General features: G+C 41.5%; 1 protein-coding gene across 1 annotated transcript; it reads left to right on the top strand.

Moving 5' to 3' along the window:
* Positions 1 to 659: 659 nt before the first annotated feature.
* On the top strand, positions 660 to 25,934 carry LOC125372189. Its single transcript, XM_048381372.1, has 2 exons — positions 660 to 917; positions 23,823 to 25,934. The coding sequence occupies exon 2, from the start codon at positions 23,851 to 23,853 to the stop codon at positions 25,312 to 25,314; it is 1,464 nt and encodes a 487-aa protein (XP_048237329.1). The 5' UTR covers positions 660 to 917; positions 23,823 to 23,850; the 3' UTR covers positions 25,315 to 25,934.
* The last annotated feature ends 35,014 nt before the right edge of the window (positions 25,935 to 60,948 follow it).

Here is a 60,948-nt window from a genome sequence, read left to right as displayed (position 1 = left end):
TCTGCTGTGAAGCGATTGTGATACTTTGAGTGTTTTGCACGATCCAACCGAATGTCAGGTGTGGGAACTTGTCCGTAGCGCTGCCACCACGCCAGTAAGGTTTGACGGACACTCTTAGGCCACTGACGATTGGGACACAAGATGGAGAGGCTTTTAGGTTGCGAGAGGTTTTATTTCCGAACAACACGAGGCGAGTACAAAATAATGAGCGCGAGAAGAGCGAAGACAAGGGAGGTAACTCGGGAGTCTTCCGTACCGCTAATAACCAGCCAACACTATTGGCGCAGGTACGAGCGCGTGTTTATTATCAGTTAGCTCCTTCGACAAGCATGTGATACTTGGGGCATTCAGTTGAAGGTGAGATCATAGATAAAATTACTCCCTTGGGCCAAGAATTATTCATCAGTCTTGCAAAGTGAGAAGTGAGAAAACGGAAGAATTGCAGAATTGAGAACAAAATATTCAAATTATATGTTGCAATATATTTTGATTAGAATTGGTGATGAAAATGCAGATTTTAAATTTTAGGGGCAAGAGAGAATGTGCAGTCATCTTTTGCGTCACAATGGGGAGCAGACGTCGTTACCATGGTTTGCTGTGATGAACTAAACTTTGCGTTATTTTAATAAGGGCGACCACTTTTTACATCTAATATATGTGAATACAGTACATGTAAAGTGCAGTGTTTAAGTATATGCTGCTACATACTTAGATCACCAATGATAGGTCTGTATTCCACATCAGGTAAGTTGAGATAACCTAGTGTTCTTTGCACCCGGGACATGGTGACACTGACTGCGTAACGATAACCCAATATGTGTAGACTTGTACTTGTACCTCACGCCAGCCAGTCAGTAGCAGAAAACGTCGTGTCGTACCAAGAGGTACACGCACACATCACGCTAACGGACAAGGACATCTCAGGGGATATTGTACATTCTGAGAATGGCCGTGTTTAAATGTCTTTCCTGGTTGCTGTCATGTACCTACCTGATCTGTGTTTGTAACTGTCAGGACAGTATTGTGTCTGTCATACAGAGACTAGATCAGTTTGACGAGGAACTGCTTGATAACAAGGATGATATGATCCGTATGGAGAAAAGGATACGAAATCTCATAGACGTCGCTAAGACATCATTGAGAGCTGAATTGAAGGAAAAACATACGGGATCAGGTGAGAGAAGCCATGGCCGAGATTCTACAAGGATAGTCTCTTCAGGACATGGTGAAAAGTCAGGTCGTCTCTGAAGTGCGGCATCTGAAACAGGGCTACCATCAGATGAAGAGACAGTTGCTTCATGTCTCAAGATCCCTCAAAGTCTTTCGGGACGAGACGGGTGAATTTCATAAATCTGTGCTGAAGAAAGGAGATGTGTGGAATCGAGAAAACTCAAGTGATACCTGTGTCAGAGATAAACACAGACTGGAAATAGAACTACGGATGAAGGATATTTGTGCTGCTGATCTCCAGAAAAAAAATATTGAACGATTCATCGTATTGAACGAGACATGCCAATCCCAAATATCACAACTGAAAACAGCTCTTGCTGTGCCTGCTTCAACCCCCGCCCCTGTAAATGTCACCTCAATCCCCAAATCACCAGTGTCAACCACGTCAGTGACGACACCCAGGCTAGAGGAGGAGAAAAGTAGGATCCTGATTGCTCCAGCTTGGTCAGACACCCAGCACCAGTTCCGTCAACTCAACATTCACAGAAACTCACTTAGTGTCTATCAGTATCACACCATGAAGCAGGTGACATGTGTTGCATACATAGCTAAGACAAAGAAACTTCTGATAGGACTAGCCTACCCTACTAAAATAGTGTCATCTACACTGGATACAAGTCACGTGACGGTGCTAAGAGAAGGTGTACGGACGTATGGCATGGCAGTGGATGAAGATCGGGACATTGTATTCATAGCCACGCATCAACCAGGATACTCAATCAGCCGCATGTCTACACAGGGGAAAGACTTTACAACCATCATTAACTTATCCAAGTACGGAGGCAGTCCAAGGCAAATAACACTTGACACAAGGAGAAAGAGGATCTATGGGTGTAATTACGGGAAACTGTTCACAGTGACCTATGATGGTCTGAAGGTCTGGCAACATTAGCCACAGGAGGTGACATGCGTGCTGTAACCCTAGATCAGACAGCTGGTGTGTTGTATTATAACATTGAGAGGAAACTGATAAAGATGACAGTGTCCACTAATGTGAGTACAGAGGTGACCACACTGAGCGCCGTCCCCTGGGACATGAGACTGTATAGAGGCACCATCTACTTCACTTGCTATAGTTCTCTTATTGTAGGTGCAGCCGATGTGACAAACAACACTGTTGTATACACTCTCCAGTCAATACCCATGAAGGGGGCTGGTGCTTTACTTATGTGTTTGATTCCCTGAATTCTGTGATGGATATTCTACTATGAATTTGGAAAATACTCAACTGAGTCGTTTAGAACCACAAAAACCAACTCTGATTAAACAGCTCACTTGGCGGCCACTGTTGTATACACTCTCCAGTCACTACCAATGAAGGGTGCTACTATTTTACTTACCCTATTTCCTCTATTAGACGACCGGGCTTCTATTTACTTCGGACAAGCCTTTGACCCGGCGTCAATTAGAGGCCCGGCTTCGATTAATACGTCTAAGGGAGTCCTCATTATGTAATTTAGGTCCCAAAAAGGGATCATTAATTGTATCAATTGATCGACCCGGCGTCTATTAGAGGCCCGGTTTCTATTTTTTGCACTGAACAATTGACCCGGCGTCTATAAGAGGCCCGGCGTCTAATAGAGGAAATACGGTATGTGTTTGATTCCCTGAATTCTATGATGGATATTCTACAATGAATATGGAAAATGCTCAACTCAGTAGTTTCGACTTACAATAACCAACAGCTGATTTAAACAGCTGATTTGGCGTCCACATCACCATGGAAACTGATATTTATAGAAGTACTTTTTTCTCAAGCATTGTTAGACATTTTATTGTACATTATATTGTATAAATCTACGTTACCAAGTGCAGAGGATCCGCCATTCAAAGCACGAGTGGCAATAGATATGGGAAGGAAAACACAATGGAAACCGGACTGAGTGATTGTATTTCCAGTTTTGGGGACAACAGTGAGCTTAAATTAGGCACCTTTCTATATCCGACTGTGACGTCACATCATTTGCGTCACAATGAGCGATAATATGTATGCGCTGCGTGGATTAAAACACAGTACGTTTATGTTTATCGAGCTCCTTCCCAGCGCGTGACACCTTACATCGCTGTGAGGAGCATGTACGTTTATCTCTTATTCTATTATGAATTTGGAAATTATTCGATTTTGATTGGTCAATCTGAGGTTGTCATATCACAATCAAGCCTCTCTGATTGAAACAGCCGATTTGATTAGCTAATGTTAATAGAATAGTACTGTTTTAAGTCATTGGCGGTAGGCATATTTCGGAACGATGAGTGTTCGGTTCCAATTTCAGTTTACTGCGGTTAAATCTACAAGTAACCTAGCTCTACATCGAAAGCACAGTGAGTCCATCTCCTATATATTCCACCACACGAATATTTGAACCTCCATATATGTCCATCATATAGCAGTAGATTATTGGACGCATTTCGTTTATTTGAAGTCGGCAAAAGAGTTGATATAACTGTACAGCATCGTGTCCCTGATATAGTGATTTGGGGATTATAGGTTTGACATATAATTAAGTTTAGGTTGTAAAGTCGGTGATATGTACTGTAAGAGTTTGTCAATAAATACATTTTCATAGTTCCATTGCTATTATCTATGTTTCCAACTTACACATAACAATGCAAGCTTCTGTACGAAATACCTCTGCTGACACCAAGGCACCCACCGTCTTTATATTCTGGGAGGGGCCTTGAGTTGATTTTGAACTAATAATTTGTTCCAGAAAAAAATGGAAGATATCAATTTGACCTCAGGTTTTCCCCAAAAGCCAATTGCCTGGAGCTTGCTGTGTTTCTTGAAGACACTCTAATGTGAAAAACCTTCATTGTTCGGCTCTTCATTTCACAGAAATACATTGTATGTTTTGAAGCAGAGGCTGAAGACATAGCCCAGGAACATTATACAAATACTTACTCTTGACGAAGGGGTCGGGTCCTCGGGTCCTCGGGTCCAATGACCTCGTCAAGAGTAATCATTCGTTGTCAGTATACCAAAAATCACTTTAAAGTGCAAGTATCATTTGCGTATAATATATCAGTATTCCAGTATATCACGGCGTGTCAGCTTAAAGTGGGAGGAAAGCCCGAAGTAAGGCAGGTCTCAGACGTTTACCACTTCGGTGAATGCGCATGCGTCAGAAAAGCAAGTCGCTGAAAAGTCTTCTCCACCAAAATCATCTTATACCTGTATCATTATCAGATATTGTGACGCAAAAATCAGGTAAGGTGATTGTGAAGATACCTACAATGGACTCATGTTAGTGAATCATTAAGATGGTTTTTAGGTTTTGCTTAAAATCAAGTGTCCAAAATGTGTAGAAATGTGAAGGAGAATTTACACAAGTGGACTAGTGCTGATTGACTGAGCGTCCGATTAATCAACAAACAATGGGCAGCCCAAGCAGAGTCAGTGAAGCAATTAGTAGCGCTGTCAGCGAGGAAGATGACCTTCGATACGCTACACAAAGTGTTGATGATATAGACAATGACATTTTCAATGAAATACACAGACGCCTTGGACAACTAGATAGAATTTCTTTCGAAACTGAACTTTTGGACATATTCAATGATGATGAAGAAAAACTAAACGAAGTGAGACAAAGTCTTTATGACGTAGCCAAGGATGCTCGACACGATATCCCAAATGGATATCTACCAAAGCATGTACAAAGAGAACATTCCAGGTAGTCTGTGACTGAGAAATATGTGTCTGATGTATATTGCCTCTATGGTTTTTTATTACACACACAATCCCCTCTCATATACTGAAAAAATAAGTACAATGGATATCTCAAGGTAAACCTGGAGGAGATGCACATGGCTGTTATCAATAGTATAAGGCAGTAAGATGCAAGTTCCCTCGACAGAAAAGAAAGCAATGGGACAGACACAAGTATGCAGACCTGAACTCTGTCTGTGAAGTGGACATTGGTGAATTTTATAGAACTGTCAGGAAACAGAGGAAGACTAATGCAATATGTACATCACTACTGTATAATGACAAGATGGCCAGCACACCCGAGGACATCTGCAATATGTGGACTGGTTATTATGGGGATCTGCTGTCTCCTCTCGGTAGACCTGAGTTTGAAACGGACTTTTATGAGGAAACAAAATCAAAGGTTTGTGATATAGCAAACAGTAACATATCTGAGAACGATCCAATCCTGACGACAAGTATTGCATCTAATGAAGTGAAATCAACCATTAAGAGGCTGAAAAAGAATAAGTCTCCTGGACAAGACAGTATTACTGTAGAACACCTCTATAATGCTGACAATCTTCTGTTTAAACATCTGGCACACCTCTACAGTATGATGATCAGTACTTGTTACACGCCTGTCATGATGAGAACTGGAACTATTATTCCCATCTACAAAGGGAATAATAACGATAAATGCAACCCAGCTTATTATCGATGTATCAATCTAACATCCGTGAATGGGAGGGTATTTGAGAGCTTGTTGCTAGACAGACTGGAATCCTACATCAAAACCATTAATCCTGATTTCCCACATCGTCTCCAGTGCGGCTTCCGGAAAGAGCATGGCGCCAGTGTTGCTACATATGTTAAAAGAGGCTATTTCCTATTAACAAGATAGACACTCAAATATATGTGTTGCCTTTCTGGATAACGAAAAGGCCTTCGACAGAATATGGCATGAGGGGCTGCTACTGAAACTAACTATACAATCTTGGTGTGAAAGGCCGTGCATGGCACATTATCCGTCAATCTTACCAAGAAGCAAGTGCTTGGGTTAAATACAATGGGAGGACAAGTGATTTGTTCAATGTTCAACAAGGAGTAGGAAAAGGTCGCGTGCTCTCAGCATGGATGTTTCTAGTCTATATTAATGCCCTGATATCTTAGCTTGATAATCTACAATGTGGACTAATTGTTGGCAAGGGGCACATCCCGAGGGTAATACTTGTTGATGACACTACTGTTGTGAGTACGAGTGTACATGGACTGAATATGTCTCTTGATACTATCCAAAAGTATGCTCGGCGCTGGAGACTGACGTATAACGCCAATAAGAGCGGTGCCTTGTCATTTAGCAATAACAGAAGACATTGTAATAGACCTGTGTTCAGAATTGGCGTTGTGACAATGAAGTTCCAAAGTAGTACGATTTATGCCGGCTCTCTGTTACTCACGGAAAAAGCAAGTGAACGAACTACTAGAGCTTGTGCTAAGGCGCGACAGACAATCAACTCCTTAAGAAATGTTGGTCTTAGAGCTGGAGGATTGAGCCCAGTATCTTCATCGAATATCTGGCAACGAGTGATCTTCCCCACTGCCTTCTATGCATGTGAGCTCTGGCCTAATATCAACGATCGTGAGATCAGTGAGATCGAAACCCTACAGCGCTACTTTGCACGACGAGTCCAAAACCTTCACAGGAGATCCTCTACAGCTGCTACAACTCAGGTTCTAGGATTATGGTCAATGCTGGGCAAGGTGGAGAAAATGAAGCTTCTCTTTCTGGGACGACTCTGTAGAGCAACAGCCACAACCATTGTGATTTTCTATCTCAGAGTATCCAAGTATGTCACCACTCTCTGACACAGTGCCAGATCCATAACACATGATCTACTGAATGTGGTTCAAAAGTATGGATTTACAGGCATCCTAGATAAACTAATCAACTCTGGGGAATTTCCATCTAAGAGTGTATGGGAAAGCATGCAACAACGAGCTATTAGTGAGTCTGAAAATATGAATTGGAGAAATACTTTGCAACAACGTCCAGACATGCATAGGTTTAGTGCTATCCACACCCGCCTTGCCCCACATCGTCTCTGGTCTCTGTGTGTATGGTATGATATTGCTTCCCCCTTGTATATGCTCTTGTAAAGCTCGGTTTATTACCTGAAACGTCAGGACTGTGTCTTATCTGTAACTGTGAATGTGATGACACTGTTAAGCACCAATTGCTTTACTGTGATGGCCTAATGAAACAGAGAAATGTGCTCAGTGAGTCTCTATTTGACAATGTTAGCCTCGACACCTATCTCAGACTTGCTGACACCTCTAGTGATGACGTCAAGATTCTGACACGTTCCTCGGTGCCATTATAGATGGGGTCCAGGACATGACACTTGACAGCTGGGCAACATTCACGAGTATCGTGGCTAAACATGTCAGCTCATGGAACTTAACATCCATATTGTATTTGTGAAGCTATGCCACACATCATGTATATACAGTTTCACGCATCACTTCATTACTGCTTACCCAGCTCAATCTGTTGTATTTATATGTATTTTGTCATTGCCGTTGTCAAATTATGTAATGTAATTGTATGTACTACTCTCCAAATCATTGGGGGAAATAAAGAGTATTCATTCATTTATCACCCCTCAAGAATGCGACCACACAATATTGACATGGGTTGGCATGTTTTGCGAATTTGCATGAAATACTTGTTCGTATGTTTACGTCGAACTTTGACTGAACAGAAACTTATTGTCTAACACGTCTGGTAGTCTTCGTGGTGTTGATAAAACACGAGAAAGTTTGAAATATGTTCTTGATTAATTAATAACTATTCTTGGTAGCACCTATACATGTCAATCATGGCAGCACGTGTACGAGCATATTGTGCTACAAGAAAATAGAGTTGCAAATTATAGCTACATATAGGCATCCAAATAAAATGTTGAAAAGTGTTTTGAGCACAGTGAAAAGTCCTAGCAGTCACTTCATTTACTAGATGTACTCTCCAGTAGGTCGTGAAACTCGACCGTCATATAACAGGCGGTTTCAATCGTTGTTTAACAAGCGGCATTCCCCATTGCCTAAGATATGTATCGCAAAGTGGAGATGGAACATTTTCCCTTCAAGTGTAGAACCTGTAAGACAGAGTTCAATTCCTCATTATGAACGATTTTGCTATTTTCGTGGCTCCAAAATGTATATAAATATATTTAATATGAATACCAAATTATGTTTATATGTGAATACTATGCCACCATAGGAAGAAAGTACCTCTCGCCATATTACACTGAATCTCCTCTGATGAAATAAGTCACCTAGCTTATGCAAACAGGTGATAATCTTGTTGTTCATAATATGGATGTGTTCTTAGACAAAGCCTACATATATATACTGTTGTATACTTTACTCCGTCATGTGTGGTTTAGGATATATTAATGTGTTATGGGCAGGTGACCTGTTACTGAATAAATTGTCTGCCTCTCTGAAGTGCGTATTTTATACTGATAGTCTTGTCAAAGTGAACGATGGTGAATATTTGTATCATACCTTTCAGACAGAATTGTAATCATATATAACACATATTAATCACGTGAATGATGTTCAGTAAATTAGTTACACTAAACATGGCAGCGTTTATCCCACTCCCGCTTGGACTGACGGTCCCTTGTGTGTCATGTTTGTTTGACATGCCACCTCTACTTGTAAAACAGGATTATCCTGAATTTCGCTTCGGGGTGGTTGAAACTAAACCCTTCAAACATGCACGGTTTTCCGAACACAGCGCAAGGTTGTTGGTATGATTGAATGTGTCTGAACATGTTCACTGATAGTGTGTGTGTGTGTGTGTGTGTGTGTGTGTGTGTGTGTGTGTGTGTGTGTGTGTGTATGTCGCACTCATTGTGTTAACAAGTCTCCTTGTGTCACTCTCATTGTGTGTACATGTCTCCAAATGTCGCACTCATTGTGTTAATATGTCTCCTTGTGTCGCAGTCATTGTGTTGACATGTCTCCTTGTGTCGTGCTCATTGTGTTAACATGTCTCTGTGTGTCGCACTCATTGTGTTAACATGTCTCCGTGTGTCACACTCATTGTGTTGACATGTCTCCATGTGTCGCAACCACTGTGTTAACATGTCCCCGTGTGTCGCACGCATTCTTTTAACATGTCTCCGTGTGTCGCACCCATTCTGTTAACATGTCTCCATGTGGCACACTCATTGTGTTAATGTTCATAGTCGCACATTCATAGTCGCATCATTTCCTAATAACACAATCTACTCCTGACAACCTTCTCCGGGACAACGATGACTCATTGTTCACCAATTGCGTGACCTCGAAGGTTAATATGCAGAAGCACTTCATTAGAGAAATGTAAATTACATATAAATCCTTAAGACGGTCACTCTGTAAATTTAAAATATCTTTGCACAATTTGAAAATAAATTTTCCGAGAATAAGGATCCATTGTACAGGAGTCTGGTTGTGTATAGATTGTGATTGTGGTTAATTGTAAGATGCGTATCATATTATATTTAATTGTAAAACATATACCTGTTGTTACGAAATAAGTATTTACCCAATACTGTGCGTCCTTATAATGTAAATAAGACCTTGTAAGTATTTTACAGTCAAAGCAGCAACGTACAATCACAGTTGTTGCCATTTACTACAACCATGTATTCAACATGTAAATTAGCAGTTGTGTTGAGCTATGTCCCTTGTAAACACTTTTATGAACGCTTCATAAATCTATTTTTACTGTTCAGAAATGGAAGCTTAAGTTATTGCATTGTATTTGGCTATTGTGCCCTACAACTGAATAAACATGCCTGTGAGTTTGTCTGTTTGTCTATCTTACTGTCTTTACGTCGTATGTACAAACAGGAACTATTTCTTCTTGAGATTAGCACGTGAACAATCACATGGTGCGAGTATGACTTTGAGACCCTTGGTGTAGGTCACAGGTACGAGCGCGTGTTTATTATCAGTTAGATCCTTCGACAAGCATGTGATACTTGGGGCATTTAGTTGAAGGTCAGATCATAATTAAAATTATTCCCTTAGGCCAAGAATTATTCATCAGTCTTGCAAAGTGAGAAGTGAGAAAACGGAAGAATTGCAGAATTGAGAACTCAAATATTCTGATTAGAAAACGTGATTAAAATGCAGATTTTAAATTTTAGGGGCACGAGAAAATGTGCAGTCATCTTAACGTCTCAATAGGCGAGGAGACGTCGATATCATGATTTGCGGTGTGGAACTAAACCATGCCTTATTTTAATAAGGGCGACCACTGTTCACATCTAATATATGTGAACACAGTACATGTAAAGTGCAGTGTTTAAGTATATGCTGCTACATACTTAGATCACCAATGACAGGACTGTATTCCACATCAGGTGAGTTGAGATAACCTAGTGTTCTTTGCACCCGGGACATGGTGACACTGAGTGCCTAATGATAACCCAATCTGTGTATACATGTACTTGTACCTCAAGACAGCCACCCAGTAGTAGGAAGCGTCGTGTCTTACCCAGAGGTACACGCACATATCACGCTAACGGACAAGGACATCTCAGGGGATATTGTACATTCTGAAAATGGCCGAGCTTAAATGTCTTTCCTGGTTGCTGTCATGTACCTACCTGATCTGTGTTTGTAACTGCCAGGACAGTATTGTGTCTGTCATACAGAGACTAGATCAGTTTCAGGAGGAACTGCTTGATAACAAGGATGATATGATCCGTATGGAGAAAAGGATACATAATATCATAGATGTCGCTAAGACATCATTGAGAGCTGAGTTGAAGGAAAACATACGGGATCAGGTGAGAGAAGCCATGGCCGAGATTCTACAAGGAGAGTCTGTTCAGGACATGGTGAAAAGTCAGGTCGGCTCTGAAGTGCGGCATCTGAAACAGGGCTACCATCAGATGAAGAGGCAATTGCGTCATGTCTCTAGATCCCTCAAAGACTTCCAGGACGAGACGGGTGAATTTCATGAATCTGTGCTGAAGAAAGGAGATGTGTGGAATCGAGAAAACTCAAGTGATACCTGTGTCAGAGATAAACACAGACTGGAAATAGAACTACGGAAGTGTGATATTTGTGCTGCTGATCTACAGAAAAATATTGAACGATTCATAGTATTGAACGAGACATGCCAGTCCCAAACATCACAACTGAAAACAGCTCTTGCCGTGCCTGCTTCATCCACCGCCCCTGTAAATGTCACCTCAATCCCCAAATCACCAGTGTCAACCACGTCAGTGACGACACCCAGCACAGAGGAGGAGAAAAGTAGGATGCTGATTGCTCCAGGCTGGTCAGGCACCCAGCACCAGTTCCGTCAAATCAACATTCACAGTAACTCACTTAATGTCTATCAGTATCACACCATGAAGTATGTGACATCTGTTGCATACATAGTTAAGACAAAGAAACTTCTGATAGGACTAGCCAACCCTGATAAAATAGTGTCATCTACACTAGACACAAGTCACGTGACGGTGCTAAGAGAAGGTGTAGAGACATATGGCATGGCCGTGGATGGAGATCGGGACATTGTATTCATAGCCACGTATCATCCACGATACTCAATCAACCGCATATCTACACAGGGGAAAGACTTTACTGCCATCATTGACTTGTCCAAGTACGGAAGCTATCCATATCAAATAACACTTGACACAAAGAGAAAGAGGATCTATGGGTGTAATGAGAGGAAACTGTTCACAGTGACCTATGATGGTCAAGGTCTGGCAACATTAGCCACAGGAAGTAGCCTGTTTGCTGTAACCCTAGATCAGACAGCTGGTGTGTTGTATTATAACATTGAGAAAAAACTGATGAAGATGACAGTGTCCACTAATGTGAGTACAGAGGTGACCACACTGAGCGCCACCCCCTGGAACATGAGACTGTATAGAGGCACCATCTACTTCAGTGGCTGGGGTTCCCCTATTGTAGGTGCAGCCGATGTGACATACAACAATGTTGTATACACTCTCCAGTCATTATTCATGAAGGGTGCTACTGTTTTAATTATGTGTTTGATTCCCTGAATTCCATGATGGATATTCTACCATGAATTTTGAAAAGATTCAACTGAGTCGTTTAGAATCACAAAAACCATCTCTAATTAAAAGCTCATTTGGCGGCCACTGTTGCATACACTCTCCAGTGACTACCCATGAAGGGTGCTACTATTTTACTTATGTGTTTGATTCCCTGAATTCTACAATGGATATTCTACTTTAAATATCGAAAATGCTCAACTCAGTTGTTTCGAATTACAATAACCAACAGCTGATTTAAACAGCTGATTTGACGTCCACATCACCATGGAAACTGATATTTATAGAAGTACGTTTTTCCCAGTCATTGTTGGTAGACATTTTATTGTACATTATATTGTACAAATCTTCGTTACAAAGTGCAGAGGTTCCGCCATTCAAAGCACGAGTGGCAATAGATAGTGGAAGGAAAACACAATGGAACCCGACTGAGTGATTTCCAGTTTTGGGGACAACAGTGAGCTTAAATTAGGCACCTTTCTATATCCGACTGTGACGTCACATCATTTGCGTCACAAAGAGCGATAATATGTATGCGCCGCGTGGATTAAAACACAGTGCCTTTATCAAGCTCCTTCCCAGCGCGTGACACCTTACATCGCTGTGAGGAGCATGTACGTTTATCTCTTATTCTATTATGAATTTGGAAATTACTAGATTCAGAGGTTGTGATATCACAATAAAGCCCCTCTGATTGAAACAGCCGATTTGACGGCCGCATCACCGCGGAAGCTCATATTAATAGAATAGAACTGTTTTAAGTCATTGACGGTAGGCATATTTCGGAACGATGAGCGTTCGGGACCAAATTCAATTTAGTGCGGTTAAATCTACAAGTAACCTAGCTCTACATCGAAAACACAGTAAGTCTATCTCCTACATTTTCAAACACACGCATATTTGAACCATATATGTCCATCATATAGCAGTAGATTATTGGACTCATTTCGTTTATTTGAAGTCGGCAAAAGAGTTGATATAACTGTACAGCATCGTGTCCCTGATATAGTGATTTGGGGATTATAGGTTTGATATATCATTAAGTTTAGGTTGTAAAGTCGGTGACATGTACTGTAAGATTTTATCAATAAATACATGTTCATAGTTCCATTGCTATTATCCGTTTTTCCAACTTACACAAAACAATGCAAGCTTCAAAACGAATTACCTCTGCTAACACTAAGGCACCCACCGTCTTTATATTCTGGGAGGGGCCTTGGGTTGGTTTTGAACTAATAATTTGTTCCAGAAAAAAATGGAAGATATCAATTTGACCTCAGGTTTTCCCCAAAAGCCAATTGCCTGGAGCGGGCTGTGTTTCTTGAAGATACTCTAATGTGGAAAACCTTCATTGTTCGGCTCTTCATTTCACAGAAATACATTGTATGTTTTGAAGCAGAGGCTGAAGACAAAGCCCGAAAACATTATACAAATACTTACTCTTAACGAAGGGGTCGGGTCCTCAAGTCCTCAGGTCCTCGGTTCCAATGACTTCGTCAAGAGTAATCATTAGTTGTTGCAGTACGAAAAATCACTTTAAAGTGCCAGTATGATTTGCGTATAATATATCAGTATTCCAGTATATCACGGCGTGTCAGCTTAATGTGGGAGGAAAGTCCGAAATGATGCAGGTCTCAGACGTTTACCACTTCGGTGAAGCGCATGCGTCAGAACAGCAAGTCGCTGAAAAGTCTTCTCCACCAAAATCTGTCAGCGAGGAAGATTACCTTCGTTACGCTACACAAAGTGTGGATGATGTAGACAATGGCATTTTCAATGAAATACACAGGCGCCTTGGAAAACTAGATAGAATTTCTTTCGAAACTGACTTTCTGGACAGATACAATGATGATGAAGAAAAACTAAACGAAGTGAGACAAAGTCTTTATGACGTAGCCAAGGATGCTCGACACGATACCCCAAATGGATATCTACCAAAGCATGTACAAAGAGAACATTCCAGGAAGTCTGTGATTGAGAAATATGTGTCTGATGTATATTGCCTTCATGATTTTATTACTCACACAATCCCCTCTAATATACTGGAAAAATAAGTACTCAGCAAAGGCAAATCAAACACACGCCCCACCAACGTACCTGGAGATAGTTTTGCTGGATACACAAAGAGGTAATGATCTGTTGACCCTAATCTATGCTACGAAGAGCTGGTTTGAATGTCTTAATGATAGGTTTGACGTCGCGGCTAAGGTTAAGGCTAACCATCGAGTATGTAGAGGGGAGGGCGGTGTGGCAATTTTAGTTAAGAAAAATATATACAGGTACACTGATATATGTGAATGTGAGTATGATAGTTTTGTAGCTGTGAGACTCTCCCGTCCCCAGTGTGCTGATATGTATGTAGTGTGTGCTCTGCTCCCCTCCACTAATCACAACACAGCAGTGTATGAGGAGAGTGTCAAGGAAGTGTCCGACGTTGTTGATGAGCTATCAGAAAGCTGACAGCGATATGGTGGAATATTATTTTGATGCTATAGTGAGCTCTCTCCACACGTCAACAGCAATGTACATCCCAACAGGATACTAAAGATCATACCTTCGACCCTATTGGAGAAGATCTAGTCTAGACTACTACCACTACCAGATGCGTCATGCTAGACGACAATGGATATCTCAAGGTAAACCTAGAGGAGATGCACATGGCTCTTATAAACAGTATAAAGCAGTTAGATGCAACTTCCGTCGACAGAAAAGAAAAGCCGAACGGCAATGGGACAGACACAAGTATACAGACCTGAACTCTGCCTGTGAAGTGGACATTGGTGAATTTTATAGAACTGTCAGGAAACAGAGGAGGACTAATGTAGCATGTACATCTCTACTGTATAATGACAAGACGGCCAGCACACCCGAGGACATCTGCAATATGTGGATTGAATACTATGGGGATCTGCTGTCTCCTCTCGGTAGGCCTAAGTTTGAAACGGACTTTTATGAGAAACAAAATCAAAGGTTTGTGATATAGCAAACATTTACTTATCTGAGAACGATCCAATCCTGACGACAAGTATTGCATCTAATGAAGTGAAATCAACCATTAAGAGGCTGGAAAAAAAAGTCTCCTGGACCAGACTGTATTACTGTAGAACGCCTCTATAATGCTGACAATCTTCTGTTTAAACATCTGGCACACCTCTACAATATGATGATCAGTACTTGTTACACGCCTGTCATCATAAGAACTGGAACTATTATTCCCATCTACAAAGGGAGAAATAAAGATAAACGCAACCCAGCTAATTATCGCGATATCACTCTAACATCAGTGATTGGGAAGGTATTTGAGAGGCTGTTGCTAGACAGACTGGAGTCCTACATCAAAATTATTAATCCTGATTTCCGGCATAGTCTCCAGTGCGGCTTCCGGAAAGAGCATGGCGCCAGTGTTGCTACATATGTTATAAGAGGCTATTTCCTATTTACAACACTCAAATATATACACTACTGCCTAGAAGTTCATTCCCCTTACACGCATGGGCAACGCGTTACGCAACCAGTGTGCATCGGGTTGGTCACGCGTGTGAGACCCGTGTGCAACGCGTTGCACACGGGTGTGCACCCCGTCCGCCACTCGTGTGCAACGCGTGACACACTCATTAGAGGGGGAACAAACTTTTGACCAAAGGAGGACCCGTGTTAAGCTGAACCTGGAGGTGGTAACAAGGAGAGAAAATTTTGTTATCCTGACGAAAAATGATAATACACATGTATTTCCTAATGTCTCCTTTCTTTATGTGATTTTGTGGGAATAACATGAATACTGTTGCGATTAAATAGATCTGTTTTGTTTTATACGACCATTGCTTCTAAATCCGATGGTGTTAAGAGAATACATGGTCCTGGAACATGTTATTGCAATTGAAATGCTTTTATTGTGATTTGACATTAACCGTCTGTAGTACGACTTTCAGTGATAATATGTATCAGGTTTGGCGGCGCATTGTTTTTATTGGACCCTAATTACTTTATGATGACTTGGACTCTTTATCACAGCACAGGCTGGAAAAGAGCAGCATGTAATTAATGAGGGTGGGTTATATCATTGAGGATACACTTGAGGGAGAGAATACTAATTACCGTACTACAGGAAGAGACCTGTAGACGTAAGCGCGGGGTTGTGTTTTAGCTGGCCGTTTGATAATGGCCGCCAGGAGAAGTGAGCTTTGCCTGCGTCATCTAAAATAAATAATAAGATACAGCAGTGTTATTTTCACGGTCTGTTGAATAAACTCCCAGCGCAACGGTCAATGTATCTTCTTCTTGATCCTTGATACATCATTTAGTCTTTCACAATATATAGTATTTCAACGTACAAAGGACACTGATCTAAAGCAATTCCGCGGGAGTAGTTGTTACCTGTGCATTACTGTATTTTCCCAGTGAGTACCCGGATGATATAGCATAAATCTAGACTTGTTCGCGACCTGTGCTCGCCATTCGTAAACGCATTTTAATGGAAAGTAGAAGGACGTATGGTCACACTGATCAACAAAAATGAAATACAGTTTTTGAAATGTAGGTATATTTGTGGGGAGCATCGGTAATGGTGATGCAGTTTTGATAAGTCACTTGCTTGGTAATTTGTGCGATCTTCGTGTACACTATTTTGACTTGCAACACAGAGTAAATATTTCACTGAACATTGCTTATTTTACCGTGTGTATATGTTTACATTCAAAATGTAAACAGATTTCACTAAGGAAATGTATTAAACGCCTAAATATTCAGTTTATTTTACAAATTAACTGAAAAATATGTCCATCTTTATTAATATGATAACGAATTCCAAATATTTGTTTATGTTTAATATCATCACCAAGTACAGTTCTGTATTGTTTGGCTTCTTTTCTTAGCATAATTAATATATTGTGATGTGTTTAAGCTCTCTTGGTCGTCTTTATCATTTTTAGTCAGTCGGTTAAATAAATGAATGGATTATTCAGTCAATTTGTAAAATGACTGAAATATTTAGATATTTAATAAATTGCCTGAGTGAATCATATTTTACACATTGACTGTAACATATACACGCTTACAAAAGAAAATACTTGTGAAAACAACGTCTATCGCGCATCGAAAAACTTCCCAACCAAACGGAAAGGAACAAGAATGATTCTGTTCAAAGCTGCAGCGAATGAATGAAAACAAAATGCAAATATCATTATAACAACCTACCAAAGTTATAATGTATCCGGGAATATCAACATACAGGAACAATATCCATCGCGTCTGCAGCTGTACAAAAATACTTATTCGATGTAAAATGTCTATGTGAGAATCAAATACTTTAATAATAATTATTTGGAAACAATATTTGGAATATATATGAAATATATTAAAATATTTAAATATATCGTTTTTAAACGTTATTTAAATGTATCGAATAGTATAACCCGTGTTTGTTTCTTAACTGATCTCTTATTTTGTTTCAATTGTTTCACATAGGTGCCAAGTTAGCTGAGAAAGCCCACGTGACAACTATTTTTATAATGTCCACGGTTCTTAAAAACATACATTGAGTTAGATAACAATGAACAACCAGTCAGTGTATTATCGGTTACCCTTTGAACAAAGTATGTTGTTTTTACATCTGTACTTCACGCCATGATATGAGTATTCCCTAGGTTTAGTAACCCTACCTTCACATGTAAACACTTACTTTTGACATATCCACTGTGCAAGATAACAGTAATTAATCAATCAACGTATTTCCTGTTGATCCTTTGATGTCTGGGAATGATCAGTTGATTTACAAAAAAAAGTAAAGCAACTGATCATACATCACTTGCTGGGCTGCGACGTGCATAACTCACATTCCACCTCACTTCAAACCTGGATTTAGATTAAATAATTACCCCAGGTGCAAGAAAGACCAAATTTGAACCTTTATCGGGTAATCTGAGTGGTGCTACAACTAAGTATACATGTTATAAATTCATTAACTGAGCAGCAAGTGAATTACGACAAATACAGAAGTGTAGGGTTATACCAGAAAATGTGGATGACAACAAGGGAGTAGTAATTGTATCATCCACGCAATCCGAAATCCGCAAATGCTTTCACTCAGGGATACTTTTTTATTATCAAACTGTAACAATCAGGGGTATTTCCAAATGACGACATCCGATGGGCTTTCGCCGTTATTTGTCTGTTTGTTTAGGCTGAAGAAATTAATTACCATGCGCCCTTTGTTGAAATCTTCATAGATCACGGGTAACCAATCAGTTTTCAAAAACGCGTAAGTTTATTTAGCTGTCCTTGCAGACTGGTAGCCCAGTCTCTTGTCACGCTCGGTTGCGTTAACGAGCAAATTGACTCACGGCAGCTAGTAAGCCCAAGCGGAAATACTAAGGTCGTGTTACCTGAAGAATCAACCTTCATTTGCGAAATATCTACTGCTCTCAAAATCAATATTTCTCCCAATACTAAAAGTCAGAACTTTCTAACCAAGGAGTACCAGTTGAAACTGGTCGATGGCTGAACATTCCCAGGGAAGACAACCAGTGTCCACTCTGTGATTCTATCGCTGTGGGAGATGAATTGCATTATATATTCCGATGTGAAGCTTTTCACCAACGGCGATATGAACTCTTAAATAAGCAATATCTTAAGTTTCCAAACATTTAAGAAAATTATGACCACTAACAGTGTAAGAAATCTAAAAGGCCTATCTAAATTCCTTAACAATGTGTACAATACAATTGGTAAATTGTATTAGTATCCACGTATCCAATTTGTATTAAATTGTACATAATAAAAATTGTAGATAATTGTATGTCATGTTATTCTAAGAATAAATGAGTTTGAGTCCGACACCCGAGAAGAAGCCAGAGATTAGTGCCCCTTTTTGAATAGTTTACAATCATGTGTTTTATGGTTAGCTGTGTTGGCTTAAACGTATTTTTATTTCAAAAGAAATCTGGATCGGTAAACAAGCAAAACTTGCTTATGTAATACCTCTCCAGGTAACAACTTAACAACAGCTGGATATATATAAGAGAGTGATGAACATAAACATACAAAATGCACAAATGAAATACACGAAGCCAATGGTGTCTGTGAAATAAGGTAATGCAGTTTTCCTTTACTACATGCATAAAATTAAGCTACTCAAACCTTTTGCTTTTGACAATGATGTCATGAACTGATTTAAGAAGAGTCATGTTTGTAGAAGTGCTTAACTACTGCCATGTAATATCATTTTTAGACCATACCCATGTGTGTAGAAATACACAGTGTTTCTGATATTATCGTATTTTTTAACAGTTATAGAAAAAGTGAATTGCATCTTCAAGGTGATATCCACAAGTGCAGTCTGGTATATCTGATACATGTCGTCTAAACTTATCAGCGTTTAAGTCACTGCAGCCGAGCCTAAGGCGACAGTGGACAATTTGGCATGATCTATGAAAATATTTGAAGTCAAAATTATTAATAATTGCATCAGAACGATTAATTAAGGATTTGATTTCTTTTAATGAGCGAGCATTAGTTACTTCATCAGATAGAGGGTTCCGCAGGTTGATCATATCCAGAAGAAATGATAATAAGCATAGGACTGTGTTCTACATTTGATTGTTTGTATGTTGAATCTTTTTCTAAGGTTATATTTGCTGTTATCAGAGAATTGAATATACACTTTTCAAATATTTTGGCTAAGCAACTTGTGAGTGCTACAAGTCTATAATTTGAGCATTCATGTTCATCGCTGACACTGACACCGCATCAGCCCGGCAGTGGACTTGACAAAATTATTTGCGCACAGATTATATAACTCCTACAGACAGGTGGGGTGGTTGTTCAAAGCGAAACGGACGACCCCGTCTGTTATCTAATAAATGCTGTGCGGCGCCTTTGATCTTGCCTCCAACCATACACCTTATAGTAGTAAACGACGATCAGGATGGCCTGGAAATAAACACAATTCCGTCTGCCCAGTGCATCCACAATTAACTAACACTTCTTTATTTAATCATTACGCTTTTTTACCCTAATAGTACAAGTGCTTCCCCGTGAGCGAGATAGGCTTAAGTCGGAAAGCGCACGTTAAATCTCCGAGGTACCTATCTACCAGAACTCTATTTGCTGTTCTGGCCATACATAAATATATGTAAGTTACGTACATGGGGAGGCTAGATTATTTACAGCTTACAGCAATATAGTGCAAATATTATGTTCAATAAAAGAAAACGTTGATAGATCTATAACACACTTTTTGTACTATTAAACCAACTGTGGACTTTTAAGACATTTTCGCTTATTGTAATAACATCTAGCTAACCAATCATGTCTATCTCTGAAATCCACAAGCATAGTTGCTGTCAAACCTAAAAAACATATTCAGGGAGGTCAGTTTTGACTTGCCAAGCACCTTAAGGTGAGTTTATTTTTAAACTGTCAAAAGCGATTGTCCCTTCAATACTAGTATATGTCTGGAAGCTGTCTCTCAGACTGTTATGAGTTATGATGTATTTTATGATATAACTGGGGAATGTTCAAATTAGTTACTGTCATTTAATCCAACGTTCTAACTGTCAACTGTCTCAACAGGATCATAGGTTTGGTTATATATCTCCTCCCTGTCTCTATGTCTTAAGTTGTTAATCGGTAACTGCGGTCCAAATGTATCAACTTATTCATCTATTGTTGCAAACTTGACTGATTTAAACATATCTTATTGATCATGAACTACTCAGTCAGTCAAGCACCTGTATCAGAAATGTAAAACCAGCCATGTTTCATGTTGTCCCAATATCACTGAAAAATGCCGATGTAACGTGACAAATAAATTTACTCACAGACAATATATTTTTCGTGAGAGTGAAGCACAATTTTATTAAAGTTTTATTAACAATTTCATAAACTATAATAATATTAATATTAAAATTCATCATCACTTGCCAAGTTTATGAAAATGTCCCCATTTGGGAGATGTCACATATAAACAAGGATTCGAACTAAGTTTGATCGTCTTTGACACTGAGGTTTATTCCCCTTTTGCCAGCAAACTGCAGAAGATTAACAGTGAGTGAGTGAGCATCGTTTCTATGTTTATACAAGAAAAGATGTCATGCCAAAACGCTCACAGTAGTTAGTAAGTAAACTCACGACCTGTCATGACCTGGTTGAGTGACTTCCTCAAATCAACGTGAAAGGATTACCCACAGAGAAAGAAAGGATTAAAGTCACCCATAAATCTTATCCTAACGAAGTACTCCAACTTCTAAATGCCTCTCAAAGAAGGATTAAAATCCTAAAGATATCCTATCTACGTGGTATAGGTACTCACAACCTCTAATAATAAACTGTTACGTTTGGTATCCCCAGCAATACTCACTATGGTCATTGGGCAAATGTAAAAATCACAAACCCTAACGAGATTCTGTCTACATGGTCACACCCGGTGATTGTGAAGATCTCAAATTTTATCAACTGTCAGACAGCATGGCTGTTCATATTCATTTACAACATCCTCTTATAATTAGTATATAAGTGTCCCACACAAAACCTTCTTTTATTTATTTTTCAAAATACAACACAGAAAGTGGGGTGTGGGGAAATGGGACATATTCCTACGTGAAATAATGAGACATTAGTAGTGGTGACGGCTATGTCATAATTGAACTGTCTAAAGCATAAATTTGGCGAACGAAAAACGTTATATTTGCAATCAAATGGAATCAAATGGAATGACTCGTGTGGGCAAATGAATATGTTCGCAATCCACAAACAATTATTTTATTAATGGCGAACATTTACCAACCCGCGACAAACACGGGGGTTCCCTTAGCAATAAACTCGCATCTAAATTCACTACTGTTCTACTGTCGGCTAGCCACAATGGCTAGACTGGACCCTAGTGGAATGGTTCATGCCATAAAAGTCTAGCAACCGAACACTAATTAAGATGGGCCGACCTTGTATTTACGGTCTGGTGAACACAGCTCAATGGCCGCTCATTAACTCAAATTTCACATCTCACTGTTTTGTTTTATCTCACTATTCATTTGATAAATTTGTCAACTTCAACTGGAACCCGGTCCCGTGTTACACGCGTGGCACACGCGTGTGCAACGGGTTGCACACGCGATTCACACCCGTTGCACACCCGTGTCCAACGGGTGCTCACCCCGTGTGCAACCCGTTGAGCACCCGTGTCACATGCGTGTTACACGCGTTCTCAACGCGTGTTAGGGGAATGAACTTTTAGGCAGTAGTGTATGTTGCCTTTCTGGATAACGAAAAGCCCCTTCGACAGGATATGGCATGAGGGGCTGCTACTGAAACTATACAATCTTGGTGTGAAAGGCCGTGCATGGCACATTATCCGTCAATCTTATCAAGAAGCAAGTGCTTGGGTTAAATACAATGAGAGGACAAGTGATTTGTTCAATGTTCAACAAGGAGTAGGAAAAGGTCGCGTGCTCTCAGCATGGATGTTTCTAGTCTATATTAATGCCCTGATATCTCAGCTTGATAATCTACAATGTGGACTAATTGTTGGTAAGGAGCACATCCCGACGGTAATACTTGCTGATGACACTACTGTTGTGAGTACCAGTGTACATGGAATGAATATGTCTCTTGATACTATCCACAAGTAGAATTCAGATTCAGAATTGGCGTTGTGACAATGAAGTTCCAAAGTAGTACGATTTATGCCGGCTCTGGTGCTGACAAACCTAGAAACATAATCGGGGCGAACCGGGAATCGAACCCACAATTATAGGTTTCTGGCGCCTTAGGCGACTGGGCCACCCGTGCCCCCTATAATGTAAATAAGACCTTGTAAGTATTTTACAGTCATAGCAGCAAAGTACAATCACAGCTGTTGCTATTTACTAAAACCATGTATTCAAGGTGTAACACTGCAGTTGTGTTGAGTTATGTCCCTTGTAAAAACTTTTATGTAAATAAATTCATAAATGTATGTTTACTGTTCAGAACTGGAAGCTAAAGTTATTGCATTGTATTTGTACTTTTGGTTCTTGTGCCCTACAACGAATAAACATGCCTGTGAGTTTGTCTGTTTGTTTATCTGACTGTCTTTACGTCGTATGTACAAACAGGAAATATTTCTTCTTGAGATTAGCACGTGAACAATCACTTGGTGCGAGTATGACTTTGAGAGTAAACTTGCCCTTTGGTGTAGGTCACAGGGACGAGCGCGTGTTTATTATCAGTTAGATCCCTCGACAAGCATGTGATACTGGGGGCATTTAGTTGAAGGTCAGGTCATAGATAAAAGTTCTCCCTTAGGCCAAAAATTATTCGTTACTCGTACAAAGTGATCATGAGAAGTGAGAAAACGAAAGCAATGGAGAATTGAGAACTAAAAAAATCAAATTATATTTGGAAATATATTTTGATTAGAAAAGGTGATTAAGATGCAGACTTTAAATTTTAGGGGCAAGACAGAATGTGCAGTCATCTTTTGCATCACAATGGGGAGCAGACGTCGTTACCATGGTTTGCTGTGATGATCTAAACCATGCGTTATTTTAATAAGGGCGACCACTTTTTACATCTAATATACGTGAAAACAGTACATGGAAAGTGCAGTGGTTAAGTATATGCTGCTACGTACTTAGATCACCAATGATAGGACTGTATGCCACATCAGGTAAGTTATGATAACCTAGTGTTCTTTGCACCCGGGACACGGTGACACTGACTGCATAACGATAACCCAATATGTGTATACATGTACTTGTACCTCACGCCAGCCTGCCAGTAGCAGAAAACGTCGTGTCGTACTAAGAGGTACACGCACACATCACGCTAAGGACATCTCAGGGGATATTGTAAATTCTGAGAATGGCCGAGTTTAAATGTCTTTCCTGGTTGCTGTCATGTACCTACCTGATCTGTGTTTGTAACTGCCAGGACAGTATTGTGTCTGTCATACAGAGACTAGATCAGTTTGACGAGGAATTGCTTGATAACAAGGATGATATGATCCGTATGGAGAAAAGGATACGAAATATCATAGACGTCGCTAAGACATCATTGAGAGCTGAATTGAAGGAAAACATACGGGATCAGGTGAGAGAAGCCATGGCCGAGATTCTACAAGGAGAGTCTCTTCAGGACATGGTGAAAAGTCAGGTCGTCTCTGAAGTGCGGCATCTGAAACAGGGCTACCATCAGATGAAGAGACAGTTGCTTCATGTCTCAAGATCCCTCAAAGACTTCCAGGACGAGACGGGTGAATTTCATGAATCTGTGCTGAAGAAAGCAGATGTGTGGAATCGAGAAAACTCAAGTGATACCTGTGTCAGAGATAAACACAGACTGGAAATAGAACTACGGATGAGGGATATTTGTGCTGCTGATCTACAGAAAAATATTGAACGATTCATCGTATTGAACGAGACATGCCAATCCCAAATATCACAACTGAAAACAGCTCTTGCTGTGCCTGCTTCAACCCCCGCCCCTGTAAACGTTACCTCAATCCCCAAATCACCAGTGTCAACCACGTCAGTGACGACACCCAGGCCAGAGGAGAAGAAAAGTAGGATCCTGATTGCTCCACGCTTGTCAGGCACCCAGCACCAGTTCCGTCAACTCAACATTCACAGAAACTCACTTAGTGTCTATCAGTCTCACACCATGAAGCAGGTGACATGTGTTGCATACATAGCTAAGACAAAGAAACTTCTGATAGGATTACGGATCCCTGATAAAATAGTGTCATCTACACTGGATACAAGTCACGTGACGGTGCTAAGAGAAGGTGTACGGACATATTGCATGGCAGTGGATGAAGATCGAGACATTGTATTCATAGCCACGCATCAACCAGGATACTCAATCAACCGCATGTCTACACAGGGGAAAGACTTTACAACCATCATTGACTTATCCAAGTACGGAAACTATCCATATCAAATAACTCTTGACACAAGGAGAAAGAGGATCTATGGGTGTAATCGCGGGAAACTGTTCACAGTGACATATGATGGTCAAGGTCTGGCAACATTAGCCACAGGAAGTTACATGTATGCTGTAACCCTAGATCAGACAGCTGGTGTGTTGTATTATAACATTGAGAGGAAACTGATAAAGATGACAGTGTCCACTAATGTGAGTACAGAGGTGACCACACTGAGCGCCACCCCCTGGAACATGAGACTGTATAGAGGCACCATCTACTTCAGTGGCTGGAATTCTCCTATTGTAGGTGCAGTGGATGTGACAAACAACACTGTTGTATACACTCTCCAGTCAATACCCATGAAGGGGGCTGGTGCTTTACTTATGTGTTTGATTCCCTGAATTCTATGATGGATATTCTACTATGAATTTGGAAAATACTCAACTGAGTCGTTTAGAACCACAAAAACCAACTCTGATTAAACAGCTCACTTGGCGGCCACTGTTGTATACACTCTCCAGTCACTACCAATGAAGGGTGCTACTATTTTACTTACCGTATTTCCTCTATTAGACGCCCGGGCTTCTATTTACTTCGGACAAGCCTTTGACCCGGCGTCAATTAGAGGCCCGGCTTCTATTAATACGTCTAAGGGAGTCCTCATTATGTAATTTAGGTCCCAAAAAGGGATCATTAATTGTATCAATTGATCGACCCGGCGTCTATTAGAGGCCCGGTTTCTATTTTTTGCACTGAACAATTGACCCGGCGTCTATTAGAGGCCCGGCCTCTAATAGAGGAAATGCGGTATGTGTTTGATTCCCTGAATTCTATGATGGATATTCTACAATGATTATGGAAAATACTCAACTCAGTAGTTTCGACTTACAATAACCAACAGCTGATTTAAACAGCTGATTTGGCGTCCACATCACCATGGAGACTGATATTTATAGAAGTACTTTTTTCTCAAGCATTGTTAGACATTTTTTTGTACATTATATTGTATAAATCTACGTTACCAAGTGCAGAGGATCCGCCATTCATAGCACGAGTGGCAATAGATATGGGAAGGAAAACACAATGGAAACCGGACTGAGTGATTGTATTTCCGGTTTTAAGGACAACAGTGAGCTTAAATTAGGCACCTTTCTATATCCGACTGTGACGCCACATCATTTGCGTCACAATGAGCGATAATATGTATGTGCTGCGTGGATTAAAACACAGTACGTTAATGTTTATAGAGCTCCTTCCCAGCGCGTGACACCTTACATCGCTGTGAGGAGCATGTACGTTTATCTCTTAATCTATTATGAATTTGGAAATTATTCGATTTTGATTTGTCAATCTGAGGTTGTCATATCACAATAAAGCCCCTCTGATTGAAACAGCCGATTTGATTAGCTAATGTTAATAGAATAGTACTGTTTTAAGTCATTGGCGGTAGGCATATTTCGGAAAGATGAGTGTTCCGTTCCAAATTCAGTTTACTGCGGTTAAATCTACAAGTAACCTAGCTCTACATCGAAAGCACAGTGAGTCCATCTCCTACATATTCCACCACACGAATATTTGAACCTCCATATATGTCCATCATATAGCAGTAGATTATTGGACGCATTTCGTTTATTTGAAGTCGGCAAAAGAGTTGATATAACTGTACAGCATCGTGTCCCTGATATAGTGATTTGGGGATTATAGGTTTGACATATAATTAAGTTTAGGTTGTAAAGTCGGTGATATGTACTGTAAGAGTTTGTCAATAAATACATTTTCATAGTTCCATTGCTATTATCCGTTTTTCCAACTTACACATAACAATGCAAGCTTCTGTACGAAATACCTCTGCTGACACCAAGGCACCCACCGTCTTTATGTTCTGGGAGGGGCCTTGAGTTGTTTTTGAACTAATAATTTGTTCCAGAAAAAAATGGAAGATATCAATTTGACCTCAGGTTTTCCCCAAAAGCCAATTGCCTGGAGCGGGCTGTGTTTCTTGAAGATACTCTAATGTGAAAAACCTTCATTGTTCGGCTCTTCATTTCACAGAAACACATTGTATGTTTTGAAGCAGAGGCTGAAGACATAGCCCCAGAACATTATACAAATACTTACTCTTGACGAAGGGGTCGGGTCCTCGGGTCCAATGACCTCGTCAAGAGTAATCAGTCGTTGTCGGTATACCAAAAATCACTTTAAAGTGCCAGTATAATTTGCGTATACTATATCAGTATTCCAGTATATCACGGCGTGTCAGCTAAAAGTGGGAGGAAAGCCCGAAATGATGCAGGTCTCAGACGTTTACCACTTCGGTGAGTGCGCATGCGTCAGAACAGCAAGTCGCTGAAAGGTCTTCTCCACCAAAATCATCTTATACCTGTATCATTATCATATATTGTGACTCAAAAATCAGGTAAGGTGATTTTGAAGATACCGACAATGGACTCATGTTAGTGAATCATGAAGATGGTTTTAGGTTTTGCTGAAAATCAAGTATCCAAAATGTTTAGAAATGTGAAGGAGAATTTACACAAGTGGACTAGTGCTGATTGACTGAGCGTCCGATTAATCAACAAACAATGGGCAGCCAAAGCAGAGTCAGTGAAGCATTGAGTAGCTCTGTCAGCGAGGAAGATGACCTTCGATAAGCTACACAAAGTGTGGATGATATAGACAAAGGCATTTTCAATGAAATACACAGACGCCTTGGACAACTAGATAGAATTTCTTTTGAAAGTGAACTTTTGGACATATACAATGATGATGAAGAAAAACTAAACGAAGTGAGACAAAGTCTTTATGACGTAGCCAAGGCTACTCGACACAATACCCCAAATGGATATCTACCAAAACGTGTACAAAGAGAACATTCCAGGAAGTCTGTGATTGAGAAATATGTGTCTGATGTATATTGCCTCTATGGTTTTATTACACACACAATCCCCTCTTATATACTGGAAAAAACAAGTACTCAGCAAAGGCAAATCAAACGCACGTCCCACCAACGTACCTGGAGATAGTTTGCTGGATACACAAAGAGGTAATGATCTTTTGACCCCAATCTATGCCAAGATGATGGAAATGCGGGATTCTGAGAGCGAACATAATGCCAGCATGGACAGAAGAATTGAAGAATTACATAAAAAATTCGACACTGAACTCAGGAATATGAAGCGGACCATCGAAGAGAAGAACAGCGATCTAATAACAGCGCCAAGGGAGATAGAATTGTCTAAGAACCTAGAGCTCAAGCTACGTGGAGACGTGCGGATACTAGTCTCTCAACTAAGCGATAGAGATTCACGGATACACCACCTTGAAAGTGATCTGAAAGACAATATCAGTAACTTAACACGAAATACAAATGCCATAGACGGCAAAATAGACACAGTAAACACTCGCAACAAGCTTATGTACTCTGTGGCAGTTAAAATCCCCCAGCTGCTCAGAACTGTGAGCTCCTGTGCACAACCAGGCAATGAGGCTGACAGTGTTCTGACCAGAACAGCAGAGACCAACAACACTAAAACTCCAAGTGTTGTGGACATTACTATTAACCACGAGAGGAATACTATTGGGGACAACTCCGAGAACGACGAGGGCGGCGACAGTGACACCATATGTACAAGTCCTACTCAACATGACAGAGTCAGCGATGACCATATCAGGGATGTTGGATATGATGACGTCAGCCATAAACAACACGAAGACCATGCTCAGAGATCTGTGAGATTCGACAGTGAATGGTCCAGAGCTTTTGGAGGTGTTTCACCAAATTTAAAACAAAAAGGTTTGTGCTATCGTATGTAAGAGCGGATAAACCACTACAAACAGTGCAAGATGCCATATGTGAATATGCTAAACAACGTGGCGTCCATGTGAGTTACGTTCGTTTGTTGAGACACTGGGAAGGCTACAATCCAACCTACACAATAAGAGTGAACATTGACAGTAGGACAGCAAAGCAAGTTACTGAAAATGAAAATTTCTGGCCGCAAAATGTAAGATGGCGGGACTGGATACCACAGTCACAGAAACAGCAATGGCGCACTCTAACTCATCTAATATGATAGCATTGAATACTTGCCTAATACTCATTACCATGCTAAGTATAGGAACATGGAATGTAAGAGGTGTACTGTATTGTCGCCAGTACTTAGAGAAACTAGCGAGTGACTGTGATGCCCTTGCAGTGTGTGAACACTGGCTGAACGATAGAACGCAGAGCTGGTTTGACTGTCTTAATGATAATGTCATAGCGACTGATTTACGACTACCATTGTCTGAAGTACATTTGACTCCAAAGGCAAATTACCCTGTAGCCATGTCTCCATAACTTAATTGTCATTAAGTTTTAGGCGCTAATCCCCGTTGTTAATCCTCACCGACAATTCATTGTATTTTGACTGTCAGTCAGCCTAGACTACCATATCACTTCCCTTTAACTACTGCTTTTTATAGTATGGCATTTATTGCCTTAATTGATCATCCCCTGAACTGTGTGGTTAATCACGCCCATATGTCCTCTGTCCAAAGCAACGTAATTGTCTCTTTGTCTGTCCATTGTTGTTCATTCATATATATGTGTTACCATAACATGGTGTTAGTCAAGCTTGGTATTCCGAGTGCTGGCGTAGGGACGACCCCGAGCAGGATGTGCCGCTCGTAGGAAACGCCCTGAGGTGAGCTGGAGCATCACCTCTTGTACGCCTGAGCTGGAAGGTCCGCTCATCGATGTGTTAGTGTTGTCAGAGCAGGTATTCCGCTCATTGTGCAATTGTTGTTTATTGTTTACATGTTGTGCATAAAGCGTTCTGGGACAGTGATGTCGATTTTGTCCTTTATTCCCCCAAGAGCTAATTCCCCGTCAACGTGCGCGTTGACAATAAGTTTGACGTCGCGGCTAAGGTTAAGGCTAACCAGAGAGGATGTAGAGGGGAAGTAGGTGTGGCAATTTTAGTTAAGAAAAGTATATACAGGTACACTGATATCTGTGAATGTGAGTATGATAGTGTTGTAGCTGTGAGACTCTCCCGTCCCCAGTGTGCTGATATGTATGTAGTGTGTGCTCTGCTCCCCTCCACTAATCACAACACAGCAGTGTATGAGGAGAGTGTCAAGGAAGTGTCCGACGTGGTTGATGAGCTATCAGAAAGCAGTTATGTTGTTCTTTGTGGAGATTTGATACAGATCTTGTAAATTACCCAGCACCCCCTCGCTCCACTGTACTGCAGTCATACTTGAATACAGGAAACATGATACCATCATACAACTGTGGTGTCATTCAAGGTCATCTCAAGACATGGTGCAACAAGGCTGGAACACAGTCATCTCTGATTGATAATATATTCTTGCCAGATGCTCTTCAATCATCTGTGCTGACGACCCCTGTCAATAACAACATCGTTTTCGAGATATCGGATCATTCACCAGTAGTGGTATCATTCCTTAATTGATGCGTTCATAACAGAGCAAAAGCTATGGACTCCCTCAACTTACAAATGGCAGAAGGCGAATGGCCTTGAACTGAAGATGTACTCATCTGAAGTTAACAAAATACTTGGTGACACCCTTCCAGGCATGACACATGCTGACAGTGATATGGTGGAATATTGTTTTGATGCTATAGTGAGCTCTCTCCACACGTCAACAGCAATGTACATCCCAACAGGATACTAAAGATCATACCTTCGACCCTATTGGAGAAGATCTAGTCTAGACTACTACCACTACCAGATGCGTCATGCCAGACGACAATGGATATCTCAAGGTAAACCTAGAGGAGATGCACATGGCTCTTATAAACAGTATAAAGCAGTTACATGCAACTTCCGTCGACAGAAAAGAAAAGCCGAACGGCAATGGGACAGACACAAGTATACAGACCCGAACTCTGCCTGTGAAGTGGACATTGGTGAATTTTATAGAACTGTCAGGAAACAGAGGAGGACTAATGTAAAATGTACATCTCTACTGTATAATGACAAGACGGCCAGCACACCCGAGGACATCTGCAATATGTGGACTGATTACTATGGGGATCTGCTGTCTCCTCTCGGTAGGCCTGAGTTTGAAACGGACTTTTATGAGGAAACAAAATCAAAGGTTTGTGATATAGCAAACATTTACTTATCTGAGAACGATCCAATCCTGACGACAAGTATTGCATCTAATGAAGTGAAATCAACCATTAAGAGGCTGAAAAAGAATAAGTCTCCTGGACCAGACTGTATTACTGTAGAACGCCTCTATAATGCTGACAATTTTCTGTTTAAACATCTGGCACACCTCTACAATATGATGATCAGTACTTGTTACACGCCTGTCATGATGAGAACTTGAACTATTATTCCTGTCAACAAAGGGAATAACAAAGATAAATGCAACCCAGCTAATTATCGCGGTATCACTCTAACATCCGTGATTGGGTAGGTATTTGAGAGGTTGTTGCTAGACAGACTGGAGTCCTACATCAAAACCAGTAATCCTGATTTCCCACATCGTCTCCAGTGCGGCTTCCGGAAAGAGCATGGCGCCAGTGTTGCTACATATGTTAAAAGAGGCTATTTCCTATTAACAAGATAGACACTCAAATATATATGTTGCCTTTCTGGATAACGAAAAGGCCTTCGACAGGATATGGCATGAGGGGCTGCTACTGAAACTATACAATCTTGGTGTGAAAGGCCGTGCATGGCACATTATCCGTCAATCTTATCAAGAAGCAAGTGTTTGGGTTAAATACAATGGGAGGACAAGTGATTTGTTCAATGTTCAACAAGGAGTAGGGCAAGGTCGCGTGCTCTCAACATGGATGTTTCTAGTCTATATTTATGACCTGATATCTCAGCTTGATAATCTACAATGTGGACTAATTGTTGGTAAGGAGCACATCCCGACGGTAATACTTGCTGATGACACTACTGTTGTGAGTACGAGTGTCCTTGGACTGAATATGTCTCTTGATACTATCCACCAGTATGCTCGGCGCTGGAGACTGACGTATAACGCCAATAAGAGCTGTGCCTTGTCATTTAGCAATAACAGAAGACACTGTAATAGACCTGTGTTCAGAATTGGCGTTGTGAGAATGAAGTTCCAAAGTAGTACGATTTATGCCGGCTCTCTGTTACACAAGGAAAAAGCAAGTGAACGAACTACTAGAGCTTGTGCTAAGGCGCGACAGACAATCAACTCCTTAAGAAATGTTGGTCTTAGAGCTGGAGGATTGAGCCCAGTGTCTTCATCGAATATCTGGCAGCGAGTGATCTTCCCCACTGCCTTCTATGCATGTGAGCTCTTGCCTAATATCAACGATCGTGAGATCAGTGAGATCGAAACCCTACAGCGCTACTTCGCACGAGGAGTCCAAAACCTTCACAGGAGATCCTCTAAAGCTGCTACAACTCAGGTTCTAGGATTATGGTCAATGCTGGGCAAAGTGGAGAAAATGAAGTTTCTCTTTCTGGGACGACTCTGTAGAGCAGCAGCCACAACCATTGTGAAGCCGATTTTCTATCTTAGATTATTCCAGTAAATCACAATTCTCTGACACATTGCCAGATCCATAACACATGATCTACTAAATGTGGCTCAAAAGTATCGATTCTCAGGCGTCTTAGATAAACTAATCAACTCTGGGGAATTTCCATCTAAGAGTGTATGGAAAAGCATGGAACAACGAGCTATTAGTGAGTCTGAAAATATGAATTGGAGAAATACTTTGCAACAACGTCCAGACATGCATAGGTTTAGTGCTATCCACACCCGCCTTGCCCCACATCGTCTCTGGTCTCTGTGTGTATGGTATGATATTGCCCCCTCCCCCCCCCCCCCCCCCCCCCCCCCCCCACCCCACCCCCTCTTGTAAAGCTCGGTATATTACCTGTGGCTGTGTCTTATCTGTAACTGTGAATGTGGTGACATTTTTAAGCACCAATTGCTTTACTGTGATGGCCTAATGAAACAGAGAAATGTGCTTAGTTAGTCTCTATTTGACAATGTTAGCCTTGACACCTATCTCAGACTTGAGGACACGTCTAGTGATGACGTCAAGCTTCTGACACGTTCTTCGGTGCCATTACAGATGTGGTCCAGGACATGACACTTGACAGCTGACAGCAATATTCATGAGTATCGTGGCTAAACATGTCAGCTCATAGAACTTAACATCCATATTGTATTTGTGGAGCTGTGTCACACATCATGTAAATACAGTTTAACGTATCACTTCATTACTGCTTACCCAGCTCATTCTGTTGTTTGTATATGTAGTTTGTCATTGCCATTTTCAAATTATGTAATGTAATTGTATGTACTACTCTCCAAATCCTTGAGGGAAATAAAGAGTATTCATTCATTTATCACCCCTCAAGAATGCGACCACACAATATTGACATGGGTTGGCATGTTTTGCGAATTTGCCTGAAACACTTGTTCGTGTGTGTACGTCGAACTGTGACTGAACAGAAACTTATTGTCTAACACGTCTGGTAGTCTTCACGGAGTTGATTAAACACGAGAAAGTTTGAAATATTTTCTTGATTAATTAATAACTGTTCTTGGTAACACTGTCACTATACATGTCAATCATGCCAGCGCGTGTACGAGCGAATTATACAAGAAAATAGTGATGCAAAATATAGCTACATATAGGCATCCAAATAATTATGTTGAAAAGTGTTTTGAGCACAGTGAAAAAGTCCTAACAGTCCCTTCCTTTACTATATGTACTCTTCAGGAGGTCGTGAAACTCGACCGTCATATACCAGGCGGTTTAAATCGTTGTTTAACAAGCGGCATTCCACATTACCTAAGATAAGTGTGGAGCTTGTAAGACAGAGTTAAATTCCTTATTATGAACGATTTTGCTATTTCCGTGGCTCCAAAAAGTAGATATATATTTAATATGAATACCATGTTATGTTTATATGTGAATACTGTGCCACTATAGGAAGAAAGTACCTCCCGCCATATTACACTGAATCTCCTCTGATGAAATTCACCCAGCTAATGCAAACAGGTGATAATCTTGTTGTTCATAATATGGACGTGTTCTTAGACAAAGCCTACATATATATACTGTTATATACTTTACTCCGTCATGTGTGATTTAGGATGTATTAATGTGTTATGGGCAGGTGACCTGTTACTGAATAAATTGTCTGCCTGTCTCAGTACGAAGTGCGTATTTTATACTGATAGTCTTATCAAAATGAACGAGGGGGCACGGGTGGCCCAGTCGTCTAAGGTAACGCGATTCGCTGTGCAGAGTTGCGTCCCTTTGGCACGCCATAAACTTATGATTGTGGGCTCGAATCCCGGTTCGCCCCGATTATGTTTTCTAGGTTTGTCAGCACCATACCCGTGCTCGTGGGTTTCCCCGAAGTGGTAAACGTCTGGGACCTACATCACTTCGGGCTTTCCTCCCACATTAAGCTGACACGCCGTGATATAACTGGAATACTGTTGAAAGCGGCGTTACAACTCACTCACTCAAAAGGAACGATGGTGAAATCAGTTACACTTAACATGGCAGCGTTTAGCCCACTCCCGCTTGGACTGACGGTCGAGAGAGATAGAGAGAGAGAGAGAGAGAGAGAGAGAGAGAGAGAGAGAGAGAGAGAGAGAGAGAGAGAGAGTCGCAATCAGTGTGTTAACCTGTGTTGTTGGTATGATTGAGTGTGTCTGAGCATTTCCTAATAACACAATCTACTCCCGACAAGCTTCTCCGGAACAACGATGACTCATTGTTCACGAAGTGTGTGACCTTTAATATGATGAAACACTCCATTAGAGAAATGTAAATAAAAATCCTCAATACGGTCACTCTGTAAGTTTAAAATATCTTTGCACAATTTAAAAATAAACTTTCTGAGAAAAGGATCCGTTGTACAGGAGTTTGTGTACAGATTGTGATTATGGTTAAATGTAAGATGCGTATCATATTATATTTAATTGTAAAACAAATACCTGTTGTTACGAAATAAGTATTTACCAAATACTGCTCGTCCTTATAATGTAAATAAGTGAGTGACTGAGTGAGTTGGGTTTAACGCCGCTTTTAACAGTATTCCAGTTATATCACGGCGTGTCGGCTTAATGTGGGAGGAAAGCCCGAAGTGATGCAGGTCTCAGACGTTTACCACTTCGATGAAACCCACGAGCACGGGTATGGTGCTGACAAACATAGAAACATAATTGGGGCGAACCGGGAATCGAACCCACAATTATAGGTTTCTGGCGCCTTAAGCGACTGGGCCACCCGTGCCCCCTATAATGTAAATAAGACCTTGTAAGTATTTTACAGTCATAGCAGCAAAGTACAATCACAGCTGTTGCTATTTACTAAAACCATGTATTCAAGGTGTAACTCTGCAGTTGTATTGAGTTATGTCCCTTATAAAAACTTTTATGTAAATAAATTCATAAATGTATGTTTACTGTTCAGAACTGGAAGCTAAAGTTATTGCATTGTATTTGTACTTTTGGTTCTTGTGCCCTACAACGAATAAACATGCCTGTGAGTTTGTCTGTTTGTTTATCTGACTGTCTTTACGTCGTATGTACAAACAGGAAATATTTCTTCTTGAGATGAGCACGTGAACAATCACATGGTGCGAGTATGACTTTGAGAGTAAACTTGCCCTTTGGTGTAGGTCACAGGTACGAGAGCGTGTTTATTATCAGTTAGCTCCTTCGACAAGCATGTAATACTCGGGGCATTTAGTTCAAGGTGAGATCATAGATAAAATTACTCCCTTGGGCCAAGAATTATTCACCAGTCTTGCAAAGTGAGAAGTGAGAAAACGGAAGAATTGCAGAATTGAGAACTAAAATATTCAAATTATATGTTGCAATATATTTTGATTAGAAAAGGTGATGAAAATGCAGATTTTAAATTTTAGAGGCAAGAGAGAATGTGCAGTCATCTTTTGCCTCACAATGGGGAGCAGACGTCGTTACCATGGTTTGCTGTGATGAACTAAACCATGCGTTATTTTAATAAGGGCGACCACTTTTTACATCTGATATATGTGAATACAGTACATGTAAAGTGCAGTGTTGAAGTACATGCTGCTACATATTTAGATCAGCAATGATAGGACTGTATGTCACATCAGGTAAGTTGAGATAAACTAGTGTTCTTTGCACCCGGGACACGGTGACACTGACTGCGTAATGATAACCCAATATGTGTATACACGTACTTGTACCTCACGCCAGCCAGTCAGTAGCAGAACACGTCGTGTCGTACTAAGAGGTACACGCACACATCACGCTAAGGACATCTCAGGGGATATTGTAAATTCTGAGAATGGTCGAGTTTAAATGTCTTTCCTGGTTGCTGTCATGTACCTACCTGATCTGTGTTTGTAACTGCCAGGACAGTATTGTGTCTGTCATACAGAGACTAGATCAGTTTGACGAGGAACTGCTTGATAACAAGGATGATATGATCCGTATGGAGAAAAGGATACGAAATATCATAGACGTCGCTAAGACATCATTGAGAGCTGAATTGAAGGAAAACATATGGGATCAGGTGAGAGACGCCATGGCCGAGATTCTACAAGGAGAGTCTCTTCAGGACATGGTGAAAAGTCAGGTCGTCTCTGAAGTGCGGCATCTGAAACAGGGATACCATCAGATGAAGAGACAGTTGCTTCATGTCTCAAGATCCCTCAAAGACTTACAGGACGAGACGGGTGAATTTCATGAATCTGTGCTGAAGAAAGCGGCTGTGTGGAATCGAGAAAACTCAAGTGATACCTGTGTCAGAGATAAACACAGACTGGAAATAGAACTACGGATGAGGGATATTTGTGCTGCTGATCTACAGAAAATAAATATTGAACGATTCATGGTATTGAACGAGACATGCCAGTCCCAAATATCACAACTGAAAACAGCTCTTGCTGTGCCTGCTTCAACCCCCGCCCCTGTAAATGTCACCACAACCCCCAATTCACCAGTGTCAACCACGTCAGTGACGACACCCAGGCCAGAGGAGGAGAAAAGTAGGATTCTGATTGCTCACGGCTCGTCAGCCACCCAGCACCAGTTCCGTCAACTCAACATTCACAGTAACTCACTTAGTGTCTATCAGTATCACACCATGAAGCAGGTGACATGTGTTGCATACATAGCTAAGACAAAGAAACTTCTGATAGGATTACTGCTCCCTGATCAAATAGTGTCATCTACACTGGATACAAGTCACGTGACGGTGCTTAGAGAAGGTGTACGGACGTATGGCATGGCAGTGGATGAAGATCGGGACATTGTATTCATAGCCACATTTCAACCACGATACTCAATCAACCGCATGTCTACACAGGGCAAGGACTTAAATGCTATCATTGACTTATCCAAGTACGGAAGCTATATATATCAAATAACTCTTGACACAAGGAGAAAGAGGATCTATGGGTGTAATGACGGGAAACTGTTCACAGTGACATATGATGGTCAAGGTCTGGCAACATTAGCCACAGACGGTAACATGTATGCTGTAACCCTAGATCAGACTGGTGGTGTGTTGTATTATAACTATCAGAAGAAACTGATGAAGATGACAGTGTCCACTAATGTGAGTACAGAGGTGACCACACTGACCGCCATCCCAAGGAACATGAGACTGTATAGAGGCACCATCTACTTCAGTGGCTATAATTCTCCTATTGTAGGTGCAGTGGATGTGACAAACAACACTGTTGCATACACTCTCCAGTCAATTCCCATGAAGGGGGCTCAAGCTTTACTTATGTGTTTGATTCCCTGACTTCTACAATAGATATTCTACAATGAATATGTAAAATACTCAACTAAGTAGTTTCGAATTACAATAACAGCTGATTCAAACAGCTGATTTGGCGTCCACATCACCATGGAAACTGATATTTATAGAAGTACTTTTTTCTCAGTCATAGTACATTTTATTGTACATTATATTGTACAAATCTACGTTACCAAGTGCAGAGGTCCCGTCATTCAAAGCACGAGTGGGAATAGATATTGGAAGAAAAACACAATGGAAACCGACTGAGTGAGTGTATTTCAAGTTTTGGGGACAACAACGAGCTTAAATTAGGCACCTTTCTATATCTGACTGTGACGCCACATCATTTGCGTCACAATGAGCGATAATATGTATGCGCTGCGTGGATTAAAACACAGTACGTTTATGTTTATCGAGCTCCTTCCCAGCGTGTGACACCTTACATCGCTGTGAGGAGCATGCACGTTTATCTCTTATTCGATTAGGAATTTGAAATTATTCGATTTTGATTTGTCAATCAGAGGTTGTCATATCACAATAAAGCCCCTCTGATTGAAACAGCCGATTTGATGGCCGCATCACAGCGGAAGCTAATGTTAATAGAATAGTACTGTTTAAAGTCATTGGCGGTAGGCATATTTCGGAACGATGAGCGTTCGGTTCCAAATTCAATTTAGTGCGGTTAAATCTACAAGTAACCTAGCTCTTCATCGAAAACACAGTAAGTCTATCTCCTACATTTTCCAACACAAGCATATTTGAACCTCCATATATGTCCATCAAATATCAGTAGATTATTGGACTCATTTCGTTAATTTGAAGTCGGCAAAAGAGTTGATATAACTGTACAGCATCGTGTCCCTGATATAGTGATTTGGGGATTATAGGTTTGATATATCATTAAGTTTAGGTTGTAAAGTCGGTGACATGTACTGTAAGATTTTATCAATAAATACATTTTCATAGTTCCATTGCTATTATCCGTTTTTCCAACTTACACATAACAATGCAAGCTTCTATACGAATTACCTCTGCTTACACTAAGGCACCCACCGTCTTTATATTCTGGGAGGGGCCTTGGGTTGGTTTTGAACCAATAATTTGTTCCAAAAAAAAATGGAAGATATCAATTTGACCTCAGGTTTTCCCCAAAAGCCAATTGCCTGGAGCGGGCTGTGTTTCTTGGAGATACTCTAATGTGAAAAACCTTCATTGTTCGGCTCTTCATTTCACAGAAATACATTGTATGTTTTGAAGCTGAGGCTGAAGACATAGCCCCAGAACATTATACAAATACTTACTCTTGACGAAGGGGTCGGGTCCTCGGGCCCTCGGGTCCAATGACTTCGTCAAGAGTAATCAGTCGTTGTCAGTATACCAAAAATCCCTTTAAAGTAAAGTATAATTTGCGTATACTATATCAGTATTCCAGTATATCACGGCGTGTCAGCTTAATGTTGCAGGAAAGTCTGAAGTGATGCAGGTCCCAGACGTGTACCACTTCGGTGAAACCCACGAGCACGGGTATGGTGCTGACAAACCTAGAAACATAATCGGGGCGAACCGGGATTCGAACCCACAATCATAGGTTTCTGGCGTGCCCAAGGGACGCAACTCTGCACAGCGAATTGCAGCGCCTTAGACGACTGGGCCACCCGTGCCCCCTGCAGTCTTGGAACTTGAAACAAATAAAACAGGAAAGCCATGGTGCATGAACAAGGTTCCAAAACGCTCTCTAACACCACACAATTCGGGCCACTAAGATTGTTTGTTTTGTTTTGTTTTTTTGTTTTGTTTTTTATTTAACGCTTCACTCAGAAATATTCCAGTTTGCTCCGGTCTGTAAATAATAGTTTGGACCAGACAATCCAGAGATTATTTCTTCATCAGAGGTTTGATTGTCATTCGTTGGTGAGTAAATATGAAAATATTCAACCCCATGGATAATAACTTCTGGTTTATTGCATTAGCTAAGTTTTCATGTAGACTCTTACACCCTTCTCATTCAAGTTTGATGGTGTAAAACTTCTAATGCAAATCACCAGAAGCAAATATGTAGGCTAGCTATATAAAGTACAAGCACACAAGCACGTTGCTCTTTAAGTGCAATATTCTTGAACGCGATATGAGACCCCAATTCACCTTAGACTCTTGTGAGCTAGGGGAGATTACTCTTACCGCCATGTCCGACAACCCCACAGTGAGACAAGTGCTCGTAATATGTTTGGCGACACGTGTTTAAAAGAGGAAGGCCAGTTTTGAGTCATTCAATTAAAAGGTTGCACAACATTCATTAAATTAGAAATGGAGAGTTTCGTATTGACATATGAACACCATTTTGTTAAATATTCACAGTGGAGGATAATGTGTAAAGCCAATGGAGATTTTCAAACGCGAAATCAAATCGATTATTCAAATTAAGGTTTTCAAAATCAACTGATGATGGCTGGGGTGCTGGGGAAGTCTGGCGGTTTTAGCGTTTGCTCGTCACTCAGAGCGCCCGGGAAAAATATTAAAATGATACTTGGTGGCAGAGTAAAGAAGATACTTGGTGGCGGAGTAAAGAAGATACTTAGTGGCAGAGTAAGGAAGACACTTGGTGGCAGAGTAAAGAAGACACTTGGTGGCAGAGTAAAGAAGATACTTGGTGGCAGAGTAAAGAAGATACTTGGTGGCGGAGTAAAGAAGATACTTGGTGGCAGAGTAAGGAAGACACTTGGTGGCAGAGTAAAGAAGACACTTGGTGGCAGAGTAAAGAAGATACTTGGTGGCAGAGTAAATGAGATGCTTGGTGGCAGAGTAAAGTAAATACTTGGTTGCAGAGTAAAGAAGACACTTGGTGGCAGAGTAAGGAAGACACTTGGTGGCAGAGTAAAGAAGATACTTGGTGGCAGAGTAAGGAAGACACTTGGTGGCAGAGTAAAGAAGACACTTGGTGGCAGAGTAAAGAAGATACTTGGTGGCAGAGTAAGGAAGATACTTGGTGGCAGAGTAAAGAAGATACATGGTGACAGAGTAAGGAAGACACTTGGTGGCAGAGTTAAGAAGACACTTGGTGGCAGAGTAAAGAAGACACTTGGTGGCAGAGTAAAGAAGATACATGGTGGCAGAGTAAGGAAGACACTTGGTGGCAGAGTAAAGAAGACACTTGGTGGCAGAGTAAGAAAGACACATGGTGGCAGAGTAAAGAAGAATCATGGTGGCAGAGTAAGGAAGACACTTGGTGGCAGAGTAAAGAAGATACTTGGTGGCAGAGTAAAGAAGATACTTGGTGGCAGAGTAAATAAGATGCTTGGTGGCAGAGTAAAGTAGATACTTGGTTGCAGAGTAAAGAAGACACTTGGTGGCAGAGTAAAGAAGATACTTGGTGGCAGAGTAAAGAAGGGACTTGGTGGCAGAGTAAGGAAGACACTTGGTGGCAGAGTAAAGAAGATACTTGGTGGCGGAGTAAAGAAGATACTTGGTGGCAGAGTAAGGAAGACACTTGGGGCAGAGTAAAGAAGATACTTGGTGGCAGAGTAAAGAAGGGACTTGGTGGCAGAGTAAGGAAGACACTTGGTGGCAGAGTAAATAAGGTGCTTGGTGGCAGAGTAAGGAAGATACTTGGTGGCAGAGTAAAGAAGACACTTGGTGGCAGAGTAAAGAAGATACTTGATGGCAGAGTAAAGAAGATACTTGGTGGCAGAGTAAGGAAGACACTTGGTGGCAGAGTAAGGAAGACACTTGGTGGCAGAGTAAAGAAGAGACTTGGTGGCAGAGTAAAGAAGACACTTGGTGGCAGAGTAAAGAAGATGCTTGGTGGCAGAGTAAAGTAAATACTTGGTTGCAGAGTAAAGAAGACACTTGGTGGCAGAGTAAGGAAGACACTTGGTGGCAGAGTAAAGAAGATACTTGGTGGCAGAGTAAAGAAGATACTTCATGGCAGAGTAAGGAAGACACTTGGTGGCAGAGTAAGGAAGATACATGGTGGCAGAGTAAGGAAGACACTTGGTGGCAGAGTAAAGAAGACACTTGGTGGCAGAGTAAGAAAGACACATGGTGGCAGAGTAAAGAAGAATCATGGTGGCAGAGTAAGGAAGACACTTGGTGGCAGAGTAAAGAAGACACTTTGTGGCAGAGTAAAGAAGATACTTGGTGGCAGAGTAAATAAGATGCTTGGTGGCAGAGTAAAGTAGATACTTGGTTGCAGAGTAAAGAAGACACTTGGTGGCAGAGTAAGGAAGACACTTGGTGGCAGAGTAAAGAAGATACTTGGTGGCAGAGTAAAGAAGATACTTCGTGGCAGAGTAAGGAAGATACTTGGTGCCAGAGTAAAGAAGACACTTGGTTGCAGAGTAAAGAAGATACTTGGTGGCAGAGTAAAGAAGACACTTGGTGGCAGAGTAAAGAAGACACTTTGTGGCAGAGTAAAGAAGACACTTGGTGGCAGAGTAAAGAAGATACTTGGTGGCAGAGTAAAGAAGATACTTGGTGGCAGAGTAAAGAAGATACTTGGTGGCAGAGTAAGGAAGACACTTGGTGGCAGAGTAAAGAAGATACTTGGTGGCAGAGTAAAGAAGGGACTTGGTGGCAGAGTAAGGAAGACACTTGGTGGCAGAGTAAAGAAGATACTTGGTGGCGGAGTAAAGAAGATACTTGGTGGCAGAGTAAGGAAGACACTTGGGGCAGAGTAAAGAAGATACTTGGTGGCAGAGTAAAGAAGGGACTTGGTGGCAGAGTAAGGAAGACACTTGGTGGCAGAGTAAATAAGGTGCTTGGTGGCAGAGTAAGGAAGATACTTGGTGGCAGAGTAAAGAAGACACTTGGTGGCAGAGTAAAGAAGATACTTGATGGCAGAGTAAAGAAGATACTTGGTGGCAGAGTAAGGAAGACACTTGGTGGCAGAGTAAGGAAGATACTTGGTGGCAGAGTAAAGAAAAGACTTGGTGGCAGAGTAAAGAAGACACTTGGTGGCAGAGTAAAGAAGATGCTTGGTGGCAGAGTAAAGTAAATACTTGGTTGCAGAGTAAAGAAGACACTTGGTGGCAGAGTAAGGAAGACACTTGGTGGCAGAGTAAAGAAGATACTTGGTGGCAGAGTAAAGAAGATACTTCATGGCAGAGTAAGGAAGACACTTGGTGGCAGAGTAAGGAAGATACTTGGTGGCAGAGTAAAGAAGACACATGGTAGCAGAGTAAAGAAGATACTTGTCGGCAGAGTAAGGAAGACACTTGGTGGCAGAGTAAAGAAGACACATGGTAGCAGAGTAAAGAAGATACTTGGTGGCAGAGTAAGGAAGACACTTGGTGGCAGAGTAAAGAAGATACTTGTTGGCAGAGTAAGGAAGACACTTGGTGGCAGAGTAAAGAAGATACTTGGTGGCAGAGTAAAGAAGATACTTGGTGGCAGAGTAAAGAAGACACATGGTAGCAGAGTAAAGAAGAGACTTGGTGGCAGAGTAAGGAAGACACTTGGTGGCAGAGTAAGGAAGACACTTGGTGGCAGAGTAAAGAAGACACTTGGTGGCAGAGTAAAGAAGATACTTGGTGGCAGAGTGAATAAGATGCTTGGTGGCAGAGTAAAGTAAATACTTGGTTGCAGAGTAAAGAAGACACTTGGTGGCAGAGTAAGGAAGACACTTGGTGGCAGAGTAAAGAAGATACTTGGTGGCAGAGTAAAGAAGACACATGGTAGCAGAGTAAAGAAGATACCTGGTGGCAGAGTAAGGAAGACACTTGGTGGCAGAGTAAAGAAGACACATGGTAGCAGAGTAAAGAAGATACTTGGTGGCAGAGTAAGGAAGACACTTGGTGGCAGAGTAAAGAAGACACATGGTAGCAGAGTAAAGAAGAAACTTGGTGGCAGAGTAAGGAAGACACTTGGTGGCAGAGTAAAGAAGATACTTGGTGGCAGAGTAAGGAAGACACTTGGTGGCAGAGTAAAGAAGATACTTGGTGGCAGAGTAAAGAAGATACTTGGTGGCAGAGTAAAGAAGACACATGGTAGCAGAGTAAAGAAGATACTTGGTGGCAGAGTAAAGAAGACACTTGGTGGCAGAGTAAAGAAGACACTTGGTGGCAGAGTAAAGAAGACACTTGGTGGCAGAGTAAAGAAGACACTTGGTGGCAGAGTAAGGAAGACACTTGGTGGCAGAGTAAGGAAGACACTTGGTGGCAGAGTAAAGAAGACACTTGGTGGCAGAGTAAGGAAGATACTTGGTGGCAGAGTTAGGAAGATACTTGGTGGCAGAGTAAGGAAGATACTTGGTGGCAGAGTAAGGAAGACAATTGGTGGCAGAGTAAAGAAGACACTTGGTGGCAGAGTAAGGAAGACACTTGGTGGCAGAGTAAAGAAGACACTTGGTGGCAGAGTAAGGAAGATACTTGGTGGCAGAGTTAGGAAGATACTTGGTGGCAGAGTAAAGAAGATACATGGTGGCAGAGTTAGGAAGATACTTGGTGGCAGAGTAAGGAAGATACTTGGTGGCAGAGTAAAGAAGACACTTGGTGGCAGAGTAAAGAAGACATTTGGTGTCAGAGTAAAGAAGACACTTGGTGGCAGAGTAAGGAAGACACTTGGTGGCAGAGTAAGGAAGACACTTGGTGGCAGAGTAAAGAAGACACTTGGTGGCAGAGTAAAGAAGATACTTGGTGGCGGAGTAAAGAAGATACTTGGTGGTAGAGTAAGGAAGACACTTGGTGGCAGAGTAAGGAAGACACTTGGTGGCAGAGTAAAGAAGACACTTGGTGGCAGAGTAAAGAAGATACTTGGTGGCAGAGTAAATAAGATGCTTGGTGGCAGAGTAATGTAAATACTTGGTTGCAGAGTAAAGAAGACACTTGGTGGCAGAGTAAGGAAGACACTTGGTGGCAGAGTAAGGAAGACACTTGGTGGCAGAGTAAAGAAGACACTTGGTGGCAGAGTAAGGAAGATACTTGGTGGCAGAGTTAGGAAGATACTTGGTGGCAGAGTAAAGAAGATACATGGTGGCAGAGTTAGGAAGATACTTGGTGGCAGAGTAAGGAAGATACTTGGTGGCAGAGTAAAGAAGACACTTGGTGGCAGAGTAAAGAAGACATTTGGTGTCAGAGTAAAGAAGACACTTGGTGGCAGAGTAAGGAAGACACTTGGTGGCAGAGTAAGGAAGACACTTGGTGGCAGAGTAAAGAAGACACTTGGTGGCAGAGTAAAGAAGATACTTGGTGGCGGAGTAAAGAAGATACTTGGTGGTAGAGTAAGGAAGACACTTGGTGGCAGAGTAAGGAAGACACTTGGTGGCAGAGTAAAGAAGACACTTGGTGGCAGAGTAAAGAAGATACTTGGTGGCAGAGTAAATAAGATGCTTGGTGGCAGAGTAATGTAAATACTTGGTTGCAGAGTAAAGAAGACACTTGGTGGCAGAGTAAGGAAGACACTTGGTGGCAGAGTAAGGAAGACACTTGGTGGCAGAGTAAAGAAGACACTTGGTGTCAGAGTAAAGAAGACACTTGGTTGCAGAGTAAAGAAGACACATTGTGGCAGAGTAAAGAAGATACTTGGTGGCAGAGTAAGGAAGACACTTGGTGGTAGAGTAAGGAAGACACTTGGTTGCAGAGTAAAGAAGACACTTGGTGGCAGAGTAAAGAAGATACTTGGTGGCAGAGTAAAGAAGATACTTGGTGGCGGAGTAAAGAAGATACTTGGTGGCAGAGTAAGGAAGACACTTGGTGGCAGAGTAAGGAAGGCACTTGGTGGCAGAGTAAAGAAGACACTTGGTGGCAGAGCAAAGATGATACTTGGTGGCAGAGTAAATAAGATGCTTGGTGGCAGAGTTAAGTAAATACTTGGTGGCAGAGTAAAGAAGACACATTGTGGCAGAGTAAGGAAGGTACTTGGTGGCGGAGTAAGGAAGACACTTGGTGGCAGAGTAAAGAAGACACTTGGGGCAGAGTAAAGAAGACACTTGGTGGCAGAGTAAAGAAGACACTTGGGCAGAGTAAAGAAGACACTTGGTGGCAGAGTAAAGAAGACACTTGGTGGCAGAGTAAAGAAGATACTTGGTGACAGAGTAAAGAAGACACATGGTGGCGGAGTAAAGAAGATACTTGGTGGCAGAGTAAAGAAGACACATGGTAGCAGAGTAACGAAGATACTTGGTGGCAGAGTAAAGAAGATACTTGGTGACAGAGTAAGGAAGATACTTGGTGGCAGAGTAAAGAAGATACTTGGTGGCAGAGTAAAGAAGAGACTTGGTGGCAGAGTAAAGAAGACACTTGGTGATAAGGACAAGGGCTTTAACTGACTATAAGTCCAGTTTCCACCCTTGCCGAACTAGGCTGAAATTTCCAGTCTCGATCGAAGCGCCACCAGTGATAAAGCGGGTCTTATCTCAGCAATGTATCAAATCACCTGAGCATGAAAAGATTTGCAAAATATCTGTCAACGCCCAGTTGGCGGTACACATGCTTTGCAAATCCTGTAGCCGACGGAAATCTGCACATTGAAATCCATGTTGTTTACAAACCGGATGCCTAGTTCGTTTTTATTGGACTATGCATAGACTCGTTAGTCCAGCCAAAATGCCGGAATTCCAGCCTAGTTCGGCAAGGGTGGCACTTCTATAGTCAGTTAACTCCCTTGCCTCGGTGAGATAAGCATAACATTATATTAACCGAGAAATATGTACGTAAAAGAATTTAGTGTGAATCAAAAAAACAATCAACAAATGGTATACAATCAACAATTGTATTACCTAGTTAACCAGGTTTACAAATTAATTCAAATCAATGCACAGCAATTACAATGACAGTACACAAAAGAGTGGTAATACAATATTCAATTGCAGTACACATTGTGAAAGCAGTGGAAAGGATAATGACAATAATAATAATCAATTCGCCACAACAGTGGTCTAGGCTGAACACCAGGGTGAAAAGCTGTCTTCACAGCTGGTCTTGATGTAATGCCAGATGAAATGTGAGATGAGACAAGGACGCGCCCGCTCCACTTATAGAGTCTAACTACCTTCCAGCACTTTCCACACAGTGCTAGTACAGTCCAGTGTCACTAGAACATCACAGCATATTCCACATGTTTCTATAACGCTTGACATCCATTCATGCTATTCCGGAAGATTACAGATAATTCGAGCATCTTAATATAATAACTTCTTCGCCGCTGCTTACATTCAATAGTACTACATTCCTGACAACTGATCATTGTCCAAATTTAATGCAATGAACTGCTACCGAATCTCAACGGAAACAATGTTATACAGTTACAATTATTGTTTAACAATTACAGCCGTATAACAATATTATTTATAATTTATAATTTTATCCCCAAATCTATCTCAGTAAACTTCAGATGCCATCTGTACTACAATTTTTTTAACAAATTAACCCAAAGCTTTGTAGTTAAAGATGTAACTCGATAATCTGGCAATCACTGCTAAATACTTCTCTTGTAAACATATCTATCGCTCTTAGTGAGAAAACATCTTTTCTATGTTCTGCAGAAAAATATTAATATTTTCATTGAAAATGTTATTTGATCAAAATTTAACAGAAATCCGGCACTTTTCCCTAAATTCACCCCTGTCGAGCTTCACAAGCGGGACAGCGAATCTACATTATGAAACGGCAAAATTCTGTCGCCCAAAGCAACAGTCGCAAAATATAATATATTTCGATTTTTTTAATTACTTCATAAAATAATAAATTGAGGCATATAACAACACAGTTCGAATTACATGACATGTCAACATTTTACTTGACACATCAATAAAACACTTCTTCAGCTCCCGCATGTTTGTTTTCCCCTCGTGACATGGGCTCCGTGGTCTAGTGGTAGAGCGTCCGCCCGGAGAGCGGAAGGTCCGGGATTAAAAGACGTTAAAAGATGGTACTTATTGTTACCCTGTCTGGCGCTCGGCATTAAGGGGCTAAAACGAGTCAATATACTGTGTCTGAGTGGGGTATTCGTGTTAAACTTCGGCATGGTATCTCAGTGTGCTAGCACTATAAATCGGCATCTGTCCGGACTAGTATAAGCAGCCACACAAACTCACAGTTGTCGCTATATAAGTGCAATAGTCTTGGACGCGAACGCACGCACGCACGCACGCATACACACACACACAAACACAAACGTATGACTGATTGACTGATATAGGAAATTTAACGTGCGCTTTCCGACTGTAGCGTATTTCGCACACGGGCCTGGCCGGGCCATTTAGTGTATTCCGAAAAGGGTGAAGGTGGTGAGTGCAACCTTTTAGGGGTTGCTTAAATTGAATTTTTGGAATTTTTCAATTTGGAATAGATGCCGAAGTGGGTGGAGGGGGGAACTAAGGGAGCCGGGTGAGGTGGTTGTTTGTATGTATATTTAATTTTGGATTCGTAGATTAATGAGTTTTTAGATGCGCTTAATTAGATCTGTTTTGATTAGGAATACGCCTAGGGCCTTGAAGTTTTCTAGTTTATTTTGAGGGTTTAGTATTTCATCTAGAGTAGGAACCCTATTTAGATTGAGAGTGGTTTGTAGTGTGGTTCTGTGTGTTTGGTAGTGGGTGCAGTGGATGAGTGCGTGTTCTGTGGTTTCGGGTTGTTTGCAGTGGGGGCAGTTGCCTGTACATGTGGTGTGTCTTTTAAGTTTTTTTAGGTGGTTATTTAGGTTTGTGTGTCCTGTTTGGAGCTTTGTAATTAATCTGTCAATTTTTTTAGAGGTGTGTAGGATATTAGGTTTGGCTAGTGGTTTCCTGAGTACTTTTTTGATTTGGCTATTTGAGTTTTGATATTGATTATGCCATTTTTTTGTAATTTTTTGTTTGTTTACACTTTAAATTTCTGATTTTGAAATGGGTAGGTTTAGGCTTATTTCTGGTATTTTGAGAGATAATTTAGCTGCTTTGTCGGCGCTTTCGTTGCCGTTAATTCCTACGTGGGCGGGGATCCACAAGAAGGTTATTTGTTTGCCTGCTTTTGTAAGTTCGTTTTAAGTACTTGGTTCATAAATTTAGGTCGGTTTTTGGTATTTTTGTTTTGAGGGCTTGTAGTCCACTAGGGAGTCAATGAGAATTAGGATTTTATTGTTGTTTTTTAGATTGTTGGTTGTGCAGGGCTGAGGCCATGCCCATAAGTTCGGCCGTGAATATAGATTGGTTGTTAGGGAGTCGGTAAGATTGTGTGGTTTTAACTGGTTGTGTTGGATGGACTCCGAAGCCTGTGTGGTTGGAGATCGGGTCTGAAGATCCGTCCGTGTATATGTGACACCAATTCGGCCAATTTTCGTGTATGTATGCTAGTGTGGTGGTTTAAGCTATGTTTGGGTCGGTTTGTTTATGTATTTGGTTAGCTAGCGTTGTGTCTATATTGGGTATTTTGAGTTTAGGGGTGAAGATATTTGATTTTTTGTAGTTTTGTTTAAGATTTAGAGTTTGGTGTTCATTGAGGTAGTTAGTTATTCTTTGGGATATTGGGGTGAGTAAGGGGCGTTGTCTCAGCTGCCGATCAAGATGATCTATAGGAGTCATGTTTGGAGAACATGCTGGCAAAGGCACTATGTTGACGTTAACGTTGTGCAGATATTGCTGAACAAGTCTGGCGGTATTTGGTCGTGCATTATCCTGCTTGCTAAAGGGTATCCCTTGGCTGTCTACCTAAGAAGGGCATTACAACAGGTCGCAACACTTGATCTCTGTATCTTTGGCCAGTCAGATTCCCACGGATGATGACAAGCCTTGTTGTCCACTGACTGCAAATACCGCCCCATACCATGACGACGCCGCCACCATAAGGGTGCACATCTTGGATGCAGTTAGGTGCCAGTCTCTCTCCCCTACACGGACTCGGCCATCATTTCGGAACAAGTAAACTCGACTTTAATCTGTAATCAGCACCCTTTCCCAATCACGCCGCTGCCACCGACGTTCAGTTCTAGTCCATTGTAATTGCACTGACGGTGTAGCGGGGTCAAGGCCATTCCACGGAAGAAGCGGTATGCTCTGGTACCAGCAATGCGGAGTCGTCGTAGGATTGTTCGTCTGCTGATGGGTTGTCCCTGTGCCGTCGCTGCCGTTCACGTCGCCGTCACGTACCGGTTTGCAGGTGGATTGTCCGGATGTAGGGGTCATCAACTGGTGTTGTGACCCTTGGTCTTCCCGATCTTGGACGGTCTTGTGTCTGGCCTGTTTGCTGATAACGGCTCAAAAAAGATGCTGATACTGGTTTGACTGCAGTTAAAGGTTCTTGCAATCTGCCTTTGGGAAGCCCCCATATCGGCCACACCAATAGCTCTGTCACGTTCCTCTTGTGTGAGTCTCGGCATTTCGGTGATGTTCTGTTTGATGCTGCATCCTTACTCTGCCCCACGCCGGTATTCATGCAACAATCATGCACGGACATTTTTATCAGTTCTAAATAATCCTGCTTTTCCCTTTTTTTTCATGAGCGCACGAAATGCAATGAATCCTGCAAAAAGTGACTTTCATGTGTGCACAGGGTGTTTTTTGGTGAATGTTTTCTGATAACGTTCTAACTTATCGCACCGTCTTTAATTCAGACAAAAAATAATAATTTAGAAGTGATAAGTTTCTTTTGCCCTGTAGTTTATGTATACAGATATTACCTAATCAAGATCACCTCTAAAACAGATTGAACTAAACTAATTATGATTCCCATCTATGAGAATTAAATTTGATGTATTCCCCATAACCGTAATCCCGAGGAAGTGGGTTAAGATGAATTAAATTTTGACTGATTGTGAAGTCAGCTAGGCAAGAGTCATCAGAGGTCACACATACTGATGGAGCAGTAGATATTTCTAATGAATGACAAGTCAATTTGGCACGAGTAATAATCAATTATTTATACTTTAATCGACATCTTTTCACAGGTTCCGGTCACTGAAAAGGTCAAGGTCATTCTGAATGCCATGCAGTTATCAATGGTTTATAAAATGGTGTTCTTGGAGGATTAACAGTTAAGACATGTTGTCTTAGAGAATTCATTCATAATACCATGTGTATGTTCCTATAGTGTAGGGCGGCGGGGTAGCCCAGTGGTTAAAGCGTTAGCCCGTCAAGTCGAAGGCCTGCGTTCGATTCCCCATATGAGAATTTCTGGTGTCCCCGCCGTAATATTCTTTCGAGTATTGCTAAAAGCAACTATGCATATGGTTAGAGAAAGTGTTTATACCGGTATTGTTAGTATACGTAGTGAAATGTTTATAACGGCGTTATAGTGAGTGAGTGAGTGAGTATGGTTTTACGCCGCTTTTAGCAATATTCCAGCAATATCACGGCGGGGGACACCAGAAATGGGCTTCACACATTTTACCCATGTCGGGAATCGAACCCGGGTCTTCGGCGTGACGAGCGAACGCTTTAACCACTAGGCTACCCGACCGTCCCCGGTATTATAGAAGTGTGTGGAATTGTAGTCTTTATAGTAAAAGACCGCCCCCGGGGTCTCGTGGTACAGCACGTGGTATCTACCCGGATAGCGGAAACGTCATACCACAAGACGATAAAAGATGGTACTTGTTGTTACCCTGTCTGGCGCTCGGCATTATGGGGCTAAAACAAGGACTGGTCGGCTCGGAGTCAGTATACCGTGTCTGAGTGGGGTATCATGTTAAACTGCGGCATGGTATCTCAGTGTGCTAGCACTATAAAACCGGCATTAGTCCGGACTAGTACAAGCAGCTACACACACGTACATGCACGTCGCTATATATGTGCAATAATCTTTCACGCGACGCTAAACCCCATTTCACATCATATAGTAACATACGTAGTATGCGTTGTGATAGCGTTTATAGTGGTTTCAGTAGCGAAAGTGTTAATAGCGGTATTGATGGTATGGATAGTGTTTGTTTGTTTGTTTGTTTGTTGTTCAACGCCACACTAAGTAATATCCCATCTTTATGACGGTGTTATTGGTGGTATGCGCAGTACAAATATTTATAGAGGTGTTAGTAGTAAAAGTGTTTATGGCGATATTTGTGCTATAGGAGCGAAAGTGTTCACAGTTGTATGGGTAGTGAAAGTGTTCACAGTTGTATGGGGAGTGAAAGTGTTCACAGTTGTATAGGTAGTGAAAGTGTTCACAGTTGTATGGGGAGTGAAAGTGTTCACAGTTGTATGGGTAGTGAAAGTGTTCATAGTGGTATGGGTAGTGAAAGTGTTCACAGTTGTATAGGTAGTGAAAGTGTTCATAGTTGTATGGGTAGTGAAAGTGTTCATAGTTGTATAGGTAGTGAAAGTGTTCACAGTTGTATGGGGAGTGAATGTGTTCATAGTTGTATGGGTAGTGAAAGTGTTCATATAGTTGTATGGGTATTGAAAGTGTTCACAGTTGTATGGGTAGTTAAAGTGTTCATAGTGGTATAAGCAGTGAAAGTGTTCATAGTTGTATGGGTAGTGAAAGTGTTCATATAGTTGTATGGGTATTGAAAGTGTTCACAGTTGTATGGGGAGTGAAAGTGTTCATAGTTGTATGGGTAGTGAAAGTGTTCATAGTGGTATGGGTAGTGAAAGTGTTCACAGTTGTATGGGTAGTGAAAGCGTTTATAGTTGTGTGGGTAGTGAACGTGTTCACAGTTGTATAGGTAGTGAAAGTGTTCACAGTCGTATGGGGAGTGAAAGTGTTCACAGTTGTATGGGTAGTGAAAGTGTTTATAGTGGTATGGGTAGTGAAAGTGTTCACAGTTGTATAGGTAGTGAAAGTGTTCATAGTGGTATGGGTAGTGAAAGTGTTCATAGTTGTATAGGTAGTGAAAGTGTTCACAGTTGTATGGGTAGTGAAAGTGTTCATAGTGGTATGGGTAGTGAAAGTGTTCATATAGTTGTATGGGTATTGAAAGTGTTCACAGTTGTATGGGTAGTGAAAGTGTTCATAGTGGTATAAGCAGTGAAAGTGTTCATAGTTGTATGGGTAGTGAAAGTGTTCATATAGTTGTATGGGTATTGAAAGTGTTCACAGTTGTATGGGGAGTGAAAGTGTTCATAGTTGTATGGGTAGTGAAAGTGTTCATAGTGGTATGGGTAGTGAAAGTGTTCACAGTTGTATGGGTAGTGAAAGCGTTTATAGTTGTGTGGGTAGTGAAAGTGTTCACAGTTGTATAGGTAGTGAAAGTGTTCACAGTTGTATGGGTAGTGAAAGTGTTCATATTGGTATGGGTAGTGAAAGTGTTTATAGTTATGTGAGGAGTGAAAGTGTTCATAGCTGTATGGGTAGTGAAAGTGTTCATAATTGTATGGGTAGTGAAAGTGTTCATAGTTGAATGGGTAGTGAAAGTGTTCATAGTGGTGTTATAAATATTGTTAGCGAAAGTGTTTACAGCGAGATTAGTGGTATGGGTAGTGAAAGCGTTCATAGTGGTATTGGTAGGGAAACCTTTTATAGCGGTATTAGTGGCGTGCATTATGATAGCGTTTAGAACGGTATTAATGATATGAGTAATGAAAGTGTTAACGGTATACATGGTATCTTTTCGGGGGCACGTCCGGATTTAGTCGATGTGTACCGTTATCACTAAGTACTGATGTTTCATCGAAAAAAAAGACAGTTGTAACAGTTTGTAAAAGAAGTAATAGTTGTATTGATGTTGTTTACAGTAATAATTGAGGGGAAGAGTGTAGTTTACAGTGCTGATAATATATATAGTGATCAGGTCATCTCGTCTCTCTCATAAACACAAATGAATCGATCCATGAAAGTAGGAGGAAGCGGTGCCGCTGTACACAACGATCGATTCTGCTCACTTACACCGGGAGTATCACTGACGTCATCAGCATCATATAGCTCTTGTCTTCTGTTCAAATTGATGATATCGCCTTTTCTTAGTTGCCAAGGCAAAATTATCACATTGGAATATATTACCAGAAGCCAAAGGATTGGTATCATATTTCAAATTAGCCTTAACGTGTAGGCCGTAATAGGCCATCTATGACGTCACAACTATTGGCATAGGCTGGGCAATAATAAGCTCATTCACAGGACGCGCTTCTTTGTACAGTAACATTCTGAAAATACAAGCGAAATAACTTTTTCCGTAACCATAAGAAACCACAACTGTACTATTCCGACTATTTCAAGAGCATGGGGTTATGGTCCCTTCCAAATGGTCATGCTCCGTGGTCTAGTGGTAGAGCGTCCGCCCGGAGAGCGGAAGGTTCGGGGTTCGATCCCCGGCCGCGTCTTACCAAAATACGTTCAAAGATGGTACTTGTTGTTACCCTGTCTGGCGCTCGGCATTAAGGGGCTAAAACAAGGACTGGTCGGCTCGGAGTCAGTATACTGTGTCTGAGTGGGGTATTCATGTTAAACTGCGGCATGGTATCTCAGTGAGCTAGCACCATAAATCGGCATCAGTCCGGACTAGTACAAGCAGCTACACACACACGCACACGTGCATGCACGTCGCTATACATGTGCAATAATCTTGGACGCGACGTTAAACCCAATTTCACCTCACCTCCAACTAGTCATGATACCAGAAGGGGCGGCCGGGTAGCCTAGTGGTTAATGTGTGGGTACAATGTGTGGAGCCCATTTCTGGTGTCCCCCGCCGTGATATTGCTGGAATATTGCTAAAAGCGGCGTAAAACCATGCTCACTCACCCACTCACTCATGAAACCAGTGTTTGCGAGAAGGTTAGCTTTCCTGCCTCACCGGTGGCACTCATCACAAACACATGCAAAGGCAAGTTCAGTGTTCGTCTGAAAAAAATAAAGAATATGTGGTACAAATCATAATAGGGAATTACTTCCGCCAGACACCATGTTTGTTTATGATTCGTCAAATAAGGAAATGTCCTCCACATGTCTACAATGAAACTAAGGCCTTGAATGGTGTCTTCCTAATCAAACACTTTTTGAGTGAGTGAGTATGGTTTTACGCCGCTTTTAGCAATATTCCAGCAATATCACAGCGGGGGACACCACAAATGGGTTTCACACATTGTACCCATGTCGGGAATCGAACCCGGGTCTTCGGCGTGACGAGCGAACTCTTTAACCACTAGGCTACCCGACCGCCCCCAAACACTTTTTGAGCAAGGGTCGTAAGACGCTCCTTGAAAACTTTGTAAAAAGAGCAAGCTCTACTGAGCCTCAAATGTAGGCATAAAGGCTGGAGCTGCTGGAATATAGCAAACATGTATTTTTAATATTAGTGCAGAAAATTACCATGTCAACTGTGTAAACGTTCCTACTACTACATAACCGAATCAGAATAATACCCATATATAACTGTGATAACCTCTGAGTGAGTGAGTGAGTGATTTTGGTTTTACGCCGCTTTTAGCAATATTCCAGCAATATCACGGCGGGGGACACCAGAAATGCGCTTTACACATTGTACCCATGTCGGGAATCGAACCCGGGTCTTCGACCTGACGAGCGAACGCTTTAACCAGTAGGCTACCCGACCGCCCCTGATTACTTCTGAACCTGGTTTGGGCACGGGTGGCCCAGTCGTCTAAAGCGCAGCAACTCGCTGTGCAGAGTTGCGTCCCTTGGGCACGCCAGAAACCTATGATTGTGGGTTCGATTCCAGGTCCCCCCGATTATGTTTCTAGGTTTGTCAGCACCATACCCCTGCTCTTGGGTTTCACAGAAGTGGTAAACGTCTGAGACCTGCATCACTTCGGGATTTCCTCCCACATTAAGCTGACACGCCGCGATATAACTGGAATACTGTTAAAAGCGGCGTTAACCAATCTCACTCACTCCAACCATGAATCTATAGTGCTGGTTTAGTAACAACCGTTTTTTTTCCTTGTCAGAGTCAGCTATATTTCTGCTGTATCACGGGCATCTGTAAACAATCGAGTCTGGACCAAGCAAACCAATGATTGAAAGCATGAGCCTCGGCCTGACCACCCAATCAACTATGATTTCTGTCAAAGAAACGGGTTACTATATATGGATATGAATATGTTACATAGTTCACCTTGTCATGACCAATAGAATGAGTGGGGTTAGTTTAACGCCGCTTTCAACTTTATTACTGTAATATCAAGGCTATTCAGCTCGATGCGGGAGGCGTTGGACTTCCCCCTTTGGTGGATATGGTCCTGACAAACCTAAAAATATAATCACGCAAATCTGGGATTCGAACCCATGATCATAGGGTACTGGCGCGCCTAAGGGACGCAACTCTGCACAATACTGCCTTCGTCGACGTCCATGCCCCTTTACAGTTATCGAATGAAATGATCAAATACATCAGTATGTCTGAATTGAGAGAAAAAAGACAGATGCTTCGATTTTCAAGAAAAAGTCTGTAAGCAAGTCTATGACCCTACATGAATTGTTTACCGCATATTTGACTGTCTTTATCTGCATCTCCTAAGAAGATTAGCTTGGGTCAAGGATTTGCTTATGTTAAAAATGAGAGTAAAACGCTCTCTGAAACCTTTAAATCAGCTTTTTGACCATCTTCCCGAGGCAAGGGAGTTAACTGACCGTAAAAGTTCAGTTTTACAGTCCGTTAACTCTCCTGCCTCTGCAAGATGCTTTTGGACTCAGGTTTGTCTACATTTAGTGTTTAGTGTTTCCATGCTTAATACCGAGTCAGCTAGCGTGATCCAATATACAGGTATTAATCGCCTCTTACGAATAGCATGGAATTCTTATACGAATCTCTACGCCATCTGTGTGTGTGTGTGTGTGTGTGTGTGTGTGTGTGTGTGTGTGTGTGTGTGTGTGTGTGTGTGTGTGTGTGTGTGTGTGTGTGTGTGTGTGTGTGTGTGTGTGTGTGTGTGTGTGTGTGTGTGTGTGTGTGTTTTGGTGTGTGTGTGTGTGAGTGTCTCTCTCTCTCTTTGTTTCAATACGTCCATGGTGTAAATGAGTATATTACTTGAGATCTATGAACCTAGTTTATATAAACTCGGGGTAGTTTTACAAGTCTTAAATGTTGTCAATAGTTCACGTTTCGTGCAACATAACACCTGAAGAGGCTTTATAAATAGATCTTAAGAACTTCTCAGACCTGGGAGTACCGTTATCTTCATTTAGGAGTAGTGTGCACTTCTGAGAATGCTTCCAATTAATACTCCTGTAGATTTTGTATCTCTCGTTTTCAGCTTTAATTCTAATCTTTCCAACGAAATTATATAACTATATATAATGTTGGTCATAAGTTAAGAGTTATCGAGTTATTAAGACGAGTGTGAAGCCCTGGTGTCCCCCGTCGTGATATTGCTTAAAGTGTGTGTGTGTGTGTGTGTGCGTGTGTGTGCGTGCGTGTGCGTGCGTGCGTGCGTGTTTGCGTGCGTGTGTGTGTGTGTGCGTGCGTGTGCGTGCGAGTTTGTGTGTGTGTAAGTGTGTATATTGTGTGTATGTGTGTGAGTGAGTGTGTGTGTGTTTGTGTGTGCGAGTGTAAGTGAGTGTGTGTAAGAGTGTGTGAGTGAGTGTGTGTGTATATAAGTGTGTGTGCGAGTGTAAGTGTGTGTGAGTGAGTGAGTGTGTGTATAAGTGTGTAAGTGTGTGCGTGCGCGCGTGTTTGTGTATATGTGTGTGTAAGTGTGTGTGTGCGTGTGCGCGAGTGTAAGTGCGTGTGTGTATGTGTGTAAGTGTATGTGTGCGAGTGTAAGTGTGTATGTGTAAGTGTGTGAGAGTGAGTGAGTGTGTGTAAGAGTGTGTGTGAGTGAGTGTGTGTGTAAGTGTGTGTGTGTGTAAGTGTGAGAGTGAGTGAGTGTGTGCGAGTGTAAGTGTGTGTGTGTAAGTGTGTGAGAGTGAGTGAGTGTGTGTAAGAGTGTGTGTGAGTGAGTGTGTGTGTAAGTGTGTGTGTGTGTGTGTAAGTGTGAGAGTGAGTGAGTGTGTGTGAGTGTAAGTGTGTGTGTGTTATTATTATATCGCCGTACAAAACGTTCTTTATGCAACTAACAGTTGAGGTTGTATGCTGATACTTTTATGTTCACATCAACAAAGACACAAATAGATTCACATTTGATACGAAAACAGCGCGTTTTCCGAGGACTGGCTTGAACCCGGGGTCGCTTGCTTCATTCACCATCGCTGGTGGTATGACCCTCTTGACTCGCGTGTGTCACGTTTGCTGCGCTGGCAGCCATGTTTATCTAGTCAGCATCTAGCCATCACTCCGGAGACTTATTAATTAGCTCGACTGAAATTGTTGAATAATGGCGCGCTTCCGGTCTGGGCGAGATTGCAGATAAACATCAAAACATTCCCGATGAGTCGTAGGCGGTTAAGGTTGAACGCGGGGCAATGTAATCTGCTTATGGTAAATTATTCATTACTTTCGATTTCTCTTGTTGCGAGATTTGTCGCCTGCATTATGTCCGTGATTATATTCTGTGTATCAGTGTAACAATCTGCATTGTATCACATGCTTTGTAATGTCACCTGGTAATAAGTGTATTCGTCCACACACGTTTGCTTTCTGACAGGAAGAATTGAGGGGGCGGTTGGATAGTTTAGTGGTTACAGTGTTCGCTCGTCAGGCTGAAGGCCCGGGTTCGATTCCCTTCATGGGTACAATGTGTGAGTGAGTTGGGTTTAACGCCGCTTTTAACAGTATTCCAGTTATATCACAGCGTGTCAGCTTAATGTGGGAGGAAAGACCAAAGTGATGCAGGTCTCAGACGTTTACCACTTCGGTGAAACCCACGAGCACAGGTATGGTGCTGACAAACCTAGAAACATAATCGGGGCGAACCGGGATTCGAACCCACAATCATAGGTTTCTGGCGTACCCAAGGGACGCAACTCTGCACAGCGAATCGCGGCGCCTTAGACGACTGGGCCACCCGTGCCCCCGTACAATGAGTGAAGCCCATTTCTGATGTCCGCCGCGATGTTGCTTACGGTATAAAACAAGACTCACTCTTAAAAGATGTTTTTTCTGTGACGATAGTTCACTTTGAAAATCAGATTATTAGTATATTTCGAATACTTAACCCTTTAAAGGGCAAGTTCACACGGAAATGAACCAATTTTTCTTGTACTTTTTCCACATTAAAAGTGTTAACATAGAAGTGTCATAGACAAAAATATAAAAACATCATATTTAATTAACATATTTTTTGCATTAAAACGATTTATATTTTTCACATTTACCAAGTGTTCTATTTCCATAACAAAAACACCATGGCTTATGCCCCTTGCAATATGACGTCATTGGTGCCAATTGATAAACATTATGACGTCATCATGCTTTGTTAGAGCCGCTTCACGTGGTGTAGGTACAGTTTTGTGATTCTAGCGTCTCAGATGCCAGCAAGAATTGTGTTATGCTGAGTCACTACTGCGCCGGAGTGTGTCGTAGACCATGTTGTTTTAACGCAAACTGGTCCTTGATATCTTTTGCGTTGAGAATAGACAGGGACCCAGTTGAATTGGCACCAATTACGTCATAATCTAAGGAGGATAACTCAGGCCTATTTCGCTCGTAAAACGAAGGCCTCATAACGGCATATCATTTTAACACTATTGTGAGCTTCCTACTTTCACTGTGAAAAAAAATTAGTGTATATTTTCAAACACAGATACTAATTAATTCTAAAATTGCGTTTTGTTTAGAAAAAGAAAGAAAGTGATTTTTGCGTGTACACTTCCCCTTTAATGACTTAATGAATTGTGAAATCATATTTAATCAATATTATGGGTGATCGTATTCTATTGGAAGACGCAAAGGGCGTGTAACTTACTTACTTACTCACTCTTTCCTTCAATATAAACTTAGCGGCAGATGAGGTCCAGAGCCTGTGCTTGTCATAACCTACCAACGTTTGAGGTGATCAAGTGGTGTGGTGAAATGGGGCCTAACATCGCGTCCAAGATTATTGCACTTATATAGCGACGTGTGTGTGTGTGTGCGTGCGTGCGTGCGTGCGTGCGTGCGCGCGTGCGTGCGTGCGTTTGTGTGTGTGTGCGTGTATGCGTGCGTGCGTGCTAATTCCGAGTGCAAGCCCACTGAGCCGACCAGTCCTTGTTTAGCCCCTAATGCCAAGCACCAGGCAGAGTAACAACAAGAACCATCTTTAAACGTCTTTTGGTATGACGCGGTCCGGAATCGAACCCACGACCTTCCGCACTCCACTAGCCCACGGAGGCGGAGGACGAAGGTTTGAGGGTCGGTAGGTTAAAAACGTTAAAAAGTGGGACCTGGTGATTTGGTACTCATCGTGTCCTGACGGCGTTTATTATTACTTGTGCACTCAATAGCGGCGTAAACCAACATCCACTCACTCTAAATGAACGTCTTCGTCAGTACTTGAACCGACCTGTGATCATCCGGGATAGAATAGGTCTTCAGCAACCCGTGCTTGCCGTAAAAGGCGACTATGCTTGTTGTAAGAGGCGACTAACAGAACCGGCTCGCTGACTTGGTTGATGCATGTCATCGTATCCTAATTTGATGGATCGATGATCATGATGTCAATCACTTGGTGGTCTGGTCCAGACACGATTATTTACAGACCGCCGTCATATAGCTGGAATATTGTTGAGTGCGGCGGTAAACAACAATCAATCAATCAAGCAATCAATCAGTGCTGGAACCACCGTGACCATTCTACTTATTTATCTCCATTTCTACATGTGTTGTTGTGAGCAATATCAGAGCTTCATGACGGCGTTCGACACAAGTCCGGACCCAGTCAGCGAGGCTGACCACCCGATCCCGTTAGTCGCCTTTTACGACAAGCATAGTCGCCTTTTACGACAAGCATGGGTTGCTGAAGATCTATTCTACCCCGGATCTTCACGGGTCTAATATGTTGAGAGCAACTGGAGTTGTGAATTTGCTCTCAATACGATGTTCCACGTCACAGCTCAATTCGTACTGGAAACATTGTTAACTTTGCAAAAATAAATTTTCTTTTGGTAGTTTTACTTCCAAATCAACATGAACAACGAGTGGAAAAAATCTAAGATCTGTCCAATAGGCATTAATGTGTACGTTTTTTGTCGAGCTTGCAAACCAAAAGAGCAATTTATTTATACATTTGTTTCGTTCATTGCTGGTTTAGCCCTGTGCCCGTTCCTCGCCCCCGTCAAAACCGCTGAATATGTATGAAGGTGGCCACATAACGGGATTCAGTGGAGGTGCCGTACTTCTATGTTATAGCTTAAAGCTGAGTTAGAAGTTCGTTATGTTATCAAACCACATAACTACGAAGTCATTCTCCTGGTTGGGTATGGAATAATATAGTTTTAGCCATTGAGCGTGTTTGGTTGTGTCGCCCAAACTATACCATCTGGTCTACGTGTCATCACATATGTGAGCGAGTGAGTGAGCGAACGAGCGTACGGACGGG

The sequence above is a fragment of the Haliotis rufescens genome, unplaced genomic scaffold (genome assembly GCF_023055435.1).
Source record: "Haliotis rufescens isolate VD_foot unplaced genomic scaffold, xgHalRufe1.0.p SCAF_38, whole genome shotgun sequence".
Lineage (NCBI taxonomy): Eukaryota > Metazoa > Mollusca > Gastropoda > Lepetellida > Haliotidae > Haliotis > Haliotis rufescens.
This window is presented reverse-complemented; position numbering and strand designations above follow the sequence as displayed.

Excerpts from the sequence above, each read along its gene's own strand:
- LOC125372189 (XM_048381372.1), top strand. The coding sequence starts at position 23,851 with ATGGCCGAGTTTAAATGTCTTTCCTGGTTGCTGTCATGTACCTACCTG.